The 60232-nt window shown below is 37.4% G+C and overlaps 1 protein-coding gene across 3 annotated transcripts; it reads left to right on the top strand.

Moving 5' to 3' along the window:
* Positions 1-2835: 2835 nt before the first annotated feature.
* On the top strand, positions 2836-58934 carry ppm1e (protein phosphatase, Mg2+/Mn2+ dependent, 1E). Of its 3 annotated transcripts, none has more exons than XM_067399233.1 (8): positions 2836-3085; positions 9622-9645; positions 39748-39869; positions 45101-45300; positions 50542-50730; positions 50829-50972; positions 52203-52296; positions 54742-58934. In XM_067399233.1, the coding sequence occupies exons 1-8, from the start codon at positions 2904-2906 to the stop codon at positions 55680-55682; spliced, it is 1896 nt and encodes a 631-aa protein (XP_067255334.1). In that variant the 5' UTR covers positions 2836-2903; the 3' UTR covers positions 55683-58934. The 3 variants fall into 3 exon arrangements, with proteins under 3 accessions (XP_067255334.1, XP_067255333.1, XP_067255335.1); XM_067399232.1 differs by having other exon boundaries at positions 9598-9645; XM_067399234.1 differs by lacking the exon at positions 9622-9645.
* Positions 58935-60232: the final 1298 nt, after the last annotated feature.

The following is a 60232-nucleotide window of genomic DNA, read 5'->3' as shown; positions in this document are numbered from 1 at the left end:
AAGTTTGAACTAATTGTTATATACTTGTACTAGCATATTGTATATGAAAATTTAGTTCAAACTTTGACCTGTGGAGGGCAGTAATACACTTAGCAGAGTCTGGAATTCAAATAGAGAAGAAAAAGAGCTAGTTCAAGATGAGCATTTATGGTTAAAACCAGTGCCCAAGGAAGTCGACCGGAAGTTGAAGTCGGCCGCGTGCCGCCATCTTGTAGCAGAACTTCACTTGCGTTAGCATCCCATTGACTCCCATTCATTTTGGCGTCACTTTGACAGCGAATAACTTTACATCTGAGGCGTTTAAAGACTCCATTTGTCCATTATTATTTCTAAAGATACACAACAATGTATAAAGGGCTCCATTACCTTCTATGTTACATTATGGCCCCGTAGAAACAGTTTTTGTAAAAATACGCTAACGATTGCGTCATAACCATTCGACTATCTGTCGCACAGTAGAGAAATTACCGTACAGTCAGGAGGAGAAGCTCGCAGGCAATAGTATGCATTAACTTTATATGGCGTACTGGCGTTACATTTTAAAGTACTATACAAAATAATTAATCAGAATACTTACTCCTGCTCACTCACGCCAAAGAACTCCCCACTCAAGCTCGCCGTCTCTGCAAGATTAACGATGACAGTTTGCACACACAGCTACTAGAAGATCTGTCAGACAGGTTGCTGACGTCATCAAGCTTAGTTTGAGTCTTCGCGTCAGAAACGGAAGTGCTAAAAATCGCTAAAAATGGGCTTCACTTGTCTCAATTGAGTTCTAATGGGGTCGCTGTGTCCATTTCTTTTACTGTCTATGGTTAAAACTTATAAAAATGTTTTTTTTTTTTAGAAAATGGATGATGGTTTCTCTAGATAAGACCCTTATTTCTCATCTGGGATCACTGTAAACTGTCATTTTGACCTTCAACCGTTTGGGCTCCATTGAAGTCCACTATATGGAGAAAAATCCTGGAATGTTTTGATCAAAAAAACCTTCATTTCTTTTCGACTGAAGAAAGAAAGACATGTAGTTCTTGGATGACATGGGGGCAGGTGAGTAAATTATCAGGAAATTTTAATTTGAAAGTGAACTAATCCTTTAATATGACCTAGCAACCCCCGGTTGAACTAACAATACGTGCTCTAAAAACAAAGTAATTATAGGATATTTTTCAAACCCTGTAAAATGCTTTCAGATATTCTTCTGCCATATAAATGTTTAAGGGTTAATAATAATATCAGTCAACCTGCAGATTAACTAACAATGCCTGGGAGCAGAACAGTTAATTCCCAGCGATGATGTGAAATCTACAACAGTTGTTATTTTTAGTTTAAGCTCTGATGTCCTATATACACGCACAGCGAGCATCACTTATCGAGTTTTCCCACTCATAAACATTCTCTCTAAGAGCTCAGTCGAAGTAAGCCTCAGCCGTTTCGATTAAACGATTAAATAATTGTTTTGCACGGCGTCTGAATCACAGTCTCACAATAGATTAGGCTACAAGTATAGTAGCCTAATTAGTTTTTAATAATAGCCTAATGCGCATCAAATTTATGAGGGCTAGCAAACAGCCCTCGTGTTGACAGTTTCAAATGTATTTATATTGTGGCCATAAAGAATATGAATATAGGCCTATTAGGTAATTGGATAAGTATTTAAACTGACAGTAAAATGGGTAATAATCCGTCCAAATTGTGTTTATTTGCGTGATATCGTTGACTCGAAGTTGTGACAAATGAGGACAATGCACACAAAACCAAATCCACTATGAACCATAGGCTGATTACGTCACAAGCTTTTGTGCTCAGCCGACGTCATACTTCCAAGCAGCTACGAAACTGATGTGGCTAAAAAAGGTTGGCTCAGCGCGCGCATCACGGACGTGCGTCTACTGGAAAGTTATATATACCAAAATTGATATTCTCACACTGTCAGTGTTTTAAATATATCCCGGCACGTGCATACCTTTGGCACTCCTGGTGAAGTGCGTTCTTTATGTCTGTTTTTATGTTATTTCCCCCCCCCTCAATGCACATATCCTCTTATAGTATAGAACACAGCACGAGAAAAAATGCCTAGATTAAATGAAATGTAAAAAAGTACAGCCTATAAAGCACGAATAGGCTACATTTGCATTATTAATGTTCTAATTAAATACGTTTTTAAAAATCCAAAATGTATATAAAAAAATAATAATAATATTTAAGGTATAAAAACTTGGTTTAAAGCATTTGCTATGCAAAATAATGAAACCACATACGTTTGTATGGCCAGTCAGTAGGCTACTCGAATAGTACTAGTAGTCTTTAATGTCTAAATTGTCCAAATAAAACAAACTGATTGCCTTTTCTAAAAGTGTGTGTGTGTATACATACATATATAAATATATATATATATATATAATTTATTTATTTGTAATCTAACTGGTGGTAAACTACAGTCTCTGGTGTTTCCACTGTTCACAAATGCCACATTCAAACATTATATGTCCCAAATATTACAAGTGTAGCCTATCTGTATTATGACATGTTTCTTCCTTTTCTGGCACTTTGACGTATTTCACTGGAATGAAACCGCTCGGGTCACGTGATTCACGCCACGTAAATAAACAGTTTCAATCTAAAATACTTAAACAATTGAAACCCTTTAATGTAAAAGTTCATTTTCGTCACAAATATGGAATTAAATTGGTTAATGAAAAGGTTAATTCGCCCCCCTCGTCTCCATTACACCCCGCCCCTTGTGGCGTCACGTCGGTCTGTTGTGTGACTCCCTCTCTGTTCACGCGCGCGTGCCCTCCCCAACTCGCGCGACTACAGAGTCGCTCCAGCCTCTGATTCAAAGTAGTGTAGACTTCTTGCCCGGCTCCAGCTGTCTCTGGTCTATCCAGGAATGAGAAGCGATGGCCGGCTCTGCCAACGAGGAGAAAACCTACAAGAGGTTCTTGGAGCTCTTCCTGCGGGAGATGAGGCCACCTCTCCAAGAGGACGTACCTCTACCTATGCGCCCCTTGTCGGACCTCATCTCGGAGGACGAAGTGGAAGGGGAATGCCTCGACCTGTGTCTCCAGCACCTGTGTAAATAGTTAAGTACCGATGCGCCGTCTCGCTTCATTTCTTCACTTTCTATACGTATGTTGAGTTTACAACATTAGAGAGCGTAAGAATAAATACAGGAGGACAAAAGGAAACTAATTTCTGGTCCCTTGTTCAGTTGTTACTTCAACCTGCACAGTTATTGTGTGTGTGTGTGTGTGTGTGTGTGGACGAGGAGCGCAGGAATATTCATCACTCTTAATATCCGACACTGTGCTTCAGTTATTATTACTGTAGGGAACTTCACAGTTTCACTCTGTTCTAGATCTGTGTTTCTTAGGGAAAGTTTTAGTCTGGCCACATTAAAAACTCTAAAATATGAGCTTTTCCAAACTGTCATAGTTCATACGTCTATGATATGTCTACAGGTGTTTCAATAATTTGAATAGTATTAATAAATGTCATTATAATTATCGTTGTTATTATTACTATTATTATACAGTCAGATTTTAATATATAGCCTAATTATTGATATTATAACAATGATATCAATAACAGAAAGTATGACAGCTGTTAAAGTCATTCTGATATGAAAATACTTATTTTTTTTAAAATGCATTTTAATGCGTTCATACTATAGTACAAATGCAAGCAGATATTTGTAGTCCATTTTTCTGAATAGGCTACACCCTCCGTTCTCCAGTGACCCCTTTACTCGTGTCTTTAATCCTCTGAAGGGGTACGACGAGCACCTGTATTGCGTTGGGCTCCGTCATAATCATTTTGACTGTACCCTTTTCTTTTTGATCAGTTGTTGACGATATTCATCTGAGATGATCGCACGCTTATCAGTTTGTAATCTGAGTAAGCATACAGCATCCATGTCGCCAGTATCAAGCGCTGGTCGACGAGATAACTGAGCATGACTGGGCTTTATTGCATGCATGTTTCATGCAACACGGTTACCTTTTTCTCTCAAGATGTCGGCAGTTGTGTGCGCCATCGCCATATGCCGAGACACACCTGTCTACATCTTCATATACATTCAAACATGAACAGCCTAGTGTAGTGTAGCGAGCAGTATGATATCGCGGTGTTTTGAATTCTGGGCGAGATCTGTGGGAAGGGGTTACGTTTGATAAACTACGTCATTGGCTTGCTATAAATAGCCCATTCAAACCCAGCAGAACCTTTATGAGCATGAATACTCATACATATCTAATGGATCTGGAGATAAATGAATGCGCAGATAGTGCACATTTCCTGAGTCAGGTGTTTTCAACTGTGCTATATTGATTTATTTTTAGTTTCACGTTTCATATTTAGGCTATATGCATCCATTTTGTGGCTATAATATAGTATATTGTAGCACATGGTTCCCTCATGCTTGTAATCAGAATATTATGAATATCATTAGACATTGATTATAATTAGAATATTCTGAATATTATTTGACCTGGAATCTATGAATATTCTAAGAAATATATAATTTGAATAGTCTGAATATTTTTGGACATTGATTATAATCTAAATATTCAGAATATTATTCAACATTGATAAGAATATTCTGAGAATTACTAGACATTGATTATTATTTAAATAGCATGAATATTAATCAACATTGATTATTATCTGAGTATTATGATATTATTAGACGTTGGTTTTAACCTGAATATTATTAGAGATGGATCAAAAATTTCTATATTATTAGGAATTGTTTATAATTTAAATATTACATCATTTGATATAGATATAGATATGTTCTTAATGTTATTAGACATCATTTATAATCTGTGTGTTATTAGACAAGGATTATAATGTGACTATTCAAATTAGTGGTCAAGTCAATATGGAACTTTCTATGACTGATTCCTAAAATTTGACCCTTGACCCCCCACGAAGAGGTTATTGTTTTCTGTGTTTGAATTTCATTCAAATGTCAGGAGCAGGTTGCCATGGCCTTTTGCGGAGAATCCCTTTTGCTCTTGCACAGACAAACACACAAATATATAGTCTTCTGGGGAATCACAGAGCTATTAAGTATTTACACATTCAGATTTTTACAGCGCTCAATGCAGCAATGTCTGTTTAGATACTCCGATGTCAATGTTTATTTTAGGTTACTGACCCTGACTAATATCTGATCCTCAGGAGAGTGTTATATGGTCATTTTGCCTGAGGTTGATGGGTGTTTACCGTTTTTCTGACAGTGAGCTAAGTTGAATGACCTTAACTTGACATATATTGATTTAACCACTTGGAAATGGAATGCATTATTATTTTGAAGTCAGAGTGGTGCATATGCATTTATTTCAAATCTAAACATGGATTTAGATCCCTAAATAATGCTGCTTCTTCCATTTAGCCACATCAGTTTATCTAGGCTTGCTTACCTCACATACTTCAGCACTGAAGCTTCTGCCTGTGTGGTGAATCAGCTGAACGTGTGATTATTTTGTCGCTGGGTTGAAGATCTAATAATAGTCCTGAGGGAAAAGTGGAGATCCCCTTTGTTCTGTTCTCTCTAGAGTGCGGGGACAGGGTGGCTGTGTGTGTATATGTGAAAAGGAGAAGTAGGGGTAGAAGAAGAGAAGCAAAAATTGGTAGGGGTAGGTCGGTGACAGCACGATGAATAAGCTTCGTTACAAATCCAGTGCTCCAAATGATGGTGACAACCCACCAGTGGCGTGACATGTCTGACTGGGGAAGAATGCAGGGTATCATTTAATAAGAGCCAATCAATAGAGAAACAGTGACTCAGACAGACCTCTGCACATAAGTATATCATCACGGTATCTCTTATTTTAATACATCGTGATCAGCTGGTGGGGTCCTGAATGCTGTATATTTTGTTTGAATTATGTTAATGACAGCAATGGTTTAGCTTGTGTTTTTTCTTTTCTTCTTGATGGTCCAGTATTGTAATACAGTGTTCCTCCACTGGTTTTACTTTTTATGTTGTACATAATGTAGGCAGGATTTTATTTTATTTTATTTTGCAACCACTCCATGTTGGCAATCTAATTGGCATTAATGTCAACATTTTATTTTATTATTTTATTTTATTTTATTTTATTTTATTTTATTTTATTTTATTTTATTTTATTTTATTTTATTTTATTTTATTTTATTTTATTTTATTTTATTTTATTTTATTTTATTTTATTTTGCAACCACTCCATGTTGGCATTCTAATTGACATAAATATCAAAATTGTATTATTTTATTTTATTTTATTTTGCAACCATTCCATGTTGGCATTCTAATTGACATGAATGTCAACATTTAATTTAATTTAATTTAATTTAATTTAATTTAATTTTATTTTATTTTATTTTATTTTATTTTATTTTATTTTAGTTTATTTTATTTTATTTTATTTTATTTTATTTTATTTTATTTTATTTTATTTTATTTTATTTTATTTTATTTTATTTTATTTTATTTTATTTTGCAACCACTCCATGTTGGCATTCTAATTGACATGAATGTCAAAAGTTTATTTTATGTGTTTCTAAGTGGCATGAATTTTTGCCAAAATATTAGAGTTTGATTGGTTGCACATACTTTAACATCAACAACTAATATGAGAATACTTAAAAATATTATGTTTTTAAAGTATTTTAACATTTATTTTGCTTTTCTAAATGCACAATTATATGGTTGGTTGCATATTATTATTACATTTTGAATAGTTGAATAGTTCCCTTCTTTTCGTGACAATCCTTGTGTGTGAACTGAATGGTGAAATTCATAATGCTAATATTTTAACTAATATAAAGCGTTTTTATGTTAATAATCTCTCTCTCTAAATTCAAAAGCAAGTTGAACAGGAATTCCCATTCTATTTTGGTTGACAGTAAACCTTCAGTGATGTTATCTAGCACAGTCTGGTTTAGTTGTTGTGCAATGATAAATGGGGATGTGTGGCAAATGTGTGGCTAAAAATGAAGGTTGGAAGGGAGGTTGTTTCCTCCTCCTGTGGTGAGCAGGCCCTCCAAGCCCATGGGGAGTCCTGATAGACACTAATGGGTAGAGGAACGCTCTCTAAAGCTCATTAAACCCCCATCTCTCGCAGCTGTAAAGCACACACATACAGAGGTACACAAAATCTACACAAAACTCACAAAAAACATGCGTGCCCACGCACTAAAGACATGCAACACACACAGAGCCCAAGGGAGCGCCTGTTGTAATGAAAAAAATTGGCACACTACACCACACAGCTGTGTCATGATAGAATCAATGATGGAGGAAATATCTGTTGCAGAGGGAAGGATTTGCATGTTGTAGCATCATATGCAGTGTTCACTCATCTGTGATGGCAGGAGTTTCCCTTTATGTCGAGTGTAGATCAGGTTTTCATTTTTTTTTTTTTGATGATTTAGGATTAGATATTTTGAAGAATAGAAGGTTTTAAATTTAAAAATGTAATCACATTGTATTCTTTAAGGATATACACACAATAGGATCATAAACCACAGTATAATATGGGGTAATCTAGTTTTTAGAATTGAAAAATGTTCATTTACAAATGTTCTGTTCGGTACAACTTATTTTTGGGTGAACTGTCCCTTTAAACTGCTGTCCTCTCATGGATTCCTCATTTTTCGGTGTTTGATCAGCATCACAGACGACTTGTCCTCTGATGTCTGATCATGACAACATTGATCCGATAATTAAGCAAAACAAATAGATGTGTCTCAGGGTATTGTTTGCATTTGAGCAGACAATGTATCTGTGGCCAGGTGTTGTCTAGATGAAAGGATGCGATTTTTTTTCATCTGGGTCGGTGTGGCCATGGGCGCCCTTGGCATGGCATTAGAGTATGGTTCCTCTTCAGGCACACACTGACAGCAGCTGCGCTTCAGATGATCGGCGTTCACCCTACCCCCTCCCGCTCCGATCACATACAGACTTTCTTTTGTAGAGCTATAATCAGATTTAGATTTATTTCAGGCTCAAAACCAGTGTCTATTGTGTTCTGTCTAAAGAAATATTTGTAAAAAATAATTGTACAAATAAAGTCATTTTTACAATTTTATAAATTATGTATTTTATTGTATTTTGTTTATTTATGTATTATTAGAACTGTTAATCTATTTACAATTTACAATATATATATATATATATATAATAAAATATAAAATTTTATATATATTATATAAAACTTCTCTTTTTTTAAGTTTATTGTATCGGTTGATAATGAATATTTAATTGTTCATGCTCATTACCCCTATTTTTACATTGGTATTAAATGTAACACTCATTAAAAATTCTTTAAAAATGCTAATAATTTACTAACATTGTAAAATAAAGCTTTAAGATGTTGTGAAGCCTAAATTCACTTATAGCATTTAAAATGCTTTATTTTTAATTTAATAAGTAGGCTAATCAACATTTATACGTAAATTACATTTATTTAGACAAAATAGAAATGAGTTGTAATATTGGGCACTAATAATTCAGTTACTAGAAAATAATAATCGGTCATAGCTAGAAAATAATTACTTGCTTATTGGTTTCAGCCAGAATTTGAATATAGGTGCATCTCTGATTAGTATTTTGTGGGGAAAAACCCCCAACGGAATTAATAATTGCAATGTTTGTTTGTTTAGTTTTTTTTTTTTTTCTGTTCTGTTCTCAACCCACGGTTTAGCGCGCACTTTCACTTTCATCCTAAATATGACGACACATCTATGATATGGTTTGTTGAAAATAATAATGCGTAAAACAGACAGAGTTCAGCTAATGTATGTTTCTGTCAATGTATGCATTCTGGCTTCCCAATACATTACAACAGCAATGACCAAAAAACGTGGACAAAACAGTTACGAGTGCCGTATTCTCTAACATGATCAGTCATTTACCCCGTCATCACCCGGGTGTTGATAGTGCCCGAACGCAGGTGAGACTTGAGCAGCACACATTGCTATCTGCGTTTAAACTAAACTCATTTGAGCCTTGCCAATTTAAACATTCAAGAGCCAAAAGACGCGAAAGAGATGCACACAGAAAGCCACATCTCAGACAGAGTGCAAACATTGAGTTCTCTTGTGCTTGAACGGACAAATTCACACAAAAATTATGCCAACATTCCTGTCTTGGCAAGTATCCTAGCAAACATAGTAGGTTGGTTATGTCTTAAGTCAACAGTCGAAAAAGACAACGCATGTGTACAGTATCAGTATGTTAAATCCATGCATTATGTCTGAAAGGGACAGCAGCCTAATATTCCTGCTCTCTGTGTTTTTAATGTTAATCCAACACTCACTGCTCTTGACTGAATAGCTTTTGTAATTTTAACAACGATTAATCTTTATTAAATTTATACAGTGAAGATTATTTACAATGTTATTTTACATTTGATTACTTTATTCATTAAATTTTTGTACCTGAAAACTACTGTTAGATAACTAAATAACCTGAAAAGCACTGTTTGATGATGATGCATTTTATTTATATTGCGCTTTTCTCAAATCCAAAGTGCTAAAAAATTGTATTTATTTGTGCTGTTGCTTGTAGTTTTTGTTCTTTATTTTCTTTATTTTTATTTGACAGTAGTCCTTTTTTCCTTGAAAATAGCACATGCCGAACCGTACCAAAACCGTGAGTATTGTAATTTGAACCATTACACCCCTAATATTTATCTAGGTTTGCAGATTGACATCAGCATTTTTAGGATTCTGTCAGGTTTAAAATAGTTCAAAAACAAAATGGTTGCACACTTTTTGATCAGTAATGCAAGAATCACGTTAAATGCATTCACCAAGCAAAGTATGTAGAGTACCTTACTTGTCCTTTGCATGCTCTGAAGTGCTCAGAATACCATCAGATCCTTGCAACGTTTTAAACCCCTGCGGTTCTCCTATTCCCTGTAATTGAATTTCATTTTCTGAGTAATAGCTTGCAGCTGAAACCACAAAACACAGTGAGGAATATTTGATCAATAAATCAATCCAGCTCATTGCCTCCCCTAGGCCTCCAGGACTGTGTTCATCTCCACTGTGATCAGACCTGACACTTAAGAGAAGTGAGTGTGGCTCCCCTCAGCTTGTTTTCATTTCAGCTGACGGCAGAATGAACTGGCCTCCGCTTCGACAGTCTATATGGACAAATTTAGAACTGCACTGGGACAAACAAGGCTGACAGCAGTGGCCAAGAAGAGAGAGAGAGGGAGAGAGATGCTCCTCAAGGATTCACAAGTCATTACTTATAAACCACAACTGGCATCCATATCCGTTATTTGCACTTCCGTGAATGATGTTTTTGGGCCAGATATTAATTAGGACTCGGCTTAAGGTCTTCTCTCTTTTTCGTTTTTCTCTAAATGTGCCTCTTGGGAGGTCAGGAGTGGATAAGAAAGAGCCAAAGACCAGATTGTCTTGTCTTTTTTTCACTGTTCGAAGATCAGGGTGCTTTATCTCAAAGGAGACAGTGTACGAATGTGCCAGAGATGTCCATCTGCATGTGTATATAAATGAAAAATTAAAAAATAGTGCAAGAACATGTCTTGTGTGAATGGAATTGAAGTATTCAATTGATTAATTTTGTTTAAATTATTTTGTTTATATAAAATTGTAAGCTATAAGCATTTTGAGCACAAAAGATACCAATATACCCTACCATTGTTTCAAAGTCAACATGAAATTTCAGTCTGTTTATCATTTAACAATAAAACATTTGAGTTCATCCAACATTACACCTCCTCAAGGCAATTCAGCAAAAATTTTAAGCTGCATTATTTCCTGCTTTGAAAGGCAGGTACAACTGCATGTCATCAGCATAATTATGATATGAAATGCCAAATTTATTAAATATAGAGCCCAGTGGAATCATTTATAGAGAAAAAAGCAACGACCCTAAAATAGAGCCCTGAGGTACCCCGTAACTTACAGGAGCTGCAGAAGAACAGTTATTCCCAATCTTTACAGTGAAAGTGTATCATCAACTTTTGTTGATCACAGAGCTTAGTTTTTTGCAATAATCAAAACCCTATAGAAAAATCTTATTGGGTTTTTGTTAAGGGAACTAGTGTGATGCTAACTTCTGGGTTGGCCTACAAAAATACATCATCGCTGCAGCACTCTAAGATCAGGCATATGTTTGAAGAAACTAAGGTCCATTTTTGCTTCATATTGACTTAAAGGTGCATGTCATTTCACATCTGCCACTGAAATGTGTTTCTGGATTGGGGTTAGTGTAATGCGCTATAATATGTGTGTTTTCTTGGATTTTTCTTGTCAACAAGCTTTCATTCATCCATCCCAAACAAAAAAAGCACCTGTGCCAGGTTACGTAAACCTTGGACCACAAACACGCAAGCGCCGTTGTGCAACATTCTGCTGACCGTAGAGCTGCCAGCAGTGTCTCCCTCACAGGTCCTCCAAGGTTGTATCTTCCTGCCTGTTTTTCATTTGTTTAAAAGAGGTCCATCACCTCCTCTCAAACTGCTGGCTGGCTAATTGAATGGAAATATGATTGATTCCCCGCTTCTCTGCAGTCGCAGAGCAATTAAGCTGAGTGGGTTGGACGGGGGCTGGTTTTCATTCTGTTTGGTGCTGGCGCGCTCAGGTGTGCTGTGCAGTTTGCTGCACTTTCAAAAGGCAAAGTTCACCCTTTAAGAAGAGTAGTGTGTTTGAAATACCAAAGCTTTGAAACCCTTAATCAGGTATGGCATTTGGAAGAATCAGTGTGTTGTTATGTTCTTTCCAATAATCTTTCATTTTAAGTTTGTTATATAGTACATTTAAGGATGTGCTATGGTCAGCTAGCTGTCTGACAAATGACTTGTTGTTTAGTGACATATAGGCCTAGATTTTTCTGTTTTAAAATAAATAAATTATATATATATAACTCTCAGAAAAGTCTTAAATTGGATTATATATATATCAAAAGCTGCATATATTATCTTATGGATTATATATATCAAAAGCTGCATATATTATCTTATTTATTTATTTTGAATGTATTGCTATTGACCAATAATTGCTTCTGCCATTTTGCCTTCATATAGCACTAACTTAAAGGTACACCTGTGATCTCAAGCTGACTAGCTGAAGATGTTACTACAGCTTTACCCATTAATAGACATGGTACTTCCTTGAAAATAAATTTCAGCACAGCGCTACAACAACCATAATGAAATAATGAAATTAACCTTCACAATAGATAATGCTTTACGATGAACTGTTAGAGAGCTACATATGGCAATTTATCTGTTCAATAAAATACCTTGCTCACCTGTTGAGTAATAAAAATGCCATCTCGCTTTTACAACATTTCAAATCCATCAGTTGTTGCCATCTCCGAAAAAGGCAAGCCAATGTTGATTATTGTTTTAATACAAGCTGTCACATTCTCTTTTTGCCAGCAGACCCTCCTCCATTCTGTGTTATTTAGAAAGGGTGGTTCTCCGGAGGTTCAAGATTTAGTGTGCTTCACCATGTCAACCTTTCTCACTCATTGTGACAACTAACCTATGCCACTTCCACACCATACACAAATCAAAGTAGCCAGATCAACTTTCCTCTATTTACGGATATGACATATGTACACAATTTCACCCGAGAACCATCCCATTGGGTCTAAAATATAACACTTATAATAGGCTTACTATAGTGAGTGAGGGTAAGACAGAAAAACATTTTGGAAAAATAATTGCTGATGTATTGACTTTGAACAAACATTTTTAAGAGCTTTAAAATCTTTAAAGAGTGCTTTCCCTGTAAGAGTAGGTTTTGGCATTAGTTGCTGTGCACAAGTGACTATAGCAGATCTTTGTGTGTACATTCTGATGCCTAAATTCACTTAAAATGTGTTAGGTTTTGGTGTGTGGTAAGGCCATACTTGAAGGCCAAGTATGGTAACCCATACTCAGAATTTTTCATCTGCATTTAACCCATCCAGTTGGTGTACACACATTAGGAGTAGTGAGTAGTGAACCCACACACTGCAAACCGTGCACACGCACACCCGAAGCAGCGGGCAGCCATTTTACTGTGGTGCCCGGGAAGCGATTGAGGGTTAGTTGCCTTGCTCAAAGGCACCCACAACCTTTAGGTTACCAGCCTGACTCTCTAACCACTTTATTAGGTCACGACTGCCCCAATAAAGTTGTACCATGGGACTCAAACCCACAATCTCTGGGTCAGGTGCCCTTCACTCACCTCGTTGCACCACTAGGGAGAAAAAATTGCACTGCATGTTGTAATTAAGTTCAGATCAGGACATTCTCACAAAGAAGCAATGTCTGGAACAGATGCAACTTCTTGCAACATCTCTGTACCTCTTGCGCTCTGGGCATGTCCCAAACAGGATTCGAAAGGTATAGGGCAGGTGTCTTAACAGACTGTGCCACTCAGTTGAAGCTATTGTTTATCTAATATATATATATATATATATATATATATATATATATATATAATATATATATATATATATATATATATATATATATATATTATTATTATTATTATTATTATTTTTTAAAAACATTATTGGCTGATGTTGGACATTTACCAGTCGGTATTTAGATATTTAAATGTTTTATTATTAAAAAGTAGATAATTTTTCTTTAATCTTCAATTCTGCACAATATAATGTTGTGATGCCTAAATTCACTTAGAAAATGTTTTAATGTTTAGTGTTTTGGCATCTCGTCATGAGTGTCACACAATGTCAAGACCCCTGAATTCTGTTTCATTTTGTTGCCCTCTGTCTAGCTGTTTTTACATAAATGCCCCCTAAGACATCATCAGAGTCAAGTCAACCCAATTTTACACAGATTTCTTAAGCCTGTCTAGTTATCTAGTCATTCAGGCAACCCACTGACATGTCTTTTCCTTTGTTTCTCATGCCCAAAGCCAGATTTTGATCTTTACCCTTCAATTGGTTTCTTTTGCCTCTTTCTCTCTTCCACTTTCTCATTCTTCCTCTCTATATTGTGCTGACCAGTCCTGAGCAGGGCTCTCCTGGGATGGAAAACTACTTGCTGTGGTAATCTCTTAATCATCAGGCTGTGCTGGGATTACTAAGGGCTGCCCCAGCACTGCAGCTCTTGCCCTTCCACCAGTGTCACTGGACCAATGCAGTGGCCTTCTCGACACCATTCTTAGCACAGGGTCCCCACTGCACCCCTCAGTCTTTCTTCAGATCAGGTTCTGCAAAAAAGAGCTTTGTTCATTCAGCCTGTCAGCGGAGACACTGTTCATTTAACACTCCCTAAGATCTATAGGGTCTGGATTTCCCATTACAATATCGTTGAGGTCAGAAGTGGTAGAGTCATGCACACAACGTCCAGATTAGTGCTAGTCATTAACAGATGCTTCTCTATTGAATGAGCCACTCAAGGCTGTCCGTTACAGTGATTTTACAATGGATGATGTTAGAGACAGTGCAGAGGATTAAACTTGATATAGGACAAATTATATGATATTATAATTTATAGTTAAATAATTTGATCATTAGAAAAAGCAACACACAAAAGCATTTTTAATTGACAGAATTAGCCAGATTTGTTTTCAGTAAGATTTGTTTTATTTCCTTTTGTTTTCTAAAAAAAAAACAGCCTCTTCTGAGAGCTTTATGCATATGCGTGTATACGCATGTTAGTATTCAATATTAAAATCCAAATCTCGCAGGTGGCTTGTTGTGTTTATTTTGGAAATTTAGACACATCACGTGTTTTTTAAAGCTCAAAATTTTTTGTTAAAGTACACTCTAAAAAATGCTGGGTTGTTTCAACCCAAGTTTGGGTCAAAAATGGACAAACCCAACCATTGGGTTAAATTTTTAAATGCATTTTTTAACCCAACGGTTGGGTTTGTCCATATTTGACCCAAATTTGGGTTGAAACAACCCAGCATTTTTTAGAGTGAGATGAGGTGTAAAAAGTAGGTGATGTAGATGAAAAGTAAATGTAGGTTATTAGTATTATTTTAGTATTATTATTATATATAGTGTTTAAGAATATTTTGAATTAGCTTTTACATTTTTATTTTTACATTTTCAGTTTTTGTTATCATTTTAGTTAAGGTTTTAGTAAATGTGTTATATGCTTTTGTCATTTTTATTAGTTTTTTTAGCCTTTAGTTTTAATAATTTTAGTACTTCAACTTATTTTATTTCAGTTAGTTGCCAAGGTAACATTTCTAATTTTAGTTTTTGTTTAAGTTTGAGTTTTTCATCTAAGACAAGTCATTTCACTCGGCGGACATCTTTGGAAGGCCTCTCGGGCATCCTGGGCATCATGCAATCTCTTTGAATGAGGAAACATCAAATTCTCCAAAACTGTTCGCCAACCTTACGATTAAATTTCATATTTGAAATCACCAATGAAATCTAACAACAACCAGCTCATAAATTTAGTTTCTATATGCTCGAATCATGACAAAAAAAAAACTATTTTTCAGGCTGGATCAAGCTAACGCGCATGCGCAGACCTAAATGCGTCTGACTGTTTCTATAGAAACCGATGATTCTAACTGAAGTGACGCGATGACTTTACCAGTCAGCGATTGGCTCTTATTTAGAAGGCGGGACTTATTCCGCCATATTGCGCGTTACACTTTCTCCCATTCAAAACAATACGAGTGACACGTCTTGTGTTATTCTATAGTCTTTGATTTTATTTTATTATTGTATTTTATTAAGAAAAATTATTTTTAGTAGTTTTAGTTCTAGTTTAGTTAATAGCTGTTTCCATCCACCTATTTTTATTGGGATATCGCATAAAAAATGTATGCACTCAAATAATTTATTATATATGAAAATTATTATATACAGTGTCTACTGCAGAAACTTTTCTTAGTGATATTTAGCGCCAGTGTATCAGGAAGTGACATTTTTGTTATCTTTGACTCGCTGGATGGAAACTGCTTTATTCGCAAAATGTTTTATGCGATATTCAAAATTTGCGCCTAAATTAAATATGCAACTTTGGATGGAAACATAGCTAGACAGCAACACTAAGTTATCTTATGTTCCTCAAAAATAAAGAATTATGTATTCTGTGACTTTGCTGACATTTTAAAGTATAGTTTGTGATTTTGCTTAGACTTTAAGAATGTTGAAGGAGTTTGTTTTGTGCTGAGAAGCAGTCTTAAAATTGCTTTTTAAATGCCTCTTTTGTCAATCAGAAAGCCAAAAACTGTAGGCACATTTAATCTCTCTTAATCCTGACACTTGATGTCTCCAATCTGGCTCTGGAAAATTTTCTTTCTTCTTCTCTCTTTCCCGCCCTGCCTTTTTCCTCTTTTGCCTTCCCTTCTCTCCTGTAGTTGCAATTTTCCCTCCAGCTGTTTTACTTAAGGTTTTGTCCAGACCTGTAGACACTTGATGTTATTGAACTCTGAGTTGAGTTCCGTTTTGTGGCGTTACTGTTGCAGAATTATTTTTAACTTGTTTGCACCAAATCTGAAATATCAAATATATTTTTTTACAAAGCTAGATAAATTATTTAAATGTCTAAATGTCAAATAATTCAGTTGGGTTTTCAAACATTTTTCCAAGCAAGTTTTGGCTTCATATTTAATGCAAGTAGGTTTGATGCAAAATGTTTTTTATGCATCTGTGCTATAATTGGATCAGAGGTTTATGGTTTTGCTGGTTAGCATAGTCCTGACCACTTTGGTGTGAACCGTGTGGCTGAGGAGCTCTAGATGAAATGCACCTGTTGTCCTGTAATACTCAGTAATGGTGGTGGCGAGTCGCTATAAGTTAAACCTCATTTTGTTCAGTCTGTATATGGATCACCGACCTGAGAAAAGTGTGCTGGTTTCATTAAGCAACCTCTGAAGGTGACCTTGTAGAGGACAGGGAAACTGGACTAGCCGGAGTGGATGACCCAATACAGTGTGCTGGTGTGTGTGTATGTGTATCCTCTCCCTTGATCATTACTTTCTACCTATAGTCCCTGGGCTGTGGAACTGGGGCTGTGTGGAGGCAGAGCAGTAAAGTGACCTACATTACACCACTTCCCTGGATCTGGAGCTCTTCAGCTCACAGACTCACCATATTCATGTTGACTGTATATTTCACTATGTTTTTTTGGTTCACATCACGTTTACAGCGCAATTTGATACATGTACACCTTAAATGGATAGTTCTCCCTAAAAATAAGATTAATTTTCTTCTGTAGAACATAAAAGAAGATATTTTAAAGAACCAAACAGTTATGGTTAACATTGACCTCCATTGTATAGACTAAAAGCTTCACATTGAATCCAAGAAATAGCCATACAATATTGATAATATTGATGTTGTTGTTGTTGTTGTTATAAATGCTAGAATACAAAAGTAATCCATCCTAAATCTTTTACTTTTTCCATTTTAAGGCAGACTAGCTTGAAAAAAACAGAAACAAAATATTTGCCATTATGTGAACTTTAAAAAAAGTGAAACCCACAATGCACCTTAGAGTCCCCCTGAAATCAAAATTTGTAACTTTTAGTATGAATATGTTAGCCTTAAGGTTAAGAATAATCTGGTGTGTTCCAAAACAATGATAAAATTCGCATTTAGGAGATATAAGCATTCAAAACTTACAGTCTCACTTCCACTAATATGGATCACAGATTTTCATAACATCACTGCAGACTTCAGCTTCTCATCAAATCTTCTGTCCAATCAAATGCTCTCTAGAATCTGAAGCCCCGCCCCTCCTACACTATAAACAGACACTGAAGCTGTGGCTGAAATTGGTCATTTGTTCACACATTTACTAGTTCCTATATGGTGAATGGCATATAGTGCACTATATAGAGAATAGGGAACGATTCAGACAGTGTAAAATGCTTTCCATTGATGCAAATGAAGTCAGTTTTCGCCTTAGTGTCACGTGAACCGCCACAATGTGAGCATTATTATTAATCATTATTATCAACGTTGAAACTGTTTCTGTTGAATTTCAGATACTCATACTTTATGAAGCCCCTGATTCTTGTTGGAACATTGCTGTGAAAGTCATCGATTGCAGTTTTGGGTCATGACATTGACTTAGTTCCAGTTGAGTGAATGTCAAGACCCCTGAGTGACATATTTCTGTTTCCAATGGCTGAAGTTAGAGTACATTTGCAGCTTGCATGTCTCTACGTCCAGCAGTCTTTAGATAGCTAATCCAATCTACAGTCGGGTTATGTAACTCTATCACATCAGTATGTTGCCATATTGTGTTTATGTATACAGCATGTTATATCCGTGTAGCTGTAAGATGGTCTTCATATGGTTATTGAATCAGGATGCTGTATGCAAATGCAATAATAAGCAAAATGTTGTAAAAATGTAGAGCAGGTTCAGGTTAAACTCCTCCTTGGTGAGAACATTTAGGATTGTTTTGACTCTCCAGGGGCTCAAATCATATTTCGGTGTCCCTGATAGCTCACTGAACATAAGCAACTTGACACATATATTAGGCTGTTTGTTTAGAGGAATTTTTATCTATAAAAAAAATGTGTCAAAATTTCTGTCCAGGTATGGGTCACTTATGCTTGTTGCATTTTATGCCATTTCTTGCCATTTCTGTCATATTTTACTATCTTTTGTCTGTGGAGCACAAAAGAAGAGGCTGTTTTGGACCCCAGTGACTTTCATTGTATGGACAAAAATAGTTGAAACATTTTTCAAAATATATTCGTTTGTTTTTCACAGAAGAAAGAACAACATGATGACAGATGTTTTATTTTTGGAAGAACTAGCCATTTACTAGAGCCAGGTAAACTACGCATTCTCTATGATGGAAGAAATTCAAAAAAGAAAAGTTTAACTTCACATCTGGGTCAGGACGTGATAAGATTTTGTGGACATCATGATCCAGTTCTGGCCCATCAAACCCACTTTAGTCAAACAGCTTAGTGTCTGCCGTTTGGTGTACTATGACAGTGGCTCCTGCCACCACTGAGAAAATCTGCATTATTGACACCACTGGCATCTACATATTTAATACACTGGCCCCGCTATTGACTTTCCAGGCTAACGCTTCGCTTGTACACAAAGCCGAGCGCCCCCGCCCCCCTGCCGAGAGACATTCTGCTGCCTGCTTGCCACCCCCTCAGACTAGAACGGCCCCCTGTGCAGTTTCAAGATTCATTGCATTGGAACAGCAGATTCATTTCAGACCAGGCCCTTGTATTGCAGTATGTGTGTGTGTTTCAGGGTCTCAGCTTGTCACCACGAAGCCCAGCGACAGATCGAATTCTGAACCAACATGTTGGACTTTCATCACTGTTCATGCATGGACAATAAGTCAGTGCAATTTCGCAGAGAAAGTAAGCTGACATTATTACCAAAAAATCCATTTGCATTTGGTTTTACTGCAAGAATATATTTTTATAATTATTCAAATAACAAAAGTTTGGGGTTGGTATGATTTTTTTTGTTGTTTTTTTTAAAAGTCTCTAATGTTCACCTAGGTTATTTAGAGTTGTCAAAAGTACTGACTGCGGTACCACATCGGTACTCAACATTTAAAAATGTGAGGCTTTGAGCGCTGTTGAGCAGATTCATAAACACCTCTGATTGGCCATTGTGTTGACGCGCTCATCGGATATGTCTGTGATTGGCTTCAATGATCATCACTTCAAAAACGTTGTAAATAGTCATCAATGACTCTCTTTGCCGAGTTTAAAGGCAGCTTTCAAACGCTCCCGCTCCCGCTTTCAAAACGTTTTCAAATTCAAACACTTCCATGTGCTTTCAAATGCTCCTGTGCGATGATCATTGTAGCCGATAACAGACAAATCAGATGAGCATGTCAACATAATGACATAATCAGAGGTGTTTACGAATACGCTCAACAGCACTCGAAGTGTCACATTTTATAAAATGTCAGTACCGATTGGTATTGAAGTCGGTACTTTTGACAACTCTAAAGGCATTTATTTATTAAAAAACACAGTAAAAATTATGGAAGCTTGTTTCCGCCACTGAATAAAAAATATAAAAGGTAATTGCAACTTTTTATCTCGCAATTTGCGCAAATTTTTTTCTCAGAATTGTATGATATAAACTCGCAATTCTGTGAAAAAATAAGTCTTTTTTCCCCCTCAGAATTGGACTTTGTAACTCACAATTGCAAGATTATATCCCGCAATTTGGAGAAAAGAAGTCAGAATTGTGAGATATAAAGTCGCAATTGCAAGAAAAAAAAAAGTCAGAATTGCAAGATCTAAACTCGCACTTGTGAGAAAAAAGTAATAATTGTGAGATAAAAAGTCGCAATTACCTTTTTATATTTTTTTATTCAGTGGCAGAAACAAGCTTCCGTAGTTTTTACTGTATTTTTTAATGAAATAAATTCTGCCTTGGTGAGCATAAGAGATAAAAAGACACAATTATCTTTTGTTTTATTCCGTGGTGTAAACAAGCTTCCATAAAAAGCAGTAATATTATGAAGTATAATAATTTTATAATATTATGAAATAATAAATATTCGATTCAATTCAATATCATAATTTATTCCTGTAATGGCAAAGGTACATTTTCAGCACCATTACTTCAGTCTTCAGTCACACGGTCCTTCAGAAATCATTCTAATATGCTGATTTGGTGCTCAATGTTTTTGAAAACATTTGCACTGCTTAATATATTTTTGGAAACCATGATCATTTTTTTGATGAATAGAAAGTTTAAAAGAACAGCATTTATTTGAAATAGAACTCTTTTGAAACATTTGTCTTTACTGTAACATTTAAACAATTGCATCCTTGCTGAATAAAAGTATTAATTTCTTCGTATATAAACATACATGCATACATATATCACTGATCGGCCAATGCAACAGTTTGACTGACTGTTTTAGTCATAACAACCCTCTGTTGAAAGCTTTCATAACAAAGTTATTTTGCTCTTTTGTCATTACTTCGTCCTCCATACGGTTTCTCCAGCCTTTTCAGCTCAGTTCTTGATGTCGTCGTGACCTCCACGACCAGGAAAAACACTGAGGCGGAAAACCACATTAGTGATATTTTGAATCGCACACCTGCATTATTCTTTATCCTGCGTGTTGTACATAGTGAGTAAGACGTTTTAGACACTGAGATAGAGATGAGGCACCGTAACTTTTCATACAGCATTTCACAACACTGACAAGGAAAAAGCACACAGTGACAGCATGGCCCTCTCAGAGTCGCAGGGAGCTATTAGTTGACTGAAGATAGTGTGCTGCGTCGGTCCGCCTCTGCAGTGGCCTTCAGTTGTCAACGCTGGGAGAGTGTACAGCGTGAGGGCTGAGTCATAATAAGCAATGTGCTGATGAGCAGAGCCGCCCCAAAGATCCACGACTAGCCACTGTGTTCCAGTCAAATGCCTCAATGTACCCCGCTCTCTCTCTCTCCGCTAAAGCTCTGACTCATCAGTGAATAATCTGGACCACCGCGGGGCTTAGATTCTGACTCATCCTTCTAAACCAGGGATTTTGGGGGCTTCTTAGAGTGGGATAACTATAGAGGAAAGCCTAGGCTTTGGAAGAGGAAGCGGAAAGAAGTCTCTTGTCCATGTCGCCTGCAATCGTGACCTTGTTTGGATCTGTGTTTACCACTGGATAGAAGTTACAAGTGTTCATTAGCCTTATGAGAAAGAGGCTTTGTTGATAGATGCTTTGTCATTTTGTCCAGAGATACATTATGACTGTGCAGGTTTTCCCCCAAGATGATCTCGCTGCTCAAAACAACAGATCTGCCAGCTGGTGGATTACATAATCCAGTCTTTGGTCTTAAGGCCACTTACGTCGTTGTCTGATGACTGGCAAATTTGACTTGCAGTTGCATCACAAAAATAAAAGCAAAATGTCTTCTAAAAAATGTTGAGGTTTCTTTTGTTGCTTTATATTTGAATTGATATTTATATATTTTTTATATTACATTAAATTCCTTCTGTATTTACTCACCTTCATGCTTGTCTTCCTCCGTGAAACACAAATAGTGAGGACTTGGGATGTTAAGCTTCAAAACAACAAAAAAGTACTATAAAAGTATTGTGCACTAACCATTCTTGTTCATAACAGCTTGAACGAATTGTTTGTTTGTTTGTTTTAGTTGATTCAGTTCAGTGAATAATGGTCTTATTCGCACAAACTATCATATGACTTCAGATGTCGCAGATTTTCACAATGTTTTAATGTTTTTAAAAGGAGTCTCTTATGCTCACCAAGGCTGCATTTATTTAATCAAAAATACAGTAAAAACAATAATATTATGAAATATTATTGCAATTTAAGCTTTTGTTTTTTATTTTAATATATTTTAAGATGGAATTTATTCCTGTGATGGAATTTTCAGCATTATTACTCCAGTCTTCAGTGTCACATGATCCTTCAGAAATCTTTCTAATATGCTGATTTGCTGTTTCTTATTATTATCAAATTTGAAAACCGCTGCAATATTTTTGTGGAAACCATGATGATACTGTTTTTCAGGATTCTTTGATGAATAGGAAGTTCAAAAGAAAAGAATTTATTTGTAATAGAAATATTTTGTACCATTATAAATGCCATTACTGTCACTTTTGAAAGTTGTCTTTTGAAAGATGTCTTTGCTGAATAAAAGAATGCATTTTAAAAAGATCACCGAAATAAATAATAGGCCAACTATTCTTAACAACAATGTAGGCCAACAGCAACAAATTTAAGTAGGCCTATAAAAAATTGAGATGAGAAAGTATCACGAATTGTCAACTCTTTTTATTGGCAAGCAACATGTGACAGACGGCAGCAGGAATATTAGGCTGCTGTCACTTTAAGACCAAATGCACAGATCCAATATACTGTTACAGATGTGACTTATTTCCCATCCCAATTGTTTATGTTCATTTAAGCGAATACTCACCAAGCTGGGCAACTTGACATATTTCTGTGTGTATTTAACCGTTTAGACACAAACCCGAAGCTCAAAGTACACTTATTTTGTCCTTGTTCCACTCCATCTCAGAGCGCACACACAGAAAGCCGCTTGGGGAATGGTAGGCCTATCTCTTTCATGGCTTAATGCAGTTTTAATAGCTCTTTTTATTATAAAACACGTGCTGCAGTTTAGAAACAGTACACTGCATTTTAAGGCAATCACTGATTTCGCTTTAAGTTCGGGCTTTTAGGGAGGAACGAAAGAGTACCGCTGTGAAGGAAAGAAATGCACTTATAGCACAGCCTTCATGTTGCAATGTCGTTGCAATGTCTCCTCTCTTTGCAAAGACTTTGCAAATTTATTGCCCTTTTTCAGACACCTGGTAAACTGCCAGAACGGTCAATGTAGTGAAGCAATATTAGCTGCGCATAGAAAAATAGTCTCATGAGTTTTGTGTCATCTGACCAGCTCTTCTGATCGGCCTTTATAAAGACCACATCAAACAATATAAAGCTATTATCGACTAAAACGATCTGCACCCGATCAACCGGAGCTCCCTTGTGTTTCACGAAGGAAAGAAAGTCATACGAGACATTTGGAATGACATGAGAGTGATTCATTTTTGGGTGAACTATTCCTTTAAACAAGAGGGGCAGTTTGTCAGAGTGTTCCTATCAGAGTAAAACCAATTTGTCAATCTTCTCTGTTTACAAGGACAGGTATCAGTGCCAGAAACTCTGTCTGTGCAGGGTGATATTATGCATGCTGAGCGCACACACATTGACACAGGCTCTTCCTGTGGCGTCAGCAGCAATCGTTGCAGTTTCAACCAGTCAGCTCCCCTCTTCCCCACCTGGGAAGCAGGAATGCATCAGCGACAAGAATGGCATGCTCTCCTTTCTGTGTGTGTACTAGCAAGGGAGAGGGGAGAAATAATAGGATAAATGGTTATCTCAGGACATCCCCACTCAAAACAAACATCAAAACACTCAAAATCCCATCATGCACCATGACATAAAGCACCAACGCAATCACCTTAAATGTTCTAAAAGAAATGTAGTTAATTTAGAAGCAGGCTGCAGTGTGGCTTAGTTCAGTGAACCAAATCCACAACTTTATCACAGATTTACCTGAAATTCAGTGTGAGGTCAAAATGCATTGCATACTAAAAAGGAACTGCCTGTTCCAAGTAGATAAATTTCATTTTCAGTTTCTAAAAGTGAGCAAACTGCAAAGTCAACTCTGAACTGAGCAAATACCACATAGTGCCTCTCAATAATTGTCTCCAGTGTGCAATTAGTAAGTCCTGAGGGTAGACTCTCAAGAAAATAATTGCATACTTGATTTGGGCTAAAATATAACATGCATGTTAATTGAGGCTTTTATGGCCCTTAAGATATATGCATTACGCTTGGAGTGCACATCTGATTTTAAAACAGTGATTTATTTTTTGGTGCACAAACATTATTGCATGTATAGGTGCAGTTTCTGTAGTTTCAAAACCTAGTACTTTCTACATAACTTCCTTCTAAGGCATCCTAACTGAAATGAATCCTTATAAGTGACTTTGTGTGTCAATATCATGCACACAGGTGACTTAATTCACATTTGATTCCATTAGAGTTTGTTTCTAAGCTAGCAAAATGATAGCGTAATAATATACAACAAATATTTTGAAAAAGTCACAAACAGTTGCTGTTTGAATATGTACGATATGGGAACTCATTATGGTTTGAAACACAGCTAACCCATTCACTATTAAACATGGCTGTGTGACTGTATTTTAAAAGGTTCATCTGAGTGAACTGTTTTACCCCCCTATGCATTCCAGAGATCTGAACACACCCAAACAATGACATTATCTGGAACAAGAACTGTCTTGTAGACGGTGTTTGTGTAGATCTTTGTGTAATACTTTCTAGGTTAATACCCTCAATGGTTGTTTTTCCCGATCAGCCCAACATGACAACCGTGGCTCAAAAAATGGTGTAAGTTTGGGGTAGAAATATCTGTTTGTCTGACCAATGGCAGACAGGTGAAGTATTCGAGAATTCTGCGTCATTTTTGCAGAGGCTACTGGAGCAGAACTTGCACACTTCCGCATTAAGTACATTAATGTGACTGCACTCTTCCATAAAAATGCAGTACTAACAGGGCATGATGATTATTTTGCCCCGCTCATGGCAGTGTCTGTGCTTTGATTTGTGGAGACTCTAATTTGATCGGCCTTTATAGATCATTGGCGATGAACCCGGGGCATTGCTGTGCATCTCGCTTCCAAAGTCATGGCCTTGTGCTCACTCGTGATGTCTCCTTGTGTAACTCTTAATCAGCAGAGGCGTATTGTGTAATAATCTCCATGCCACTGATTAATTCCTTCTCGGGGACGTCCGAAATTAACAATCACGACTGAAGTGCCAGCTGCTTCCTGAGACATCCCACTCTCTCTTTGCCTGTCATCAGCCAAATAGAGCTGGAAAATAGTGCAAATGGTAATCTCTGGATTATGGTGTTAATCCCGGGTTGGAAGACAATAGGGCGAGAGGTTCTGTTTGTGCCCTGAAATGAGGCTGGCTAGCTGTCCTGCAAGTGATTTGGAGCAAGCCCAGCTTGCATTTGCCCAGTTCAGATCGTACGGTTCAGGTTTTTAAAGATACAGTAGCATGTTTGATAATCAAAGTTATAAATAAAACAAAGACTTTTGGAGTACGTTTTACAAGAAAATACTGTTTTAGTTTTTATTCTTTCAAATTTTTACATTTATTTCAATGTTACTTGCCGTTTCTTTCAAATTTTTTGTGAAATTAACTAGCAATTTCTGAAAAAAATGTAAGGGAGCAATGTTAAATCATGCGATAGCAAGAATTTGATTTTTAATGTCTAAGAAAGAACATACTGCCTTTGGGAATTAAAAGAGACCAAATAAACCAAATCAAAGACATCATGCCTTTCTAGTAAGATTTATGCATGAACATGCCCTAGTATCTGGATTTAAGGTTAATTAACCAGAATAGTAAAAACAAAGATGTTTGTGATCTTTCAAGAGTCACGTCAAGAACTGAGCATCGCCATCGCCATGGAGACAACCTTGGCACAAGCGGCATGATTGGCTCGGGCGGAACAAGAAGTAACCAAGTGTGTTCCGTTGCACAGACTCTGCTCTCAGTGTCGTATAAGTGCACTTAAAGGTGTAGAGTCTCTCCAAGTACCCTGGTTTCTGTTGAAAAATTGCTCTCGACAACCTCTAAAGATATATTTTGGCCAAATATTACAGGTGAAGGACACAGAAGCTCATGAGAGGGCCTCTAAGAAACACAGCAGCTGTCTGTAAAGGAAACCTTTTTTCTGTGAGTTTTATTCCCTTTTTAAGGTTAAACTATTGTAAATATAGCATAAAAATTTGTAAAAGAATATATCACGCCATGGTAGTTGATGTATAGCTTCCTTTATACAACATTAGTTTTAGCTGACATCTTCAGGTAACCCTCTCTTATCGAAACGAAAGTAGCTTAAAATACAGGTTATGAATTCTGCTAAGGGTGGGTGGAATCATTTTTGGATGAATACGGAAAACTGGATGCTGTGGAATATGAATTTGGAAGTTATTAGAGAGGAGAGAAAAAAGTTTTGGTCAGAAGGTAGGACTGTGCGTCAGTGTCACTACAGCCTAAATTACCGTCCTCTTTGGCTCAACTAGGTCATCTGCTCTCAAATAGACTTGCACACTTCATTTCGTAGCCCACATCGCTCACCTTATTTATCCTTCAGATTTTCAAGCATCTACATGCTGCCAGCCTGAGAACTAATTTGTCTGCTATGCCCAAAAAAAATTAACCTTTGATTAACATCAACATGAATTCTGAATGGAGAGATAGACAAAATTGTTTATTTCTTAATTTCTGTCACCAATGGAGTTTGGGTTCCTTTCCACTGACACCTTTGTTTGGCTTAGTTTGGGACACTTAGTAGACACTGGATCTGTACTTCTGCCTATGTCACACGTGACCTTTCCAACGTGATTACATAATGTGTGATGCATCGCAGAGCGAGATGATCATTTGAGATAAAGTGTTTTTTTTTTTTTTTTTTTTTTTAAAGAAAATGACTGATTGTTTCACTAGATAAGACACTTATTCCTCACCTGGGATCGTGTAGAGCCCTTTGAAGCTGCATTGTAACTGCAATTTGGACCTTCAACCCGTTGTACCCCGGTGAAATCCACTATATGGAGAAAAATCCTGGAATGTCTTCCTCAAAAACTTTAATTTCTTTTCGTCTGAAGAAAGAAAGACATAAACATCTTGGATGACATGGAGTCGTAGTAAATTATCAGGAAATTTTAATTCTGAAGTGAACTAATCCTTTAAAATTCAGCAATATTATTGATTTGACTTTACTGACACTGAACTGAGATGGACCATGACATCATTGTTTTCTACAGAGCTGCGTTATAGCTGAATTGAACTCATTTCATATTTGATGAAATTTGAAATCATTAAACATTGATTTTCCATCCATACACTATAATCTGTAATTAATTAAATGGAATTTAAAATGGAGAAAAAATACATAGTACATAAATATTTATATTTAAAAAGAATGAATGGTCATCTATTATTTACAAATCAACCAAATGTCACTTTTGAAAAGGATGCAAGTGAAAGTTCAAACCCTGCTTTCCATAATCCAAAAAGAGATTTGTTTGGCAAATGCATTGTGGGGAAAAACAAATATTCCAGAGGGAGCGCATGACTCAAAAAGTGTCCGGTAATATCCCACCTCGCTGGCTGCGCAAAACAGAACTACGTGATTGAGAGCTGTGCGATAAACAGAGGCTCTATTAGATGATCACATATTGTCAATTATGCGTTTATTTAGGCCTCATTAACATCCTGGGCAGATAACTCACATTCAAAGATCTTCAATGACCACATGACGCCCTCTGCCTAGTAGCACCTGGCAACAGATTGGACACAGTATATGGTGTTATAACTCAAAATGGCAATCGGATAAGCAGTTTATGTTTTGTGTTGGCTTGTTTATGGTTTTTAGGGTGTGATTATACTGACCACAGTATCGTTTCAACTGCAGTGTGGCATTGTACAATCAACATGATGATAGAGGACACACCTTCAATACTGAGCAATGACCTTAACAGACTTACTGGGCTGGATAGGATGTATATATTTCACAGTTATGTGTTGTTTGTGTTTTATGGTTTTTTTATGATTATGCAACTTTATTTAGACTTTTGGCTGCTTTTAGAATTCCTAGAAGATCCCCATCAGGAAATCCATGCAATTTTTATTAAGTATTATTAATCAGTGCCATGTAAAAATTATCTATGAGATCATTTCATATTGTCTGTGCTGACGTGCTCCCTCAGGTTTCAGTCAGCTGGTTTCTTTAGCTCTAATCTCCTTTACGTTTGCCATTTGTCTAATTCGTCTGCCTCTTGATGTTTTTTTTTTTTTTTTTCCCAATGATAGCGATTTTCATTCTGTTTTTATGCTTCACATACTTGCAGCATGTCCAGGTATGATTTTTGATTTTCCCGGTAGGTGTCGAGGTGGTCGTATTATGTCAGAGCCTGGAGCATCTGCTGGCGACAGTCCAGCCCGAGTTTCAGGCCACTGTGTTCTTGCCCCTTTGGAGAAACAGACATAGAGCCGCCTTGCCAGGGAAAGATGATGCCCAGATGGCATGGTGACCACGTCTGTGGAAAGTTTGGAGGCCTGATGGCCTAGATTCCAACACAAGTGCACTTGAATCTGTTCAATCCTGTGGTCCAGTTAACACTGGAGATTGGGAACACTAGAGCAATGTTTTTAAGAGAACCCCATATTTCATTGTTTATTTATTTATTTTTTCATTTTTATATATTTTAATTTATATTTTTGGTGTCGTTGCCTTTATTAAGGTAAGATGGTACACAGGACTGACCGGAAGTCAAGTGGGAGAGAGAGGGGGACGGGATAGGGAAAGACCAAGAGCCAGAACTCGGGTCTCCCGAAGCGAAACCACGCTACACATCAGAGCACTGCCCATGAGGTTATCAGCTCCGACATATTTAATTTTTATTAATATATTTTTATCTACAACCATTTCTCTATACACAATAATTGTCGAATTAGGGCTTTGCTCAAATTCGTAAATAAGAATACAGTGGAGCAGGTATGACGTCAGAACTCAGAAGTCTAATTTGCTGCTGGTTCCTCAAGATTTTATAATGGGGTTTTTCAATTTATAAGTAAAATAAAGCTTGTTTTAAGCGTAACGATGAAAATTTGACGTTTTGTTCTACAACATACACTGCACACACTCACCCCAAGCTGTCTTATCTAGATACTTATTAAAAACTTGTTTTCAAAAATAAACATAACTGCTTCAGAATTTTTGTTTTTGCTGTGGGTGTGTGTAATTTACATTGAAGAACAAAACGTCAAAGTATAGTCAAGTTATGTTTACCACAGGCTTTATTTTACTCATAAATCGAAAAACCCCATTCTAAAACCCCGTAGGAAAGTCTTGAAGGAACCAAGAACTCTATTAGAGTTAAGAAACCTTTTAAAGACACTACTTTTTTGCACCGTTTTGGTAAAAGGGCATGAATGTTTCCTCAAATTATACAGTTTGTTGAGAAATGTGCTTTCATTATTTTCAAATGGTAAATTTTTTATACTTTACTGGTCGATAAAACTGGACAAATAAAAAAACAATAAAAAACCTCATATACTGGGCCTGTAAGCAACCAATTAGCAACCAAACCACGCATCCTAGCAACCACATTGCAACATTCTAAAACCAATTCAGAACACCTTTAAAAGTACATAGCAATGCCCTAACAACATTTACAACTTTCTAGCATCATGCTGGTAGTTCCTTGAAAGAAAAATAGCTGCATCCAAATCGAATACTTCCTTACTATATAGTATGCAAAAAACAGTACACCAAAAGAGTAGTATGTCCGAATACAGAGTATTCGAAAAACAGTAGGCGAGAAGTCCCTACTATCCCTTACTATCCCATGGGGTTACGGGAGAGGATTTATGAATGGAAGAGAAGCGACGCAACTGACGCTAGTCACGTGAAAGTAACAACTTGGTGGATGTAGTACGTCTGAATTTCATTCATACTACCCATATTAATACTATATAGAGCATACTTTTTTTAAAGGTCACAAAGTAAAGTCAAATTCAAATGTAGTACTACTGCAATTTCGGATGCAGTGAATGACTTCCTTAAGGGCCATTCACACCAAGGACAATAACTGTAACTATTAAGTTTTAATAATCGTTCTAATTCTATGAGAATTGGGAACACCACAACTATAACTCTAATCACACAGAGGAAAGATTATTGGAATCACTTTTAGAATGATTAAAAGTGGCAGTCAACATAACTGCATTGCGCTTATAATAAACTGAATGTTATTGTGCATCAATGCAGGCATTGATATTGTTATCGCTATAGATGTATTGATAGTTATCGTTCATGGTGTAAACAGGCAGTGAATAGATCTAGCTTTCCTTTAGTCATTTATGTTGCTGTAAATAATGGCATGGACATAATTACATTCTTTTAATGCATTTTAGTACACCCATCTGAACAAAGACTCGATGATAGACCCAACACTCCGTGACATTTAGAACTAAACGCCACTTGTCTGTGCCTTGAAATTGCGGTATAAAGATTAAATTGCGAGGATGCTCTCTGAGGCCCTGTTACACTGTGTACCCCACCTTTAACTGTTACCTGAGATAACATGACTTCCTGTGACATCAAAAAGCAGATTTTTCTGACAAAAGCCCTATTTCTCTATTTATCTTCTGGTCTCATATTCTGTCTCTCTTTCTATTTAGCTCTTACTCACTTTGTCGGTAAAGGTATGCAAAGCTTTTCAACCTGTGCGACGTCAGCAGGCAGGTCAAAGGAAGAGAGTATGAAAAGTGTGGGTTAGCGCAATGTGTGGGTGTGATGACGCCATCTCTCTCTTTTCTCTCCCTCCCTTTCCGAAAGCGTGACTCTGAGGCGCTATACTGAGCTGGAGAGGAATGATGGGAAAAGTGGGGTTTTCATGAAGGCCCTTGACCCAGAACAAGCACTAGTCTTTATTTAGGCATTCTGTTATTATGTGTGTGTGTGTTTGTGTTCGAGTATGTGTGTGTGTGTGTGTGTGGGAGGATAGTGGGTGTAATAGAGAGATTGAGAGAGTGATGGACAGGAAGAGGATTTAGTTTAGTGTTAATCCTGCATGCTGCTATTAATAACCCTTGAGTCATACACACACACACACTCCAACTTATCAACAAGAACCCACAAATTTCATTTAATTTTCACCCACCAGCTCTTCTGATGAACTGGGGAAAGTCTATTTACATGCTGTATTACACAATTAAATATGGTATGTTGCGCACATTGTATTCATTGTGTCATTATTTACTCTCCCTCGTGTTGTTTCAACCCCATCTGACTTAATTTCTTCAGTGGAACATAAAAGATGAATATATCATCTTTTATTAAAAAATAAATAAATAAATAAATAAATAAATATCCTGGCTTCTCAATATAATGAAAGTGGTTGGGGACTGGGACTATCAGGCTCTAAAATAACAAAAAAGAAACTATACCATAAATGCCATAAAAATACTATAAATGTTGTCCACATTACTCATGCACCCTTCTGATAGCTTTGTGTAGGGAACAGACCAAAAATTTAAGCCATTGCTGAAAATGTCCTCTATAGCTTTCAAAATAGTAATAGTATTGGGTATTCCAATCCCCATTCACTTTAAACATATCAAAGAGAGTGGCTTCAGAAACGTACCTTTTGTGTTCCACAGAAGAAAGTAAATCATATGAATTTGAACAACATGAGGGAAAGATGACAAATCATGACAGAATTTGCCCTTTTTTTTTTTTTTTTTTTGCAAACTATTCCTTTAATAATCATTTTAGGCATGTTTAACAGTTTAATTTTGATGATAAATGAAAGCCTACTTATGCCTACTTATATATTATGGCAGCACATCACCAACATGGATCACAACAGCCACTTATGGCTAAACTGAACTGGTGTCTCAGAGGAAAATCTGTGTGTGAAAAGGAAAATCCTCTCTCACACACACACACACACACACACACACACACACACACACACTCAACTATGTTGAGTGTTTAGGGGATCTTACACAGTCAAGGACTGTTGAAAGTTAATGTAGGAGTAGAAACCCCCTTGAGAGCCTTGTGTGTGCGTGATTTTGCAGGTGGGTTAGAATGTGAATGCCAAGCCACACTAAAAACAAAGACAGCCTCTTCCAGATAAATATAACTATTTCCATACACTTAAAATTGTGTTTTATCTAGTTGAAATGTATTGGAAAATGAAACTGTAGTTAATCTGGTCTTAAATTCTAAAATAATGACTGAATTGCTGAAATTATGACTGATTTCATGCTAGTTTCCCTTCTGAATGCCATTGGTTGAACAGACAGATAGCCCCGCCCCAAATGTATGCCACTGGTTGAGCCAGTTGTCGATTTTTGAAAATGATTTTTTGAAGTTAAATAAAACATATTATTGGAGTATGTTTAACAAGAAAATACGATTTCAGTCTTGATCTACTTCAAAATTTCTTGTTTAATTCAATTCAATTTAATTGAATTCAATTTCTGAGAGAAAATTGTTTCAATGTAGATTCTACACCAATTTTTTTTAGTGTACACACTAAAAGGTTGTTATATTTAGCCTACTGAAAAATTATTTATCTAATATTTTTATTATGTATTATCCATTTAATTAAAGCAATAAGGCACTTGAGAGCTTGCAAACAAGCCCTTTAAAATATAACAGCCTCTTGTACCTTGCTTAATTATTGTATTATGAGAGGAAACTGATTTTGAATGTGTGTGTGGGTCTTTAATAATGTCCTTATTTATAATTACGGCATTTATATGCAATGCGAGTCCATCGACAGCGTGTATTCGTGTGCGTGTGTGCGCAAAGCGTCATTTCTCTCCTGACATGAAGTGTGACTATATAGTGTTAGCCACACTGAGCCTTCATTCCTCTGAATGACGTCAAAGCAAGGCTCCCCGGCACACATTTCTGTTTCTCTCACTCTCCTTCTCTTTTTTTTTACTATACCCTCCTGCTGTATAGTTGCATTTATCTCCGTAACCAGGCTAATCTGTTAAACACGACCAACATAAGCACAGAGACAATTCCATTTATGCTTAATTTCCGTTCACAGTCTCTCTGGCAACACATAACCATGCTGTGAGATCTTAGTAGTCTACTACAGAGATGGCACTTTGTGCGGTGCTTTGAAGTCTGGGGATAAAGAAAGCACCATCTATTTTTTTTTTTTTTTTTTTGTAACTTGGTTAAGAGGACAAAAAAAGATTCTTCTCTAATCCTCATTCCTTAGCATGCCTCTGACTCCTCTCTGCTGCTTAATAAACTGGCGTCTCCCATTGGCTCACCTTAGCTGTGCCTAAGAGCTTCAGCCAATCAGAGCTCCCCACCTCAGCACCCCCTCCCCCTCAGGTAGTGACGGTTGTGTGCGTGTGAGAAGGAGAGAAAGAGCAAGAGCATTTCTATGAATGGAAATGCGGAGGAGGATCCCAGAATGTGATGGCAATTGGCATGTCATTTCTCTCTTTTTCTGTCTTCGTCCCCTCCTCGGGCAATCAGTTCCTCCCTCATCTCACTGTCACTTTTCTTTCCCATCTTTTCATATTTCTGTCATGGTGGACACAAATGCACACTGCGACACTGTGACACGCATGATGTCAAAGACTCTCAGTGTCTTTAGGGTCTGATTCATACATCAAAGTTAGTTAGGTATCATGGATGGGTGGATATATAAATGAACAGATAGATGCATAGATAAATGGATAGACCGATGAATGGATTGATGGAAAGACAGATAGACAGAGAACCCCATAGGAAAATCTCAAAGGACCAGCTGCGATTGATAGAGAGAAAGAGAGAGAGAAACTGATAGATTGTTGAACACATAGATGTATAGATAAATAGATCAATGAACATGGATGGATGGATGGATGGATGGATGGATGGATGGATGGATGGATGGATGGATGGATGGATGGACAGCCAAAGAAATATATAGATGCATAGATCAGTGAACAGACACAACAGACGATAGATAGATAGATAGATAGATAGATAGATAGATAGATAGATAGATAGATAGATAGATAGATAGATAGATAGATAGATAGATAGATAGATAGATAGATAGATAGATAGATAGATAGATAGATAGATAGATGGATGGATGGATGGATGGATGGATGGATGGATGGATAGATGGATGGACAAACAGATGGATAGATGGATGGATGGATGGATGGATGGATGGATGGACAAACAGATGGATAGATGGATAGATGGATGGATGGATGGATGGACAAACAGATGGATAGATAGAGAGATGGATGGATGGATGGATGGATGGATGGATAGATGGCAGACAGATGGATAGATAGAGAGATGGATGGATGGATGGATGGACAGACAGCCAAAGAAATATATAGATGCATAGATCAGTGAACAGACACAACAGACGATAGATAGATAGATAGATAGATAGATAGATAGATAGATAGATAGATAGATAGATAGATAGATAGATAGATAGATAGATAGATAGATAGATAGATAGATAGATAGATAGATAGATCTATGGAAGGATTGATGGATGGATCGTTCGATCTATGGATGGATGGATGGATGGATGGATGGATCGATCTATGGATGGATGGATGGATGGATGGATCGATCGATCTATGGATGGATGGATGGATGGATCGATCGATCTATGGATGGATGGATCGATTGATCGATGGATGGATGGATGGATGGATGGATCGATCTATGGATGGATGGATGGATCGATCGATCGATCTATGGATGGATGGATGGATGGATCGATCTATGGATGGATGACTGGATGGATGGATGGACAGACAGAGAAATATATAGATAGATAGATGGATGGATGGATGGATGGCAGATGGATAGATAGAGAGATGGATGGATGGATGGATGGATGGATGGATGGATGGATGGATGGATGGATGGCAGATGGATAGATAGAGAGATGGATGGATGGATGGATGGATGGATGGGTGGCAGACAGATGGATAGATAGAGAGATGGATGGATGGATGGATGGATGGATGGATGGATGGATGGATGGATGGATGGACAGACAGCCAAAGAAATATATAGATGCATAGATCAGTGAACAGACACAACAGACGATAGATAGATAGATAGATAGATAGATAGATAGATAGATAGATAGATAGATAGATAGATAGATAGATAGATAGATAGATAGATAGATAGATCTATGGATGGATAGATAGATCTATGGATGGATGGATGGATGGATGGATGGATCGATCTATGGATGGATGGATGGATGGATGGATCGATCGATCTATGGATGGATGGATGGATGGATCGATCGATCTATGGATGGATGGATCGATTGATCGATGGATGGATGGATGGATGGATGGATCGATCTATGGATGGATGGATGGATCGATCGATCGATCTATGGATGGATGGATGGATGGATCGATCTATGGATGGATGACTGGATGGATGGATGGACAGACAGAGAAATATATAGATAGATAGATGGATGGATGGATGGATGGCAGATGGATAGATAGAGAGATGGATGGATGGATGGATGGATGGATGGATGGATGGATGGATGGATGGCAGATGGATAGATAGAGAGATGGATGGATGGATGGATGGATGGATGGGTGGCAGACAGATGGATAGATAGAGAGATGGATGGATGGATGGATGGATGGATGGATGGATGGATGGATGGACAGACAGCCAAAGAAATATATAGATGCATAGATCAGTGAACAGACACAACAGACGATAGATAGATAGATAGATAGATAGATAGATAGATAGATAGATAGATAGATAGATAGATAGATAGATAGATAGATAGATAGATAGATAGATTGTTAGATAGATAGATAGATAGATAGATAGATAGATAGATCTATGGATGGATAGATAGATCTATGGATGGATGGATGGATGGATGGATCGATCTATGGATGGATGACTGGATGGATGGATGGATGGATGGATGGACAGACAGAGAAATATATAGATAGATAGATGGATAGATCGATGGATGGATGGATGGATGGAAGGACAGACAGCCAGAGAAATATATAGATGCATAGATCAGTGAAGAGATAGATAGATAGATTGATAGATAGATAGATAGATAGATAGATAGATAGATAGATAGATAGATAGATAGATAGATAGATAGATAGATAGATAGATGGCGGTATGGATGGATAGACACAGATAGAGAGATAGAAAGATACATAGATCCAAACAATATAAACTGTAAATGGGATAATTATGTAATGGGTAAATGGATCTGATTAAAATGAACTCTCTTTCATCACTTCTTCATACTGCTTGATCTGACTCTATCATGTTGTCTGGAAGAACCTGTTAGTTGGTAGTTTTTAGCCTCCTTCTCATCTCTCTGCTGGATCCTTTCATTTAGAGCAGACCGTCATTGAGTCGTCCTTGAGAACGCTCCACTTTCCGCCCTCCTGTCTGCGGGGCTGGTATTCCAGCCTCTTGTGCTGACTCTGTGTGTGTGTGAAGCAGTTTGAGATTGCTCTGATTTCTAATATCCAACGTGTGTTCTGGCCTGAGGGCGGATGGTGGCTTTTTGCCTCACTACAACATCACTCACCGCAGCAACCCGTCGTCATGGTGCAGCCCACGTTGTGCAAGCAGCATGGCGCTGCTGTCAGGGTTGTCATGGTTATGCAGGCGCATCAGCTGTCATTGCTGTACAGCCTCATGTTGCTAAGGACACCAGAGCAGAGGCATTTTAATGCATTATTAAGATATAATGCCTCATTTTTTGTTATATTGTCTTAATACTTATTTGAGTTTACACCTTGATGTAAGACAGTTTATCAGTTTTGGGTTGCTCATACTTTATATTCTACATGTTGTGGGTGTCACCAAAAATATGTAAGTATTATAATGGCATAGATGACAACATACAACATGTATTATATGGCATTATAATTGAACATTTAGAACCTTTAAAATGCATTATATATACCGGGTTCATAGAAAGTGTTACGATAAACTTTTAGAAGAAAAAAAATTATTTTGAATTAAATTGTTTAATTTCATCCGGCCTCTTTTATGTAAAACATCCATCAGTTTTCTTTAATTCATTACGGACCATCGTTCATAAATTGAGCACGTCATAATAAATGTTTTCGGGATTAGGATATCACATTATTGGATGGCTCTGTTATCCTTTCCCATCAGGCCACAGCTGAAGCTATTAATTCAACAGAATGTTGGCAAACGTTGCTGAAGCCCCTCACAGACAGAGGGTGGATGGGAATGGCACATTGACACTGTCCAAGACGCACGTTTAGAAGATTTCTGTGGCATATTTATTCACTGACATAAATGTGTTCTTCTAGCCAGATAATCGTTCCATTCCACAGTTAGAAACTGCACTTGTTTGTCCATTTTTATTTTTATTATTTTAATGGACAAGCAATAATTAAACAGTCTTCTTTTTTTCTGTATTTCAGGATTAAACAACCATGTAAGAAGGCACATCATGGCCATATTCCAGGATGACAATGTCAAGATTTATCAGGCTCAAAGAATGGTTAGGAGGGAGCATGAAGAATCATTTTCACACATGAATTGTCACCTCTTGAGTCCAGACCTTAAATTCATTGATTCTATCCAAGTCAATTCTTAAAATTGATGTACCTCTTGATGTACATAACATTGCAACATTTTATTTCCATCAAGAAGTGCATTTTTTTTGGTCAAGATCTTGTATTGAGCACTCTGTAAAATCTCCTCCAAAAATAACCCAAATACTTTCAAAGAATTTAAGGTCGGGACTCATATGTGCCTATTCATGTGTGAAAATGATTCTTCATGCTCTCTCCCAAACATACTTTGAGACTGATACAGTCAAACCAAAAATTATTCAGACATTTTTGATATATTTTTACTACTACTTTACTATTTATGTAAGTGAGGATAGCAAATAAAGTAAAATGTGACATATTACACCCAAAAATTCTTCATACAGTGGACTACCTGTAAAATTGATAAAAATTTGGAACCAAAAATTATTCAGACACTTTGACCTGATCATGTTTTGCTTAAGTGTTATCTGACATAATCAAGATACATTTTTTCTGACAGTTTATCTCTGAAATCTGAGACCAACTATAGTGAATAAACTATAATAATGAATGAAATGTTCAAGGTGTCTGAATAAATTTTGGTTTGACTATAAATCTTGACATTGTCATCCTGGAATGTGGCCATGATGTGTCTTCCAACATGGTTGTTTAAGAAATGAAAAGCTACTCACTCCATCTTTAAGGGTTAAAAGAACTGTTGCCAAACATATAACATGCTAGAAACATAATAATCACTGCAATAATGATCCAGTCATAGACTCTCAAGCATTTGCCTATTTAAATCCAAACAACAACTCTTTTTTTTTGGCCGGATAGTTTATATAAAAATAAAAAAGTTATTTTAAATTGTAATAATATTTCACAATATTGCTGTCACGTGTGGGCGTAATAAAGTGCAGAAGGAGTTGAGAAACAAAAACATTCTTTAACAAATTCAAAACGGAACACTCCGAGAGATCGCAGGAGAATATCTGAACACAGCCACGTTAACATTGACAAAAAAAACTGAACAAAACACAGGGCTTAAATACATGGAGCTTGTAATTAATGATTAAATGGAACAAATGTGGGAACTGATTAACAACCAGGGAAACTAACTAGGCAAACTAGGCAAAACAGGAACATATTGAAATGAAATCATAGACATCACAATTGCTGTTTTACTGTATTTTTGATCAAATAAATGCAGCCTTGGGAGCATAAGACTTACTGTATTTCAAAAAGCATTAAAAAAAATCCCAACCCCAAACTTTTAAACGGTAGTGTGTATGCATCTGTATATGTATTCACAGTCAAAACTGGTCACATACAGGTCTTGAAATGTGCATTTTAACTCTTAATTAGATGCAAAATCTGCAGCAACAATCATGTCAAAATGTCAACATGTCATATAAAATATAGAATTTCTGGTCCTTATCTTAAAAATCATTGTCAAGTCATTTAATGGGGAGATCCCTGCTCTGTTTAGATGAGAATTCCACGATCATCTCTTATGAAATCCTCTTATGGGGATGACGGGGCTTGTCTTTAAGTGTCGGCTCTTGATTTCATAATGTGCAGTTGTATTTATTTTCAGTGATCCAGCAGGGTCTCGGCTCTCAGCGCGGCAGAGTACTGAAGTGGATTTGGGTCATGCTAGTTTTAGAGTGCCTCTCCTCACTCTCTCAATCCATCAGAGCGACAAGCCCTAAAAGGATATTCACATCAGTAGTTAAAAAGCCAGGCTTTAACACTTACAGTTCAGCCTTTTACCCTTGTTCCCCTCCATAAGCTTTTTTAAAGGAATAGTTCACCCATTCTGTTTGCAAAGAGGTTTTTTTGATGCACAATGATCATAAGAACCTATTCAGCAGGATATCTTTGGCCATTTTCTCTGTTTTGACCTGTGCATATTGCTTTTGCCTCCTACTCATCATCTCATGGTTAAACGAGCGCTCGCTCTGGTGCTGAGAAAAGAAAAAATGAAGGAAAAATTGAATCAAATCCTGACAGCGCTCCTTTGCATAATGTTTCCGTGATCTACACAGCAGATGTTTTAAAGCTCTCTTCCTTTTTCTCTTCTCATCTCTCTTTCACAGTAACTGCCCTTTCTCCTTGGCGGCAGCTCTGGCCCGTGGTACAGCAGACAGTATCCTGCAAAGCGATCTCTCTGGGTACCATCTCAACAAGAGTGTGGAGGACGGAACAGACACGCTGCCTCGTGAGTGACCCATAAAAACTGCATCACAAAAACGTAAACTGAAAAGACTGGATTCATAAAAGAGGTTAACTTAGAGTCTGAAGTCTTATTTTTAAACGTTGATTCATTGTAGTTTTTTTGACACTCGTGACCCATCTGAAGTCTTGCTATCGAGTAGAGATCACGTAATATTTGATCCGAATGTAGGCCATTCTGCACAATTTTAAGCCTCCTATTCAACTGCAAATTTAGGTCACTTACTAACTTAACGGTGGCCTGAATAGCTTTCTTATCTTTCTATATTCGAATTGAAATGGCAAAGGAATTTGAGGTGGGAACGGCTGCTAATGTGCCACAGTTTTGACTGGTGTTGAAAGGAGAGCTTGTGTCGGCTTTAATACCATGTCTAATGGAGCTTCGAAGATCGATTTATATTTGAATGTCAAACACCTCTTTTTGTTGTGATTATATGTCCGATCTGATTAATTTCCCCCTTCACTTGGCTCTCGCCATCAAGACCCTTTCTGTCGCAATAACTGTAAACTGAAAGGATGTCACAACAGATGCTGCCTGATAGGGATGTACAATATATATCAGTTCATATCTGTTATCAGCCTATATTTAAGATTTTTAAAATTTATACGTATCAGTTAATATTACATTTAATTGTATATGCCAGATGTCTTTATTTTTACATTTACATTACCTTATATTTAAAAAAACAATTTTAGATGTAATCTTCAGCAAATATCAATGTGAATATCCGTTTTTCTTACTGTACATCATAATATTGTGATGGCTAAATTCATCTCTAGCTTTTAAAACTATTGACTTTAGTTTTTAGTGTTTCATTTATTTAGACTAGTGTTGTCAAAAGCACCAACCGCCGACCGTCAGTAATTTTAAAAATGTGACTCTTTGAGCTCTGTTCCTAAACACCTCTGATTGGCCAATATGTTGAAGCGATCATCAGATATGTCTGTGATTGGCTACAATGATCAACGCTTTAAAAACATGTTGTTGTAAATAGACATCAATGACGCTCTTCACCAAGTGCTTAAACAGTTACACACTGGAGCATTTGAAAGGAGGCTATCAGCGATCCGCCTGCTTTTAAATGCCCCCGCTTTCAAATTCAAACACTTCCGTGTGCTTTCAAATGCTCCCATGTGTTGATCATTGTAGCCAATCACAGACATATCTGATGAGCTCGTGAACACAATGGCCAATCAGAGGTGTTTACGAATCCACTCAACAGCGCTCAAAGTGTCACATTTTTTAAATTTCAGTACCGACTTGGTATCGTGGTCTGTACTTTTGACAACAATAAGACAATATAATTTTAACATCAACCATAACCATATTTATGAATAAATAAGGGTCAATGACATGACGTGTGGATGTTTTTGTGTCCAAATGCATTATTTCCTTTTAAAATAATTTGATAAATTCATGACATATATCACTTTATTCTATAAAAAAACTATTTAGTTTAGATTCATTTTTAGTACATTTGTCAGGTGGTGCAACTGTCCGAACAAATGAACAGATGAGAAAACTATTTAAAATGGTGTCTTAGTAATAAAAAATGAAAAACTATGGCATCATTTTAGGTTTAAAACCTTTCATATAAACAAATTTTATAAATATCAGTAGTTTTAAAACTGTTGAGATAAACTTTTGTCCAGCAATTTGTATATTCTCATATGTCAGGTTTTCACAACTGCAAACATGGCTGTTTTATAATGAATTTACAATGTAATAACAGTAAACATGATAATGCATCATCCGGAGGACCCCAACTGATCCTTGTGGAAGAGTGAAAAGTTTTGTAGACCTTTCTCAAATACTGGTAAAAACTGCTAATTTCAAGAATGGGTAGGTTGGTACACTTTCCATGTCAGGTGGTACAACTACAGTGTATACATACAACTATTTGGTTGTACCGCCTGAAAAAAAAAAGGACCCATAAATGATATACCTATTAAAATGCTATACTTTATTGTCTAAATAAATAAAAAATGAAAAATAACTATTTTTAACATTGTTGTTCTGCCATATGTAGTTATTGATAATTTTTTTTCGACAAAAAGTATGTAATTTTTATTTCTTTATTTTAACGTTTTTGTGCTGCTACAGAGAATTATGGGAAATGTAGTTAGGTCTTTACTGCTAGTGACTCAGAAATTACACATTTTATCTTTAAAGGGATAGTTCACCCAAAAATGAAAATTTGATGTTTATCTGCTTACCCCCAGTACATCCAAGATGTAGGTGAATTTGTTTCTTCAGTCGAACGCAAATTATGATTTTTAACTGCAACCGCTGCCGTCTGTCAGTCAAATAATAGCAGTGGATAGGAACTTCAACTATAACAGTAAATAAAACTTCCATAGACAAATCCAAATGAAACCCTGCGGCTCGGGATGACACATTAATGTCCTAAGACACGAAACGATCAGTTTGTGTGAGAAACCGAACAGTATTTATATCATTTTTTACCTCTAATACACCACTATGTCAAACTCCGTTCAGCTTCCTGCTAGTGTGGTCCAAAAACGCGTTCTGGTGACGGAAGTGATGTCTCGCCCATATACTTCAATGAGCGCAAGACATCACTTCCGTTGTCAGAGCGCGATCTGACCTCACTCACCGGAAGCTGAACGGAGTTGGACATAGTGGTGTATTAGAGGTAAAAAATGATATAAATACTGTTCGGTTTCTCACACAAACCGATCGTTTCGTGTCTTAGGACATTAATGTGTCGTCACAAGCCGCAGGGTTTAAGCAAGGTTTATTCACTCTTATAGATGAAGTTCCCATCAACCGCCATTATTTGACTGACAGACGGCAGCGGTTGCAGTTAAAAATCATCATTTGTGATCGACTGAAGAAAAAATGTCCTAAAACCTACATCTTGGATGCACTGGGGGTAAGCAGATAAACATCAAATTTTCATTTTTGGGTGAACTATCCCTTTAATTGTGACCAACAGCAATTTGTTTCCGCCATAATTCTTTAACAGACATGTCCCAACTCAGGAAGAATATTCCTAGTTTTCCCACTGGTAATTACATTGCGGTGGCATTTATGTACACTGATTTCATTAATACGATCATTCCGACAAGTCATGAAGGCTGAAATAGTTCTCTGTGGTTCACATCCAACTATTGCCATCATGAGTTAGCGCAGACATTCACACAGCACACTAATCCCAGACACTTTCCTGAGTGGACTGTAGATTTATAAGGCCAGATGGACCGCAATCTGCGTTGAGTTTAAGCACTGTTCAAAAATACGTCAGAGCTCGAGAACTCCACTTGAGCCGAGTCTGGGTTTCCTCAGCCGGGACAGTTAATCAAGGGTTTCACGGGAGGTATGGTCCTTTAAACAGGCCTACATGACGTGACCCATTCCAGGAGCAGAGAGTATATTCAGTGTAAGTCGAAGCAGTGGAAACGACTGACATCAGTACACTGGGCGGCAGACAGACGTCTGCTCAGGGCAAAGGCAGTACATACTGTTCACCAGCGCAGCTCTGAGATGGCAGATTAAATTTAGACTCTGTGCCCACGGAGACAAGATGTAGAGCAAGAGAGAGAGAGAGAGAGAGAGAGAGAGTCTAAAAGGATAAGGGAAGAGGAAAGAGCATGTAATGTCTACTTTTACAACCATCAAACAATCTAAAAGGCCTCTTCGTCCACACAGTGATAAATACATCTGTCAAAAGCAGCACTGAGGCGGATTGATGGACAAAAAGGAAGAGGAAATACTGCCTTTGAAAAACATGTCACAAAATTAATCATATAAACAGACACTCCATTATGCAAATCTGGGACTTTGCCATAAGTTTTGGCATGCAAACTCTTTCAGCAACATTTTATGTGCTTGAGAAACAAATAATTGGATTGCCAATGATACTTTTAGAGGTTTTAAACACCTACAAAATTTATTCGCCCTCATGTTTTTCCAAACCTGCATGACTTTCTTTCTTCAAAACCATAAAAAAGATGTTTTAAAGAATGTCAATGCTGCACTTTTCCATACAATGAATGCAAATAAGACTAAAAAGCTCAAAGCACCATAAAAGTAGTTAATAGTTCTTACAACTTAGAGGCTTTATGTAACACTGTTAAATGTAATCTTTAGCATATCTTAAAATAAATATTCATTTTCATACTGTATATTACAATGTTGTGATGCCTAAAATTCACTTGTCGCATATAAAACCTTTTAATAACAAATTTTTTGAACAGCATATAAAATAATTTCAGTTTTAAATGCTTTACCTTTTAATTTATTTAAACAATCTAGAATTTTAATATCGGCGATAACATGAAAATAAATTTAAAAAATCTCGATATAACTAGATATTTTTCATTTATGTGAACAAAAGACTAAACATTTTTAAAAAGCACCATTAAAGTAGTTCTCATATGCTTTATATTTTTATGCTATAAGTCTTTTGAAGTCATACAACAACTTGATGTAGCAAGATTTAAGTCTGTAACTTTTGAATCCTATTTAACACTGCTGAATATTTGGTGCATTGATATGAGAGACATAAGAACTGACAGCAGTTGGTGTCACTTACATCTGACCTGACACGATGCAGGTCACCCTTTTTTAAGATGTGGGTTTGTAAAAACATGAGGATGTTTATTTTCGAGTGAACTATATCCCCATAGGCTATAGGCAGTTTCAATACACAACCTATTTAAAACAACAAAACAAACTGGTTCGTTGTGCATCGAATGCTTCATATTACTGTCTGAAAAGCTTTGAGAATGTAAAAAGCAGCATATAGATGGGAGAGCATGTTTCAGACATACTGATATCGAACTTCACAGAACGAAGGAACGTCAGCTTTAGTCCATAGAGAGCAGAGCTGGAACAATCCCATCATCATTAACCAGTCACCTCCTCTCTCTCTCTCTCTCTCTCTCTTTCTCTCTCTTTCTCAGTTGGCAGATGGCCTCTTTTGCCCACTGTCCTCAATTCCGCTTCCACTGTGCATTTAATCAGCAGCTCATGCACTCTTCCTTTCCAATACGATATTACAGTCAAATCTGTTTGGCTTGTGAGCAAAAAACAGCACTGTCTGTTTGCGTATGGTGCATGTATGTGTGTTTTTTTTTGTTTTTTTTTACAGTGTTGTGACATAAGAAACAATGGCTGCTTAGTCATCATGAATCAAAGCAGAGTGTTTGTGTTAGCATGTGTAACATGTAACATGTCATTTGCCTTGGCAGAGATTGATTCGGTGAAGCTGGCACGGCTGATCTTTAATAAGCTGTGTGAGACGTGCTGTCAATGGCTAAAAGAGTTCCCGTATCGCCGCCGCCACTTGCCATACTACGAGACCTCCATCCATGCTATTAAAAACATGCGTCGAAAGATGGAAGACAAACATGTCGTCATTCCTGACTTCAACACGCTCTTCAATCTACAGGTATGACCTTGATCGTGACTTTGAATGACCTTTTGTTTTTAATAATATACACTAGCATTTGAAAGTTTGGGGTCAGTAAGATTTTTTTTTATGAAATTAAAACATTTATTCAGCAAGGATGCATTAAATTGATCAAAAGTGACAGTAAAGACTTTTACAGTGTTATAAAATATTTACAATTTAAATAAATGCTGATCATTTTAATTTTCTATTCATCAAAGAATACAGAAAAGGAGTATCATGATTATTAATATTAAGTAGCACGACTGTTTTCAACATTGATAATAATAAGAAATGTTTCTAAAGCAGGAAATCAGTGTATTAGAATTATTTTTGAATGCTCGTGTGACACTGAATGTGACATATATATATATATACAGGTGCATCTCAATAAATTCGAATATCAATAAAAAGTTTTTTTTTTCTTGTAATTTAATTCAAAAAGTAAAACTTAAATATATTCTAGATTTATCAGACATAAAGTAAAATATTTCCAGCCTTTTTAGTTTTCATTTTGATGATTACAGCTTGCTGCTCATCAAAATAAAAAAATAAGTATCTCAAATTATTATTATATTTAATTTCAAGTTCTATTAAATTACCATTCTCAGGGTATAAATACTGGGTTTAGGTCAGTAATCCCAACAGCAGTCATGGGGAAGTCTGCTGACTTGACAGATGTCCAGAAGACGATCATCAAGACCCTCTACAATGAGGGTAAGCCACAGAGAGTCATTGCTGAAAGAGCTGGCTGTTCGCAGAGTGCTGTGTCAAAGCATATTCATGGAAAGCTGTCTGGAAGGGAAAAGTGTGGTAGACTTGAGAAGATCGTCATGTGAATCCGATTTAAGAACTTAGGAGAGCTTCAAAAGGAGTGGACTGAAGCTGGAGTCAGTGCATCAAGAGCTACCACACACAGACGTCTTCAGGAGATGGGCTACAAGTGTCACATTCCACGTACCAAGCCACTTCTGAACCAAAGACAACGTCAGAAGCGTCTTACCTGGACTAAGGAGAAAAAGAACTGGACTGTTGCTCAGTGGTCCAAAGTCCTCTTTTCAGATGAAAGTAAATTTTGCAATTCATTTGGAAATCAAGGTCCCAGAGTCTGGAGGAAGAGTGGCGAGGCGCAGAAACCATGTTGCTTGAAGTTCAGTGTGAAGTTTCCACGGTCAGTGATGGTTTAGGGTGCCATGTCATCTGCTGGTGTTGGTCCACTGTGTTTTCTGAAGTCCACAGTCAACGCAGCCATCTACCAGGAAATTTTAGAGCACTTCATGCTTCCTTCTGCTGACAAGCTTTATGGAGATGCTGATTTCATTTTCCAGCAGGATTTTGACACCTGCCCACACTGCCCAAGGTACTAAAAGCTGGTTCAATGACCATGGTGTTACATGGTTGTCAAGAGGAATCGAGAGGAAGAGACACCAGACCCAACAATGCAGATGACCTGAAGGCCGCTATCAAAGCAACCTGGGCTTCCATTACACCTGAGCAGTGCTACAGGCTGATTGACTCCATGCCACGCCGCATTGAGGCAGTAATTCAAGCAAAATGAGGCCCATGAGGCTCTGTGTGCATTGAATTTATTTAATACACGAGTTCCACATTTTGAGTTGAGTGAATAAATGAACTTTTCCACAACATTTAATTTGAGATGCACCTGTGTGTGTGTACATATATATATATATATATATATATATATATATATATATATATATATATATATATATATATATATATATATATATATATATATATATATATATATATTATTACACTGCCAAAAAAAATTAAAGGAACACTTCAGGTCTCAATGGGGAAAAATATCATGCTGGATATCTATACTGATATAGACTGGCTAATGTGTTAGGAACGAAAGGATGCCACATCGTTTGGAAAACCTACAGAGGACTGAATTCAAAGACACCCCGAAAATCAAAGTGAAAAAATGATGCAGCAGGCTAGTCCATTTTGCTGAAATTTCATTGCAGCAACTCAAGTACATGGTACTCAGTAGTTTGTATGGCACCAACGTGCTTGTATGCATGCCTGATAATGTCGGGGCATGCTCCTAATGAGATGACGGATGGTGTCCTAGGGTATTTCCTCCCAGATCTGGACCAGGGCATCACTGAGCTCCTGGACAGCCTGAGGTTCAACCTGGCGGCATCAGATGGACCGAAACATAATGTCCCAGAGGTGTTCTATTGGATTTAGGTCAGGTAAGCGAGGAGGCCATTTAATGGTATCAATTCCTTCGTCCTCCAGGAACTGCCTTCATACTCTCGCCACATGAGGCCGGCACTGGCGTGCACTAGGAGGAACTCAGGACCCACTGCACCAGCATAGGGTCTGACAATGGGTCCAAGGATTTCATCCTGATACCTAATGGCAGTCAGGGTGCGATTGTCTAGCCTGTAGAGGTCTGTGCGTCCCACCATGGATATGCCTCCCCAGATCATCACTGACCCACCACCAAACCGGTCATGCTGAAAGATGTTACAGGCAGCATAATGTTCTCCATGGCTTCTCCAGACCCTTTCATGTCTGTCACATGCTTAGGGTGAACCTGCTCTCATCTGGAAAACGCAGGGCGCCAGTGGCGGACCTGCCAATTCTGGTGTTCAATGGCAAATGCCAATCGAGCTCCACGGTGCCGGGCAGTGAGCACAGGGCCCACTAGAGGATGTCGGGCCCTCAGGCCACCCTCATGAAGTCTGTTTCTGATTGTTTGGTCAGAGACATTCACACCAGTGGCCTGCTGGAGGTCATTTTGTAGGGCTCTTGCAGTCCTGCTGATACCGGTCCTGCTGATGGGTTAAGGACCTTCAACAGCCCTGTCCAGCTCTCCTAGAGTAACTGCCTGTCTCCTGGAATCTCCTCCATGCTCTTGAGACTGTGCTGGGAGACACAGCAAACCTTCTGGCAATGGCAAATTGATGTGCCATCCTGGAGGAGCTGGACTGCCTGTGCAACCTCTGTAGGGTCCAGGTATTGACTCATGCTACTAGTAGTGACACTGACCCTAGCCAAATGCAAAACTAGTGAAAAACAGTCAGAAAAGATGAGTAGGAAAAAAATGTCAGTGGCCTCCACCTGTAAAACCATTTCTGTTTTGGGGGTCGTCTTATTATTGCCTATCTGGTGCACCTCTTGTTAATTTCATTAACACCAAAGCAGCTGATTAAAAAGTGTTCCTTTAATTTTTTTGAACACTGTATATAAATGCAGCCTTGGTGAATTTAAGAGACTTCTTTTAAAAACATTAAACAATCTTACAGACCACAAACTTTTAAATGGCAGTGCATAATAAACACAAAATAATCCAAGATTTCTGTTCTGTCACAGAGACAAATATAATTTCTCAGGACACCTATTTCAGGAATATCTGTCAGATAGTAGGGGCATCTTATCCGTGGTATCACAAATAAATTGAATGGTTATAGGGCAAAGGGCAAATTCTTGTCTAAAGTTTATTTTTATGGCCTTTTTGATGAAGAGAAGAGAATTTAACAACAGGAAATGTTGCAAGACAGATTTAAACCTGCAATGCTCACATGAGAACCAGGGCTTAATGTGTCTGAGGATCTACGCAAATTGCTTAGCCACAGCTCCAACCCACAGGAAAATTCGAAGGCATCTAACATCTAAGACTGTCAACAGCTCATGATTGTTTTTCATCAAAAACCCATGTTAAGGCCTCTGCTGAGCCTTCCGTGCCTTAACAAATCACTCTCACAAATGCGAGTCTAGGTACTGTATATGCTAAAGCACCGATACACTTAGCATCACTTTTCATCATAATAGAGTGTAACATTCCTGAAGAAACAGCATTATGTAATTTCTTTCCTGATTGCCAGTGTAATTTCCAGTTGAGCACAAATGTGCTCCGTCACCGGAAAGCAGTAAGTGCAGGCAGATTTGCCATCTCACGTCCAGATCTACTTGATACTTGGGATGAGATGTGTGGGTTATTCTTCCTCTAATAAGAGCAGACATTGTTGCAAGCCATCCACTGTAGCATGAAATAGACCCTCCCTAAAGAATATTCCATTATGATGGCGGCATGTTTCATCAATACGCTCTTGCCTGTACCACTCCGCACTCATAGACTCTGAGGCGGTTCTTCACATCTGCTAGGCATTTGTAGATAAATGCTGGGCTTTTACTGGTATTATTGGCAAACACTAACATCTCTTTGCCTTAGGCAGGAACAGATCAGAGACCAGTCTAGGCCATAAGTGGACATCATTCAGAGAGCGAGAGACGTAAACATAGTTGTTGTTCTATCAGTGCTGTTCTGTGTAAGCGACTTGACAAAACTAGAACGTAATTGATTGGTTGGTCCAACTTTATATTAGGTGTCTTTAATTACTATGTACTTACATTTAAATAAATCATTTGATACAATGCACTTATTGTGTACATACATGTTTTTACATTTTACTTATATTTTAAAAAATAACTGCATGTAATTACATCTGTAATTAATTTCTGTAATTACATCTATATTTTCACTGTTGACCCTTCACTTACACCTTAAAGGGTCAGTTACATTTAGCCATTTAGCAGACGCTTTTATCCAAAGCGACTTACAAATGAGAACTTTGAAGTAGTTAAAAAATGTCTGTTAAAATATTTTAATATACAGAATAACAACATTTATTGCATACATTGCATCAATTAAATTCAAAACAGCTGCATCCACATGTCATACAAACCTTGTTGATTAAAATGGGAGCATTTTCAATTTGTCTCGAGCTTCTTGGGTGCAGCGCAGACACAGTCACAATAATGGCAGCTCAAGGAGTCTTTCATAATGAAATCCTTATTTATACCAATGAGAGCTTATCCCGTTTGACCAGCCCTGCTACGGAACTAAGCCATTTAATAATTCGTAAGCTGCTGATAATTAAAACCGATCAACAAGAGGAAACACCAACATTTGTTTTGCATATATTTCTCATATATTTTTCTCATTCGCTTCTGATCTGTTGGATGCCAGAGGTTGGCACGTTTTTTTGTTTTGCACTGAGAGACGTTTATAGGGATTTATTTCAATTAAGAATGGATTATGTGGCAATCTTTTATGTGGCATATTTTCTTAACAACAGAAAATTTTATTTCATATTTATATTTTGAATCACAATATAATCTGAAATAAATTAGAAACAAATAGTTTAATTATTGTCGCAGTCATTTTATGAGGTAAAGCTAACAACAAAATCGTGTGTTTAGGATCAGGAAGAGCAGGCATTTTTCGCCGTGTTTGATGGTCACGGCGGAGTGGACGCTGCCATCTACGCCGCCAATCACCTACACGTTAACCTGGTCAGACAGGAAATGTTCAGTCAGGATCCGATAGAAGCCCTGTGTCACTCCTTCAAACTGACAGATAAGCGATTCATACAGAAGGCATCACGTGAGGTGAGTTCTTTCCCTATAAACACAGTCAGACATCAAGGTGGTCCTATCAGCCGTTTGTGCACTGACAACATCTGTATGCATCCTTGTGTTTGGAACAGAACCTTCGCTGTGGCACCACAGGGGTCGTGACCTTTCTGAGGGGTCGCACACTGTACGTGGCCTGGCTAGGCGACTCACAGGTCATGATGGTGAGGAGAGGTCAACCGGTGGAGCTGATGAAACCACACAAACCAGACAGAGAGGTGAGAAAGACTGGACACTCTAAGCCATTTTTTTGTATTGTACATTCCTTTTATTTATATTTAATTGATTGAAGTTAACTTCTTTTTTTAAAAACACCTTTATTCAGTAAGGATGCATTAAACTGCTCAGTATGTATTGAAGTGGCAGTAAAGACATTTATAATGCTACAAAAGATTTTTCTTTTGAACTTTCTGTTCATTAAATAATCCTGAAAAAAATGGTTACACAAAAAACAACAACCCTTTTCGACATTGATGATAATAAATGTTTCGTGAGCACCAAATCAGCAAATTAGAATGATCTCTGAAGGATCATGTGACACTGAAGAAAATTCAGCTTTCCCATCACAGGAATAACTTGCATTGTAAAATATGTTAAAATAGACAAAGGTTTTTTTTTTTTTTTAAATAAAAAATTGTAATAATATTTCACAATATTACTATATTTTTATTGTTTTTGATCAAATTAATTCAGATAAATGAATTGGTATAAATTAAATATAAATTAAATAGATATAAAATAAATATTAATATTATTTGTGACCCTGGACCATGAAACCAGTCATAAGTCATACCATTGATGTATGGTTTGTCAGGATAGGACAATATTTGTTCAAGATACAACTAATTGAAAATCTGGAATCTGAGGGTGCAAAATAATCTAAATATTGAGAAAATCACATTCAAAGTTGTCCAAATTAAGTCTTTAGCAATGCATATTCACTCACAAAAATACATTTTTGATAAAATATCTTCATGGAACATAATCTTTACTTAATATCCTAATGATTTGTGACTTAAAAGAAAACTTATGACTGGTTTTGTGGTCCAGGGTCACATTTATTATGAATTTTATTTAATTTAATATAGTGGGAAACAAGTATCGAATTGCCAAAAAATTTGTCCTAGATCAATCCTAGATTTTTTGCATGTGACCTTCATTTTTACCCGAGAATTCCAGCTCTTTATGAGGGATGTCCTTCACAACCCATTCGATCAACAAAAGTCACATGACCGCAAAGCTGTGTTACATAACGCACTCCCAAGAGTGGGTCTGTTGAGTCGAGTCTTTGGAGCTTTAGCTATATAATGAAACTGTATGCAAGTCAGTCTGACATTTCAGCCAAATAGAGTTTTAGTAACTGACACTAAACTGAAAATGATACTAGCTGTTATAGCTGATGACTCCTTGTGACTGACTGGTTTGTTTGTTTGTTTGTGTGTGTGTAGGATGAGAAAAAGAGGATTGAGGCTCTGGGTGGGTGTGTGATCTGGTTCGGCACATGGAGGGTGAACGGCAGCCTGTCCGTGTCAAGAGCCATAGGTATGCGACCTTTAAAATTACAATATACATTTTAACATGCAGAACTGACAGCCCTGTTTGTGCTCTGTAAAATGCTACGGAAAACGGTTTATTTAACATAAATCAATTAAATAGATTGTATTGCTGTATGTATTGCTTTTCACAATACATAGAGTACTGTTCTAAAGCAGAGAATAATAACTCACAAAGCCCAGTAATCGAGCCAAAGGCATCAGCGGAGAGGTAAAAACTCCTTAATAAGACGGTTTTGAAAGATTTTCCTTTTGTGCTCTTTGAAGATATTTACTTATATAGACAGGATCTTTTGTAAGTTAAAGTGAACTAAAGGTCAGTGCGTGCGTATTTTTAGAAGAGGATGTTCAGGCCACAGCAAAAAACCCTTTATCACCACACCACAGATTTCAGTATGAAGGAAACAATCTTTTAGAAAGGAAACTCTGGCACAGACCCGATTTAATCAATGTAGACAGATTCTGCAGCTTCCACTTGGTGTAAATCTGTAGCTGAGTCTGTGTAAGTTGAAGAACAATATTGATTCAAAACTTGTGTAATCAGACCAACCGTGTAGTTGGAGTTGAGAAACGTATCAACCACAAATTTATTTGGACTTCTGACTTCATCACCTTCATAAATTATTGATACAGTATCAGTGTCCTTTACAGTATGTATATTAGCTCATGTAAGATTACAGCTTTCAGGCTAATGAGCATTGCTGTAATAACAAAGACTGACCTCCAGCAAAATCCTTAGGCAGTGTTCTCACGGCTTCGTGCGCAGGAACCATTTCCCTCTCTAAATGCTGATGGCTAATCTATCAAATAATCCTATCAGTCTAGCATTTAATTCCCTTAAAGCTCTTGATTCATAAATAGGACAAGTGAGGCTAATTCTGCCATAGCTTAGGCCACTGGTCTTTTGCAAGTACAAAAGTCCAGAACACATTCGAGTCATATTTCACTCCAAAAACAAAAGAATAAAATAAGAAATTAGATTTTAAATAAAATATTGAAACATATTTTTTTTGCATTATGGCATTATTTTCATGACAACTAAGTATTGCTTTCCAAATTCTGATTCTATAAAAATCTCATTATTATAATGATTTTTTTTTTTTTTTTACTAAAACTAATTTTTATTTAAAATCTAGTATTCATTGTAGGGCCTTTAATTTGTTGATTCCCCTGTAGTTAATTTTATCATTTAAAACTCAAAATGACTTAAACTTTATTTTTCCATGCAAAAAAATTCTTTATGCTTTAAAATAGCTTGAATGTAACTCTATACCATTGCCTATAAATATGTAAATTAGCCCCGCCTCCACTCACTCACTCCAGTTCAGAGATCTACTCGTTGATGATAACACATTGACGTGATTGGTTACAAGGTAGTCAGCGATTTCAAACCGCGTCTTTGGTTCACTGCAGTTTTAAGGAGTAAATACTTAGCAAGAGTGTTGACCTATGAACGTGGTTTGTTTTAAAGGGTTAGTTCACCCAAAAATTAAATCATTAATTACTTACCCTCATGTCGTTCCAAACCCGTAAGACCTTCGTTCATCTTCAGAACACAAATTAAGATATTTTTGATGAAATCCGAGAGATTTTTTTTAATCTCCCATTGAAACCAACCTTCATTCAAAGTCCAGAAAAGTAGGATAACATCATTAAAATAATCAACGTGACTACAGTAGTTGAACCTTAATGTAATGAAGCGACAAATACTTTTTGTGTGCAAAAACAAAAATAACGACTTTATTCAACAATTTCTTCTTTACTCTGTCAGACTCGTACGCAGAGCTTCCGTGTTTATGTCCGAAAGCCTGCTCAGTATTGGCAGATGCTGTTCATGTGAGCAGCACGGCACACGTGTGTGATGCTGACGTGGGAGCCGGCCAATAATTAGTCGGCATTCTGCCGTAGAACATGGAAGCACTGAATGTAAACAGCATAGAAGACTGACAGGGGAGAGCAGATATTGTTGAATAAAGCCGTTATTTTTGTTTTGTTTTTGCGCACAAAAAGTATTCTCGTCGCTTCACAACATTAAGATTGAACCACTGTAGTCATGTTGAGTATTTTAACAATGTCTTTACTACTTTTCTGGACCTCGAATGATGATAATTACGTTGCTTTCTATGGGAGGTAAAAAAAAAACTTGTGGATTTCATCAAAAATATCTTAATTTGTGTTCTAAAGATGAACGAAGGTCTTACGGGTTTCGAATGACATGCGGGTGAGTAATTAATGACAGAAATTTCACTTCTTGGTGAACTAATTCTTTAAAGCAAATTAAAAACACCACATAGACATATAAACAACATTAAAAACTTGAAACTTGTATCTTAAAAATACAAAATCTGTATATTACAAATATAGACCACTCTTTTTTGTGAGATTCACTTAATCACTTTCAGGTAATTCACTGTATTTGTATGTGTATGTGCAGGTGATTCAGAACACAAGCCGTATATATGTGGTGATGCAGACTGCGCCACCTTCAACCTGGACGGCAGCGAGGACTACTTGATCCTGGCCTGCGACGGCTTCTACGACACCGTGAACCCAGATGAAGCCGTGCGAGTGGTCAGTGACCACTTGCAGGAGAACAACGGGGACACCTCCATGGTGGCCCACAAGCTAGTGGCCTCAGCCCGAGACGCGGGATCCAGCGACAACATCACGGTCATTGTGGTGTTCCTCAGGGACCCCCGTTTGCCCCCACCCTCAGACGAACCGGAGGAACAGCAGGAAGAGGAGCCGGTGGAGGACGCGGGAGAGGAGGAGGATGAGGAAGTGGAGGCCTTGCAGAGTGAGCTGGTGTGTCAAGATGGAGGGGCGGAGAACGGAGGAAAGAACCGGGGAGGCTGGCCACTACAGCAGTGCTCGGCACCTGCCGATCTGGCCTACGAAGACCGCATGGATTCGTTTACGGACAGAACAAGTCTGAGCATCACGGGGCCGGACATGCGAGCAGAGACTGGCTGCTTCAGGCTCCCAGCTTCATCCGGCCTGCCCCCAATGAGAACCGTCACGCCAGACTTCATACCCCCCTACGGCGGGGCCGGCGCGGCCTGGCGTCCCTACCAAGAGGATGGCCCCACTGGGTACAGGCAAAAGCCCCAGCCTAAACCCACAGTGCCCTCCTACACGCAGACCACCTCAGATGGACAATTGCTGGAGGTGGCTGCGCTCTTCCCTCAGGAGGGCCGGAGGAAGAGGCGGCTGGAGGTCATGCCGCTGAGGAGGGAATCGCAGAGCCTGATTCGGAGGGCCAGAGAAAGCCACGGTCCTCTGAGCTGCTTCCCTAGCGTGCCCTATCCTCTCCGCTCCCCAGAGAGGAAGCCTGGGATAGCCTTTCCCCATGTAACCCACAGCAAAAGGGTCTAATCGACAACTTCCTTGCCCCATCATGCCGCCCTCTGTCCCTGAGGCTGAAACATACTCATGCAGTGGGCGCACGCACACATACATTCACGCTCTGTTCCAAAACCTTGTGAGCACACATAGGCAGCATTTTATGGCACCATTCAGATGGAAACATGCCTCATTTTGGACAAATTCGAAGCGATAGTGACAAACTTGGTGGACAAACGAGAGAAATAAAAACGGTTTAATATAATTAAAACCTGACTATTTTATCCAATATTTGTGTGTGTTATATATTTATGCTTATCACATTTACCATTGCTCAGTGAAATTTAAGCCACTTTTCCATCGTAATTACCCAGAACAATTTGTCCCAGGAACTTTTTTTTACCCAGACCTTTTGCTGTCTGCATTTCTATTGCGGTCTAAAGTACCGTGAAGATTAAAGTCGTAGGACTGTGCGCGACTTTCCAGTTGGATTTCATCCTCCGCATATAAGATTAAAATAAATATAATAAAACCCAAACCTTGTCGTTGGCCCATTGGTCGTATTTTTTAAACTCCATTGTTGATTCAAATAGCAAACAACTCTTACTGCATGCACACAACAGTCTTTTCAAAATGGTGGTTGAAATAAAATGCTGTGTGGATGCAGCGTGGAGTCAACCAATCAAAATGCTGCGTGAACTCAACCAATCAGCATGTTCTGCGCTCAAGTCCCACCTCCGAAAGTTCCAGAACTTTGAAAAAGTACTACCTCGCCAGCAGGTACTTTTTGGGGGGTGAAATTTTTACCCAGAACTTCATTTAGACCCTGCAGTCGAAACGCACCGAGTACCACCAAAAAATCCCTTGTTCCTGTGGTGGAAAGTGGCTTTAGTGGGCAAGATCCAGTCATTTCAATAGGAATCCATGCGATCGAGAGTTTCGTGCGAGGGCGAAAAAGTTCACCACGCAGATTTCGCTCATGTTTAAGTTGGTCATGTGAATTCACTATGATGATCAAAAGACATCTGCTTTTAAAGTGATGTCTATGTGAGCAAAAAGCATTTTAAGGCACCCTTCAGATGGAAAAGATGCCTTGTTTTGGACAAATTCTAAGGCAGCATTGCATGTATCCTTGTGATCAAAGAGAGAAATTAAAGTACTGAATAAAAAAGTTTAATATAATTAAACCTAGACTATTTTACCCAATATTTGTGAGTGATATGTATTTACTTATCAAAGAATAGTTGCGGTCACATTTACCATTGCTTGGTGAAATTTCGCAAGCGAATCCAGTAATTCCAATAGGAATTTGCGCATTGGGAGTTTCATGCGAGGGCAGAAAAGTTCACCATGCAGATTTGGTTATGTTAAAGTTGGTCATGCAAATTCGCCTTGTTGACCAAAGGAAATCTGCTTGGTTTGAAAGTGACGTAAATGTGAGCTGTGCTTCATACATCTCAACACTACAAAATTTAGCTGATATTTTCCTAGTGTGACCCTACCTTGTCATGCAAGCAACATGCTGACAGCAAACCCTACTGAAATTCTTTTGTGCACATTGCTATTTGTGTTACTGCCTATGCAGAGAGTCCATCGAGTCACTTTTGAGGTTTCACAAACTGCTGTCTATGTAGGGAGCAGGCAGCTAGACAGCTCACTGGGTTCTGGAACAGAAACACACACTCAAACATATGAGATACTACATTGCATTAACGCTTCCACTTTCATCTTATATGAGCCAGCCTATCGGAATCCTTCATTACTCTCAGCCAGCTTCCTCCTCATTCTCATAACCCTCTCTCTGGTCCAGTCTGGTTTGTGTGTGTGTGTGCGGAAAGAGTGTTAACACTATCCTCTGTTTACACACACACATAATTAAAGTTTTACGTAAACCCAGTGTAGAAGCAAGCAGGTGTTTGCGGTCAACAATAGTACAGATCTTAAATCTGATATCTGAGGCGAGAGACATGATACAGCTCTTGGTTATTAAAGCCATTTTAATGTTCAGACACTACAACTTCAGACAAACACAATCACCTCATAGACATCTTTTATTTATTTTTTCCTTAAGCGTATACTGTATGAACTGGTTACTCGATGGTGTGATGTCTATAGATTGCAGCTTAAGATTCAGGCATAATTCTGACCTGACTGCGTTGAGTCATTGAGAAGCAAGTGGCGTCATACTCATTTGTTTGTTTGTTTTTAGCACACATAAAATGTGCTTTTTATGGCCCATGTTTTACCTTGTTCGTTGCGTAAGACATGAAAACCATATTTCCACAAATAGGATACAATGTAGTGGGTTTTACTGTCCCTAATTTAATTCAAATTTAATTTTGTTTTAAATATAGCATCTTTCATTTTAATGTTTTAATGTTTAATAAAATCACAAAAGTAACAGAGTTGCAAAAATAGCAAACCTCATATAAAATAAATGTAAAATAAACCAGCTCATATAATATTTAGTTTGACCTCCTGAGGTTGACAGTCACCATTTTCTAAAGGTTAAGTGCCACTTTCGCTGGCCATTTGTTGAGAGAATAAGAAATGATTTCTTTTGTATTCTATTTGTGGAAAGTGCTGGGCTGGTTTTGGGAGGCTGCCACGTCCAAGCATTTGCACATTCAACATCTCCAACCATCTTTTGATGATGCTAACTAGAAATAACATGACCCACTGACACACAACACCTGTTGCTTTTCCAGTCATCACACTGGAGAGAAACATATCAGATCAAATTTAGATGCAGTTCTACACATATTCAGTTTCAAAACCAAAGAATATGATCATCAGGAGGCACACTACCATCCCTAGACAGCGCTACAACCACCTACAAAGAGCTTGTTGTTAAATCATGTAGAGAAAAATTAGTCAAAGACTATTCAAAGTAAATACGTTTAGCCAAATATCAAATTTCTTTATACTGGCAAATTGGATTAAGAGCAGTTTAATTGTCAGATCTAAGCTTGTATAGGATGTGTAAGTGTAGCCCAAAAGGCTTGACTGACAACAGAATAAGGCTGACAGGAGATGGTCATAGTTTGAAGTGCCCCTCAGGTGTTGAGGACATGGATAGTAGAGTTTCAGCAGCACAATGTGTGCCTTTATTATCTCCGACATTGGCCTGTTTTTGACAGGCTGTGAAGTGGATACGGAGTAAATCTAACCACTCTACTCTTTGTTTATTCTAAACTCAACCACTTTCTTTATTCAGAAATGGCTGCTTAAAGGGTTAGTTCACCCAAAAATGAAATTTCTGTCATTAATTACTCACCCTCATGTCGTTCCACACCCGTAAGACACAAATTAAGATATTTTTGATGAAATCTGAGAAGTATATGACTCATCCATAGACAGCAATATAATCAACACTTTCAAGGTCCAGAAAGGTAATAAAGACATCGTTAAAACAGTCGACGGGACTGCAGTGGTTCAACCTTAAGTTTATGAAGCGACGAGAATACTTTTTGTGCGCAAAAACAAAACAAAAATAATGACAGCGAAGGCTTCTGTGTTTATGTCCGAATGCCGGCTCAGTATTGGCCAAAGCTGCACCCATGCGGGTGATGCTGAGGCAGGATAATGAGTCAGCCTTCTGACGTAGAACCTTGAAGTGCTGGACGGAAACAACCTATGAGAATATGACAGAAGAGAAGATATTGAGTCGTTATTTTTGTTTTGTTTTTGTGCACAAAAAATATTCTCGTTGCTTCCTAAACTTAAGGTTGAACCACTGCAGTCATGTCAACTTTTTGAACAATGTCTTTAGTACCTTTCTGGACCTTGAAAGTGTTGATTATATTGCTGTCTACGGACGAGTCATACTTCTCAGATTTCATCAAAAATATTGTAATTCGTGTTCCGAAGATGAACGAAGGTCTTACTGGTTTGAAACTACATGAGGGTGAGTAATTAATTACAGATTTTTCATTTTTGGGTGATCTAACCCCTTTTATAGCCTATTAGGGCTGGATTTTTACCATCTTTACCATTTTTTTTTTTTTTTTTATCAGTTAAAAATTTAAATGGTAGAAGTACATATACTGTACTTTAGCATTAAAATTTCATAAAAGTACATTGAGGGACTCGTTACTCAGTTTACAAAAATAAAATATCATCTGTCTCTCAGTCACTGATATCATGGTGGCATGTAGAAGCAACATGCTTTGGAAATTTTTGGCCTGAAAGGGATAATTCACCCAAAAATGACAATTCCATCATCATTTACTCACCCTCAAAAAGAAGATATTTTGAAGAATGTTGGTAACAGTTTTGGTTACCAAGATCTTCTTTTTTGATCCACAAAAGAAAGAAAGAAACAAATACAGGTTTTGAACAACATGAGGGTGCATAAATGATGACAGAATTATAAATAATTTCTGGGTGAACTATCCCTTTTTTATGCTTTAACAAAAATAAAAACTTAACAATTCTACTTTTAAACCAGCCATTCCAGTTGCTTCTTTTTGGTAAATGCACATTCATTTTTAGAAATAGTTTTCAAAATGATTCTCTGTTGTAACAGTATCGCATATGTTGTTCATAGAGCTTGTGTTGTATTTGACCCTGAATATTCCTCG

This window comes from Chanodichthys erythropterus, chromosome 10, assembly GCF_024489055.1.
Source record: "Chanodichthys erythropterus isolate Z2021 chromosome 10, ASM2448905v1, whole genome shotgun sequence".
Taxonomy (NCBI): Eukaryota; Metazoa; Chordata; class Actinopteri; order Cypriniformes; family Xenocyprididae; genus Chanodichthys; species Chanodichthys erythropterus.
This window is presented reverse-complemented; position numbering and strand designations above follow the sequence as displayed.

Coding starts and splice junctions, on each gene's coding strand:
- ppm1e (XM_067399232.1), top strand. CDS start 2,904: ATGGCCGGCTCTGCCAACGAGGAGAAAACCTACAAGAGGTTCTTGGAG. Junction 45,301..50,541: donor ACACGCTCTTCAATCTACAG/GTATGACCTTGA, acceptor TCGTGTGTTTAG/GATCAGGAAGAGCAGGCATT. Junction 52,297..54,741: donor GTCCGTGTCAAGAGCCATAG/GTATGCGACCTT, acceptor GTGTATGTGCAG/GTGATTCAGAACACAAGCCG.